The sequence below is a fragment of the Impatiens glandulifera genome, chromosome 1, assembly GCF_907164915.1.
Source record: "Impatiens glandulifera chromosome 1, dImpGla2.1, whole genome shotgun sequence".
Lineage (NCBI taxonomy): Eukaryota > Viridiplantae > Streptophyta > Magnoliopsida > Ericales > Balsaminaceae > Impatiens > Impatiens glandulifera.
In genome coordinates this window covers 151,849,207-151,921,295 of record NC_061862.1, presented here as the reverse complement: position 1 = coordinate 151,921,295, position 72,089 = coordinate 151,849,207, and the positions used below count along the sequence as shown (strand labels likewise).

The window sequence follows — 72,089 nt, the reverse complement described above, 5'->3', positions numbered from 1 at the left end:
GATGATAGATCATTTCCTTACTCATTCACACTTTCAATCATGCTACAATAAAATGAGTTATGATGTTATCAATTTTTTTTTTTGAACGACAAAGAGATTCACACTTTTTAAATCAAAGAAAGACCTCGTTAAAAAAATGAACGACTGAGTTTAAGGTTTTCAAGATCTCAAAACAAGATTATTGGAATTTAAATATTCTTGTAAAACTCTCAAGTGGCCTAGTGAAAATAATTGACTTAATAGACTCAAGGATAGCTTCAACTTTTCACATTTACAAACACGTTTCTTCGATTCCCAGTTGACGCGGGGACACATCTCTCAAAAAGCTGACTGGTTTTGATTCCAATCCCTAGACTTTGAAAGAAAATAAGGGTGTTTGATGAATGGGAATTCCAATTCCATGAGAATTGACATTGAATTATAATTCAATTCCTATGTTTGGAAAAATGATAGAATTGTAATTCAATTCCTATGTTTGGGAAATGATAGAATTGTATTTCAATTCTAATTCCAATGTTTGTAAAATAAAATATCGGTTCAAAATGTTAACTTTTAAAATATGTTTTCACGTTTTGGCACGTTTAATACGTTTTTGACATTTTTTCACATTTTCACACGTTTTTCACGTTTTTCACACGTTTTTCACATTTTCCACACGTTTTTCAAACGTTTTAACACATTTTCACGTTTTTCAAATATTTTTCACGTTTTCACACGTTTTTCAAATATTTTTCACGTTTTTCACACGTTTTTCACGTTTTCACGTTTTTCACACGTTTTTCACGTTTTTTTACACGTTTTCACGTTTTTTACACGTTTTCACACGTTTTCACGTTTTCACATTTTCACACATTTTAACACGTTTTTCACACGATTTTCACGTTTTTCACACGTTTTCACGTTTTTCACACGTTTTTCACGTTTTTCAAGTTTTTCACACGTTTTAACACGTTTTTCATGTTTTCAAACGTTTTCACGTTTTAACACGTTTTTCACGTTTTCACACGTTTTCACGTTTTCACACGTTTTCACGTTTTCCACATTTTTGGCACATTTAACATGTTTTTGACATTTTTAATATGTTTAACATGATTTTCACACGTTTTGATAGGTTTAAAACGTGTTAAACCTATCAAAAACGTAGAAACGTGTTAAACGTATCAAAAATAGGTTAAATGTGTCAAATAAGTGAAAAACTTGTTAAACGTGCCAAAACGTGAAAAACGTGTTAAACGTGTTAAAACGTGTTAAATGTGTTAAAAATGTGTCAAACGTGTCAAAAACGTAAAAAAAAATGTGAAACGTGTCAACAACGTGTTAAACGTGTTAAAAACATGAAAACGTGTCAAAATGTGTTAAACGTTCCAAACATGTGAAAAACTTGTTAAAGATGCCAAAACGTGAAAAACGTGTTAAACGTGTCAAAAATGTGGTAAACGTGTCAAAAACGTAAAAAAAGTGTTAAATGTGTTAAAAACGTGAAAACATATTAAATGTGTCAAAAACGTTAAAAAATGTGTTAAATGTGTCAAAAATGTGAAAACGTGTTAAACGTGTCAAAAACGTATTAAATATGTGAAAAACTTGTTAAACGTGCCAAAACGTGTTAAACGTGTCAAAAATATGGTAAACGTGTCAAAAACGTAAAAAAAATGTGTTAAATGTGTCAAAAACGTGAAAACGTGTTAAACGTGTCAAATATGTGAAAAACTTGTTAAACGTGCCAAAACGTGAAAAACGTGTCAAAATGTGGTAAACGTGTCAAAAACGTAAAAAAAAACGTGTTAAATGTGTTAAAAACGTGAAAACGCGTTAAACATGTCAAAAACGTAAAAAAACGTGTTATATGTGTCAAAAACGTGAAAACGTGTTAAACGCGTCAAAAACGTGTTAAATATGTGAAAAACTTGTTAAACGTGCCAAAACGTGCAAAATGTGCCTATATATAAAAAACGTGTTAAACGTGTCAAAACGTGTTAAACGTGTTAAAAACGTGAAATACATGTTAAATGTGTCAAAAACGTGTTTAACGTGTCAAAGACGTGAAAAACGTGTTTAATGTGTCAAAAACATGTTAAACATGTCAAGGACGTGAAAAACGTGTTAAATGTGTCAAAACGTGTTAAACGTGTCAAAAACGTGTTAAACGTGCTAAAAACGTGTTAAACGTGACAAAAACGTGTTAAACGTGCCAAAAACGTGTTAAACGTGTTAAAAACATGAAAATCATGTTAAACGTGTTAGACGTGTCAATGACGTGAAAAACGTGTTAAATGTGTCAAAAACGTGTTAAACGTGCCAAAAACGTGTTAAACGTGCCAAAAACGTGTTAAACGTGCCAAAATATGAAAATATGTTAAACGTGTAAAAAACGTATTAAAAACGTGTAAAACGTGTTTAATGTGTGAAAAACGTGTTAAACATGTCAAAAACATGAAAAACGTGTTAATTTAGAATTACAATTTCAACCTAAAAAGATAGGACTTGAGAACTATCAAATTACACTATATTGAATTTCATTGGATTCTAATTCCAATTTCAATTCTTAATATTAAAGTGTCTAACAAACATAAGAATTGGAATTGGATCCTCCAATTCCAATTCCAATGCCAATTTCAGGGTTATCAAACACAACTTAAATTTTTTTCAAAGTCTACGGATTGGAATTGAAATCGGTCAGCTTTTGAGAGATGTGTCCCCGCGTCAACCGGGAATTGAAGAAAACATGTTTGCAAATACGATTTAAATAGTACCCGATCGAAAGATAAAGCTGATCCGTAACATTGTAGTCTATTAAATTGATTATTTTCACTAAGACCTTTCTTTGATTTAAAAAGTGTGAATCTCTTCCTAACTCAAAAAAAAAATCATAACATCATAACTCATTTCATTTCATTGTAGTACTATGATTGAAACTGGATCATAAAACCCATTAACAATTTATTCTTTAATCATATGCTCAAATTATAAAGTTAAATATTTAATATATTATTGTGTTTATAATATTTCAATATTTCAATATTTCAATCATTTTATAATCTACTAGATAGCTCAAGTGGATATCTCTAGGTTATGTTAATTTTTTAAGTTAAAAAAATAAATTAATTATTTTATTTAATTACACAAATATTAATCAATTAAGTTTTTTTCCCAAAAGATTATTTAAATAACTTAATATTAATCCAGAACTTAAATATGTATAATATACTTGCCAAATCATTATAAAATGTTATTTGATTTAAAAATATTGTCTATTCATATATGATATTTTGTCACAATTATTTGAAAATTTGCCAAAAGTTATTTTTTTAATATAAAATTTGTCTAGCCTATAACCATTACAGTAATTTTTATATTAATATTTTTTTATAATAATTCAAAATATAATGTTTGACATATTTATATCTTTCTAGAAATGTTATCATATAAGGAAAAGTCAGTAAATTCTAAAGGGAAACTTCCTCATCAAAGCAATATAGGGCACCGTTTACAAATTCCATGGCTTTAAAGAAGAAAAATAGTCAATACTTTCTATTCAATATTCAATGATTTTTTACTTAATATAATACTCAATGTTGTACTGCTATTTGTCTTATTTTCCTATAAAAAAATAATTCATTGATCCATGTTATTTTTTTTTGTATGTTTATTTCTTATATCCAAATAATAATATTAATTATATTTATAAACAACATATATAGATTTATATAATTAATTATTTATATATCATGTTAACATATTTGAATTAAATCGTCTTAAAATTATGAACTAATTATAATATAATAGTATATATGTATATTAAAAAATATAATTGATCATTTTTAATTATATAAGTTCGATCTTTATTCCAATTTAGACTTATCTTCTATGTTATACTAATTCAAAGACAAGAACAAAAAAAAATTCTATTCTCAAATAGTTATTTGAATTATTTAGTGTAAAAATAAAATTCAACTTTTTGTTTTAAAATTTTTATTCTATATTACATTTTGTATTTGTTTAATAATAATTTAACTATTTATTTTATTAAATAATAATATTAATTAAATATTTTGTTTAATAATAATAACATAATATTTTCTTAATTAAAATTAAAATATTAATAATAATATATTAAATTAAGCTAATAATTATAAAATATAGTGTTACTTAAATAAATTTTATTTAAGTATAAATATATAAAACATATATATTGTTTAAATGATCAATTTATGATAAAAAAAATAAAAAATAAATAATGAGAGTACAATTACACAAATATAATATATATATAAAAAAAACATTATAGATGAAAAAAAAAACAAAGAAAACCTATATTCTCCATAAATGATTAGAAATTGTCTAAGTTCTTATTTTCTACCCAAAAAAATAATAATAATTTATTAAATGATCCAATAATAACACTATACCAGAATAATGGAGAGCTAAAATTTAGTGTTGTATCAGGAATGATACGAGAACTAAGGGTGTTCATCGGTTCGGTTTCGGGTTATTCGAGTTTCTCAATTCGGTTTCTTTGAATTTTTTTTTTGTCAATTCGAAAACCGAACCCGAATAAATTCTAATTAAACCGAACCGAATTCGAATTTTATATTCGGTTCGAACTTCGAGTAATTCGAATTCAATTTCCTTTTATTTTAAACTCAAAAATAAAATGTATCAACCAAGAATTGAACCCAAGGTCCCTACCATGATAGGGTACTATTCTATCACTACACCACTAGTGTTTTTGTTTTTTATATTTATAAATCTTAATTGAAAATATTCTAGTTTGATTATTTTGAACTTATTCTTAAGTTAAGTTTGGAAGAATAAATAATAAAAAATGAATTCGGTTTTCGGTTTGGTTTTCGAGTTGAAACCCAAACTCGAAAACCAATTCGAAAACCGTATTTGAATTCGAATTTGTTTGAAATTCGATTCGAAAACTGAAAATGAAATTCGAATTCGGTGAATTCGAATTCGAATTCGGTCGGATATTCGGTTTATACCAAATATTGAACACCCCTAACGAGAACACATGATTTAACTTAAATTTAATAAGTGAGAGATATTTTGTTTTTCAAATCCAATCATGTGTTGACACATTATTCCCGATATGATTTATAATATCAAAATTTTGTTTTTATCATTACTTATACTGGACATTCTCATTTATTTATTTATTTCCTGCTTCAAATATATTACGTAAAAAAGTATAAAAAAAATTATCTTTTTAAGTTTTTTCTTAATTTGCTAAAACTTTTTAATTTCAGGATTTTGACTCTATCCAAGATAGCTCAAATAATGTTCTGGATCAATTTATGTGTAGAAGTAGAAAGTCTTAAATAGTTGGTAAGTTAATTTTTAACATAAAAAAGATTTAAAAAAAATTTAAAAAATTTTTTTTTTTGACAAATATTTGTTTATATAAACCGCAAATATTCAATCGATCAGCATTACTAGATTATTCATTCCACCATTTTTCTTCCCAACCAAGAGAGAAAGAACACCGCCTCTCGCCAGTAATGGGTTCTTCCAATCAACCTCATAATCAATTTCCTCAACCCACCAGACCAAAATTCGCCGCAGATCCTGATCAATCCGATGATAATATAATCATAAACAAACATGTTCATCACACTATTCTTCATCCTCATGTCACAGTAGATCTCCCCAATACCACCACAGATCCACCGCCGCCGCCACCACCCAAATTTATCTCCACCAAGATTTCCACTTCTACCGAAAAAACCCAAACCCTAGAATCCTCCTCCTCATCATCATCATCATCGGCGGCGGCCGGAAACAGGGTGATTAATCTGTCCCCATCAACTGGACAGACGCCAAAAGGGGAGAGGGAAGCGGTGGACGAGCTTCTATTCATTCTAGTTGATTGTCTTGACCAATTGAGCACTAGGAGCCGTGAAGCTCTTTTAATGAAGTTCTTTTCTGAAGTAGAAAGAGAAGATAGGTTGGAGAAGTTCATAGTTGATAGACTAAAGCAATCGAAAGTGAAGTCTCTAACGGATCTATACGAGAAGATTCCTTTGGGAATCAAGGAAGAGGCCAATTTGATGGGAGATTATCAGTTTTCGACGACAACGAAGAGTGTGGTGCAGTCGGCTGAAGAGCTTACTTTGAAAATTGAACGGTTCAAGATGAAGACTCTTGACTTTGATGATGAGCCGGAAGAAGAAGAAGATAAGGATAAGGAAAATAAGGAAAAGGAATCACAAAGTAAGACTAAAAAATGAATTTATTTATCCAATAATATATATATGTAAGGAAGATTAAGGATACTTGATGAATCAAATCTCTTCTTTTATTTTATTTTTTATATATTAATATGTAATAGAGTTGAAGAGTTATCTTATTTTGATAATTCAATAATGAATAATGATCCTGAGCTAAATAGCTAATAGGATCCCCTCTTTTTATTATCTTTTTTCCTAGACAGTTAACCAGAAATTTATACAAGTATATATTGTCATGTTCAGTAAAAAAAAATTGTTTAAAAGGACATTAAGGGTGCATAAATGATAAAACGTTAAGATGCAACTATTTTTTTTTTTGTAAGTGGGTAAGTAAATATAATTTTTATCGTTACTCATTATTTCAAAAAAAAAGTTAAAATTCTCTTTGATATTATCATTCCTAATTATTAACCTAAGAACTTTAGGTTTATCTCTTTTCTTTCATCTAACTATAAGATTGTCCCAGAACTTTGGTCAACAAGACGACCAGGGACGAATCTATATAGGGGCTCGGGTGGGCTCAAGTCCACCCCGAAAAAAATTTTTTTTTTTTTTTTATGGTAGAAATATGACATTACCCTTAATCTCTTAAAAAAAATTAATATAATTCGTTGTTTTTTTATCTAATTATTAAAAAAATGGTAAAATTTTACTTTTATATACTTGTTTTTTTCAAAATTTTCTCGTTATTATTTTAAGTGCACCCTAAATTTTTTTCAAGCCCACCCCAGTTCAAAATCCTAGGTCCGTCCCTGAAGACGACGTCATCAAAGATCTTCAAATCTATGATGAGGTGACAAATGTGCTTTTATAAAGTTAGACATTGAAAAACCTTATGATCATATCAAATGAGAGTTTTTGTTTGATGTAAGGGACATAATGGGAATGAGTGTGAAATATATTGATTGTATTAAGTTTTACCTCTCAATGGTTAAGTTTTCTATCATTATAAATGAGAGTTCTTTGAGATTTTCGAGAACTCCCGAAGGATTAAATATGGTCATTAAATAGTTTAACCTCTCTACTTTCTCATTTCTTGTTCGTTATGTTATGGAAGCTCTCTACAAGAAAACTCAGGACTCATATGTGGAGTGAGTTGTGGGACAAGAAGATATCATTTTATCATATCATATTTTTTTTGATGATATGTTCTGCATAGTTTAGGTCACCTACAAGAATTGTAAGCATTTTTGAGATATTTTATAGGTTTTCGGTGTCTGTTCGGGTTTTAAAGTTAATCTAAATAAGTCATACATCTTTTTTTTCATATTCTATTTCGAATAGAAGAAGAATGAGGTTGGAAAATATTTTGGGGTTCAGAATTTGTGCCTTTCTATCAACCTATCTTGGTATATCATTGGGTGCTAAATTACGATTCAATGCATTTTGAGACTCGATTATCACTAAAATGAATGTAATCTATCAGATATAAAAACAAATACTCTCGAAAAGTGTCGAATAATCTTTATTAAGAGTGTGTTGTCATCTATACTAGGGGTGCAAACGAACCGAATCGAACCGAATAATACAAAAAAATGATATTCGAGCTCGAGCTCGAAAATTATGAATGGTATTCGAATTCGATTCGAAGTTCGAAAATTCAATAAAATTTGGCTCGAGCTCGATTCGAAATAAAGTTCGAACTCGAGTTCGATTCGAATTGTTCGAACCTTGATTCGAACAACTTCGAATCATAGCTCGAAATAATTCAAATTCGAGTTCGATTCGAAATATGTGAACATATTAATTCGAGTTCGATTCGAAATATGTGAACATATTCAAATTCGAGTTCGATTCGATTCGAAAAAAATAAAAATAAAAAATATATAAATATTAAATGAAAGTTCGCGAGCGGCTCGTGAATAATCGAACAAAATAATTTGGGTTCGAGTTCGGCTCGAAATATTATCGAACATATTCGAATTCGGCTCGAATTCGATAGATTCGAACTCGAATCAAATATATATAGAGCCGACTTGAAAAGCTCGTGAGACAGCTCGGTTCGTTTGCACCTCTAATCTATACTCACATATATGATGTCTTAATTCAATCTTTCCAGGAGTGTGACAGTGAAAATGAAGAGAATAACATGTAAGTTTTTATAAAGATCATCTAGTTAATCGAGATAAAGTTAAATGATTTAAAGATCAACGAGGTTTGAATATTCGATATTTCATACCTCATTTCTTTTAATAAGACTCTTCTATCGAAATGGTGTAGTAGATTTGTAATAGAGCTAAATAGTCTCTGGGCATCGATGATCTATATAAGTATGATCAAGATTGGTATGGTTGGTTCACTAAAATGTCTAATTATCCAGCGGGGTATATTTTGGAGGAAATTTTATTCAATGTGGAATTTTTTGTGAGCAGTCCAAATTCATTGTGAGGGATGAATATTCGATTAGTTTTTGAGAAGATATTTGGTGTAGTGCCAAAAGTTTAACTACGACATATTATGAGTTTTTTTCATTGCTTATATGTAGAAATGCATAGTTAAGGACATGTTTGATTCTCGATCTAGTGGTTTCACTAGTCGAATTAAATCAAAAATTACATTAAACATTAGGGGGAGTCATCCCATAATACAGTTTTATTTTTAGTAGGACGCAAACAAGTTTCTTTGTTTGAACAAAATGTAATAAGTTGACAAAACATTGATAGTTTTAATGTGGGGAATTACTACAATTTTTCATTAAGACGATTCTATATGAATTTTATTGAGAGAAGTTTTATGAGTTAAATTTTTTATCCAAAATCTTGTTATTTCACGGTAGAATTTTTATAGATGGTATGAAAAAATGTTGTATTATGGTAAGTCATTGTCGTATGTGTTGCGAGTTGGTTGAATCGAAAACTCACTTACTTTTGTATTTTCGATGAGTGACTAGTACTTAGAGTCTTTTGAGGAATATTACTTGGATTCACTATGTGATGTCTGAGTCTTTGGATATTTATTAAGAAATTTGGATTGATGTGCTCATATGGAGGCCTACATATTGGGTTATCATCCCAATTATTTCTTGGTGGAGTATTTGGTTATCTTCAATTATTGTAGTCGTCCGATGTTTATCATTAATTATACAAGCTCCAATTATTATGATACTTTCTAAGATTCGTTTCGAAAAGTCGATAGAGTCAATCAAAGAGTTAATCGTTTACTCGAGAATCTACGAGCTCGATGATCTATAACGTGTTTGTATTATATTTTTTTTACATGTTATTTTTGTAGCTTGATCAAATAATTTTTTTTTATCATTGTTAATATATATGAATCACTTTTAAAGGAATATCCTCTTTTCAGTATTCTCTCCTTTGTAGAATATTTATCACTTTAATTTATTTAATATTTTAATTTTAATATATTATTTATTCTCTTAAAATTTATTATTCTCAAAATATTTTAATATTAATTAAATTAAAAAAAAATTATATAAATATATATATATATATATATATATAACAAACTTAAATATATTTTTATATTTAATTTTAAATATATTAACAATAAATGTAAGTATGAAGAATAAAAATTAATATTTTTATATTTAATTTTTTTTCTCATAAGTAAAATTTTAAATATATATATATATATTAGTGTAAAGTTATAAAAAATTATATAGTGGGAGGGAAAGGGAATTTGAAGGAGGGAATGTTGTGTCATGACATAATGATTGGAAAAATGATAAAAGGTAAAGAAAAAGAAGAAAGATAAATTTTGATATTATAAAACATATTAATATATATATATATATATATTAATATATATTAATATATATATAATTTAAAAATATTTTTAAAATAATAAATTTATATATATATATATATAATTTAAAAATATATTTAAGTTGGTAATTAGATATATATAATATTTCAATAATTTAAAAATATTATATATATTTTTTAATTTATTTAATATTAAATTATTTTAATAAAAAAAAAATTTAAGAAGCATAATTCATTAAAGTTTATGTATTTTAATTAAAAATATTAAATAATTTAATAATAATAAATTAAAGTGAGAAATTATTAAACGTCTTTTTAGGTGAGTGAAATTATTAAGCTTAGTCTTTTTTGTGACAAAATTGTTACGTATGGAATTATAAAGTGACAAATACAATGTTAAGCTGCCTCTTATTTGGTAATTCATTATTCTTTAATAATACTCTATCTCATTTTATGGGTAGTAGATGGAAGTGATTTGTATTATAACGATTTTATTTTTAAATATATAGTAATGTTTATTTGGATAATTATTTTAATATATATATTTTTTAATTTATTAAAGGGGGTTGGGTGGTTCTTTTTATTTCTAATTTCATCCTCTCAAATGAATTAAAATTAGAATTTTAAAAAATAAATAAACAATTAATTAAAGTCAGTTTATAAATGGAAGCCTCCTCTCTCTCTCTCTTTTTTTTTTTTTTTTAAGGAAATAACCGAAGGTAAATTGTTACAATTCAACAATTTAAAAGAGTATGTCAATTTGCTCCATTGTTCCATCATTTACGCTTGAAAATGCCGAGAAATTATCCTCAATGAAACCATGATGTTTACTCTCACCTTTTGTAAAATTTTGGCCGCCTCTTAGAGAAAGGGGAATATCTCTTTTTTAGGACTCTTCAAGAGAGTTGATGGGTCGGCCCTAATAATAGTAATAGTAGCAAACTTGATGTATTAACATATCATTTAACCAAAATAATATATATATATATATATATATATATATATATTTGTTAAAAATAATATAAATTAATATATTTATTTAATAAACATAAAATATAACTACTTTAACTAAAATATAAAAATAATATATTTTTTCACTTAGGACTGCCCACGGCTACTGAACATGTGGAGTCATAAATGAGGAAGTGGATCTAGGTTTTTCTTCGACTTTATTAAGCTCGATTCTCAGCTGTGCAAAACTTTATGAGGCTCTAGAATTAGGCTCTATTCTTAATGATAATAGTGATTATTTAAAGTGAGACGCATCTAATATTAGAGTTAGGGTGAGTTTAAAAAACAATTGGGATGAATTTAAAAAATATATATATAATATATATATATATATATATATATATATATATATATATATATATATATATATATATGTAAATTTAGAGAATTGAACTCTAAACATGATATAAAAATTCATATAATAAGTTTAACATTCATTATATTTAAAAATTATTAGAGAATGAGAAATACCGATTAACCAATCGGTATAGGAATGAGAAACACCGATTATTTATTAACTAATGGCACATTGAGAAACACGATTAGTGAATGATCAATTGATATATGCAATGTAATTAAAATTATATTTATATTAATAAAATTACAAACCCTAAAATAGAAATATAATTAAATTATAAATAAAAATCCTAAATGAAATTGAACTAAAATTAAACCATATTAAAAATCATAACAAATATTCTTAAAAAAAACAAAATAATAATTAAATTTGAATTCTAATTATACACAACGAATGTTCTTAAACAAATACAAAATAATAATTATAATTACCTTATTTAATCTGCGCTTTCTTCCTCAGAATCATCGTCGTCTTATTGTTATTGTTGGAGCTGCACGGGTGGAATTTCCGTGGTTGAACCTTAACCTGATGATTAACCGACGTTAGTAAATTGTGCAAACACTACAGGATCGATTAATGAACCACTTCCACACATAAACTATGAGAAAAGACGCATCATCTCGACCCTCTCCTCCCTCGTCATGTCTTCCATATCTGCTTGTTCTTTCCTCTCCCCTCAACCTGTCTTCCAACGTCCTTTGCTGGTCACTGATCTTGTCTTCCAAATCATCGAGCCTTCGTTGCATTGTCAAATGGTCCTAGTGGAGTTGTTTTTTGGACTGCGATGTCCCTCAAACTTGGGAAGCTAAAATTGATCACATCTCAAGAATTTTTCCATTGTCTTGAGGGTCAAAGCTCCTTGAACCAAATTCACATTAGAAATGTCGGAACATTCAGCTCGCATATGTCTCAGCTCATCATACAATAAAATATGTTAATTCCAATAATAGATCAAATGTAAAATAAACATATTTTATACTTACCACTTTCTCTAGTACGTCTGAATCAACAAATTTATCATTTTTTGTCCTAGTCACCAAAAGAAATCTCCATAACTTGGAGATGCTCCTTCTTGCACTTCCTAAGATTGAAAGTTCAATTTTAATTTTTTTGAAAACAAAGTTACAAAATAAGTCTTACCATTTCTCGTTAGAGTTGCGTGAATGCTTTGTTACCAGGTCGATGTACATATTTTATTTTTTTTGTTTTCTATGGTGGTACCGCTTCGTTTTTAATAAATGATCCTATTAAAAAGATTTTTTATAACGATGGGTTCTGTTTCTCCTTTAGAGTGCACATAGCCTACAAATTAAGTCAACCAATTTAACTAAATGTGTCGCCTAACAAAATCGAACCCAAATCTCGTTAGAACAAATCTTAATGTTTGCTTCATTTACAACATTATAATATAAACCTTTAGATATAGAATCTTGTACTTAAATGATGTCTTTCTAAAATGTTGATTTATTTTATTTAGCTTTTTCATAGTTTAAATTTGTTTAAGACATGCTTGGTACGTAATTTTTGTACTCAAGAATGAGAAATAGAATAAATTGAGGTGTTTGGTTCATTAGTTTGATTACACCATATTGATATGACAAAGAGTTATCAGAGGAGTGAGATGAAAAAGATAGATGATCTACCTCATGGGTTTCTAAAGTCAGGAAACGTACATGAAGCCGAATCGAATATATTTTGTTAAAATTTTATATGATTAAGAAAATATTAGCTTGAAATGTTTGTGGGATCAATGATAGTGTGAAACATGGCATCTTTAACACTCTTATGAGATTTATGAGTATGAATCTATTACTTTTGTGAGACAAAAATCGCCATATGGATCAGTGGATTGTTATAGATTTATGTAATTAGAGATTGAGTGGATGGGAGACTCTTGACTTTATTGGAGCGTCAGGTAGAATTTTAGTTGCTTGGGACGACGATTTGTTCGATAAGTTGGATGTTGAAGTGAAAAGATTTTATGTTAGTGTGCAACTAAGGAATACGGGTGACAAATTTCGTTGGGTGATATCGACAATTTACAGGTCGGTGATCCAAACTCAGAAATTAGAGTTTTATAACAAAATATCAAAAGTGGTAGGTTTATGTGATTTACCGATCATTATTGTGGTGATATGAACGAGGTGAGAGACATGTCTAAAGAACTAGGGCTAGAAGATTGATCAGCATAATGAGTGAGTTTTCTGAGACTATTGATAATCTTAAGCTTGTTGATCCGTCGTTGGAAAGAAGGAGGTATATGTTCATAAAAGGCAATGGGAGAGGCGAGTTGGTCTAGTCCCACATCGAAAAATTTCTAATATGTTAATCGGTTTTTCGGGAAGTGACAAATATTTTCCAAAAGGTCCTTCCTTCATGTTCGAGAATAAATGGTTGATTAGGGTTGATTTTTTGCTGAAAGTGTAAGAGTGGTGGGGAAGTAGGAACCCTTGGGTTCACCATCGTCAAATCTTTATGCAAAATTGAAGAACTTGAGGAAGTTTTAGAGAAACTGGTATGTGGGGAGCGTATAATATTTTATGCAAATGTTAATGAATTATGTAATAAGATAAATGATATCGATGAGGCGGAAGAGATCCAAAATCTTTCAACTTGGGAAGTTAGTTCTCGTAATATTTGGTAAGATAATTTTTTGTAAGGATTAGAAGATCGGGATTAGACAACGCAGTAGGGCTATCTAGCTAAGAGAGGGGATAAGAATTCAAAATATTTCACAAGGTTTCAAAGGCGCAAGAAAGAAACAATGCAATTAACTAGATTTCGGTTTAGTGTGTTCTTCACGATTGTGAACTAGTGATTTCGGATAGTATCGTGTAATTCTACAATTGTGTAAAGAACCATAAAGGGTCAGGCTGAAAATGGATGGTGTGTCTTTTGATGGTATTAGTGAGGAGAATAACAGTGTTTTGGAAGCTCGTTTCACAGTTGAGATAATGGAAGGCGACAATCATAGAATTGGTAGTGATAAAGCTCCAAGAAGCGATGACTTTACATTAACATTTTCTAAAAAGTCATGGATGTTCCTTAAATCAGATATCATTAAAGCTTTTTAGCATTTTTTTTCTTATTCTCTTCCTTCAACATGAGTCGTAACTCTAAATTAATTTTTCTAATTCTTAAGGCTCCTAGAACTATCGATATAAAGAACTCTAGACTAATCAGTCTTGTGTTGTTGTTCTATAAGATTATATCATAATTTTTGGCGAATAGGTTGCGTGGGGTTATTGAATCAGTAATTTCGGCTAATCAGATGGATTTCATCAAGGGTTTTCAATTTTTTACGGAACACTTGTCGTAAATAAATGCATTGATTCAACAAATTACAAGGGTAAGTGTGCATTTATTAAGTTGGATATTGAAAAAGTATATGATAATGTTAAATGTAATGGGTAGAATGAAAATGGAGAATAAGTGGATTGGTTAGATTATATTCTACATTTCGACGATCAAGTCCTATATGATTGTGAATGGAAGTCCTAAAAGGGTTTTTTGAAAGTTCAAGGGGTATTAGATAAGGTGACACGGTGTCTTCATTCTTGTTCGTCATTATCATGAAAGAACTTTCTAGAATGATGAAGGTTGTAGAACAAACTAGTCTTATCAAAGGAGTTGATTGTGGGGCAAGGACGTCTCCTTTTATCATTTCTCATCTACTCTTAATTGACGATACATTGTTCATGTTACAGGACACACACAAAAATGTCAAGCATCTGCGATATACTTTATGGTTGTTTGGAGCATGCTCTAGACTACGAGTCAATATCGGTAAATCTAATATTTTATTATCGTACTCTGTTTCCACTAGGAGGAAAACTTATTTGACAAATATTCAGGGTTTTGGTATTAGGTATGCCTCTCGGTGCTAGAGTCCGCTCTTAAGCCTCCTAGGACTCAATTATCTCAAAAATAGAGAGTAAGTTACCTATTTGGAGGAGCAAGATAATTTCGAAAGGGGTCTTTTCGTCCTTATCAAAAGTGCATTGCCCTATGTGCCTACTTTTATGATCTATTTGTTTCTCATTCCTAAGATGGTGGTAGTGAAGTTGGAAAGAATTATGTACAAATTTCTTTGGAATCATCTGAGTCCTCCTTTAATCATTTAGTGAGTTGAAATAAAGTGGAGAGAGTCAAGGATCAATGGGGTTGAGAATTAAAGATTTGGTTATATTTAACGAAGTTCTCTTGTCAAAATGGTGTAGTAGATTACTTCGAAGCCTAATTATTTATGGGCGGATATGATTAGATGTAGTGTCGGCCCTGAGAATTGGGCTGTCCCAATCTCATATAGAAAAATGTGGGAAAAAAATTGGCTGCTCTAATTTTAGTTAAAAAAAATTATTACAAAAATTGATTTTTGTGTGGTTTGAACCCATAACCAAATAAAAATTAATATTTTTCATTTTGAACCATTATACTATACACTTTTATGTTAAAAAATTAATAAATTTAACCAAAAATCATATATTTATTTTTAAACGGGCTACCCTAGCCCGTGGGCTTGCTAGGCTTACCCTAAGATCGACCTTGATTACATGTAAGTATGAACATGATTAGTCTAGATAGTTCATTAAAGCTAACTTTCGACCAACTAGTTGTAGTGTTTGGAGAGACATCTTTACTATGTGGATGTTTTTCCATGGGCGGTGCATATTTTCGGTTGGCGATAACTCATCGATCATATTCTAGGATGATATTTGGTGTAGTGTCAAAAGTCTTGCCTTGTCATTCTCAACCCTCACTTCTGTAACGATTTGTAGAAATACATTAATCAAGGACATGTTCGATTAATATTGGAATAGTTTTGCGAGTAAAATTAGATGTAGGAGAAGACTTAATGATAAAAAAGTCATCTTACATTAAAGAATATTACTTTTAGTGAGGCATAAGGTAGTGATTCCTTCTTCGTGTGATATTTTACGTTGACAATCCATGGATTCTTTTTAAGGTTGGTCATTGTTACATGTTATTTGCGGAGATTGCTCCATATGACTTTCTATAGACATTAGTAAAAATGGGCCCTATAGTGAGCCTAAATAGCGATTGACCATTATCAAGGTAGTAGCGATTGGATTGAATTCCAATCGCTACTACCTTGATAATGGTGATCGCTACTACATTAACATAACGACGATTGGTTCCTTTTTCAATCGCTACAAACCTAGTTAAAAACCGCGAAAAAATGACACCATTCTTTACCGCATTTTTGAAGTGTTAGTAGCGATTGGTTTAGTAAAGTTATACCTATGTTAACTTAGTAAGTTGATTCATCATGATAGATAGCCATAAAGGTAATATGAAAGTCTATATATTTCTCTATATCCACTAGTTATTTTAAATTATGTCTAACTGTTTTATAGGGGAAATTCAATGAGTAACCATGATTAGTATTGTTTGTGCTGAAATACCTCTTCTAAAGATTTTAGTGTATTCATGCATGGTTAGTGTGGCTTTGATTTCTCTGGGTACGAGTTCAAGAATATGAAATGATTTCCCCTTGTTTGGAATTTTTTAATCTCTTTCAACCTAAGTATCAAGGAATCACATACCACAAAAGTATGCGTAGTGTAATCAAAGGCTCTGAATTAACATAAGTATTTGTAAGAGCTGGGAATTCCTCATTACTTGTGTTGTTATCATTTAGCAAGGCTGAATCTTATTTTTTTTTATTAAATTTGACCTCGCATATTTAATTAAATGAAACTTATTTGTATTTGTTTTATTTAAATGTTAGTCTCTCAATTTTATATATTGATGCTTCTAGGAAATTAAAAGAGAGAAAATACTACAAGATTAGCAATATCCATTGTCTTCTAGGCTATCTTTTCGTCACAAGCATCATCTTCCTCCAAGTAAGATATTCTTATTTCATTGATATAGGTTTTTGATATATATGAATTTTTTATAGATATAAATTTAGGTTTTGACATTGATATGGGTTTTGATAGATATATATTTTGATAGATATGAATTTAGGTTTTGATATTTATTTAGGTTTTTGATAGATATGGATTTTTGATAGATATTAATTTAGGTTATGATATGACTTTTTGATAGATATGCATTTTTGATAAATATTGAATTTAGGTTATGATAGGACTTTTTAATATTGATTTAGGTTTAGATATGAATATCCCTGATAGAAAATGGATGATGTATACGGAAAAAGATTGACATATTCCGAAATACATTCAAGAAATCGATTTTTTTCTTAGTTTTGCTGTGAGTTCTAGTCGAATTACCAACATTGCATGTTCATGCGTTAAATGTGGTAATAGAGTATATTTAGACAAACAAGATGCAAGGAAACATTTTATTTTGTATGGAATAAGGAAGAGCTACATATTTTGGAATTGTCATGGAGAAAAACGACGACGCAATGATAGGATTGTTGTACAGATTGATAGTAGTTCTAATGTAGAAACTGAAGACGATAATTTGAGAAAACTTCATATCTATGCTATAGTGGATGTAAACTTGGAGCGTAATGATTTTGATGGGGATGTTTGTATGAGAAATATAATAAACGATTTATATCCACGTGGTGTTGATGCATCAAATGAGGAAGGGGCAAATATGATTTATATCCTAGGAGAAGTTATGAGATTCTAAATTCCCTTTAAAAAATCTCATTTTTTAGATGGAGTTTAATGCATTGAGAAGTCTTGACGAACGATAGATGTATGAAAAAGTGGTGCAGTATGGTTAGTCGTTGTAAATTGTGTTGTGAATAGGTGGAGACGACACCTCACTTGTTTTTCATTGCAAATGAGTGGTTGCGATTTGGAACTACTTTGAAATATGATTGGCATTGAATGGGGTGATGCCTGAGTCAACCGTTAATTGTTAGGATATTTGGATAGAAATAGTGAGCTCGATCGGATTGAGTCGATGAGTTCTCATCCCGATCATTTTTTGGTGAACTATTTGGTTTGATAGGAAACGTAGGATGTTCAGTTATCACGGATGACCGATGTGCTTACTCCATAACGATATTACTATGACGATTGGTAGATCTCTTCTGAAAACCGGTGGAGGCGCTCGGTGAACACAATGATCTTTTAAAAGACCTCCGAAGCCGTTAAAATTTAATTTTATATTATGATTGTTCGTTGTTGATCATTTTTTTATTTATGTTTTCATTATTGCTCCCTAATGGTTAATCTCGTTGTATTTTGTGAAAAGATAAACACTTGTATCTCGTATTGTTTTTGTCATTATGTTTAAAAGACTACCATTTATATTGTATGTACCTTTTTTTCAAAAAAAAAATTATAACATAATATTTATTTATATATATATATATATTATTATTATATAATTTGGAATTAGAACATACTTCCAAATTTAACATGATCAAACATATATAGTGTAAGAAAAACAGTCTCTCTGTTTTGGATAACTGAACCAACCATCATCATTAACTTATTTGACTATGACTATCTTTTTTATAAATAAATAAAAAACTATTTGAATAATTGTGTGTTCTTTCCCATATAAAAATTTCTTCGACACAATAATCTTTCTCCCTATATATATATATATCCAACATGGCAGTGTGATCAATCAACAACCATAGATAGATTCTAAAGATGTCTCAAAAACATTTGCACGAATTTCTTCAACATGTTCAAGATCCATTCCTCCTCAAAAACTACATCGCCGATCATCGTTCTAACCTCAAACTCATCAAACCTCGCTCATATAACTCCCCTCCGAACACCACTATTCTTCTCCAAATACCTTCTCAAACAGCCGCTCTTCTTCTAGAATCAGCTTTAAGGATATTTCAGAATCAACCGCCAATAATATCCCCAACACCCAAATTTCACAATCTCCTTAGTCTGTTCAACAATTTATCAATCTGTTCTAGGACAGCATCATCACCGGCGACGGCGGAGAAACCGCAACCTATTCGCCGGAGAGATGAGGTTGGTAAATGGGTTAAAACTAAATTATAATAATTGCTTCATTATAGTTCTTGGTCTATCTGTCAATACATTCTTGAAAAAGTATAAAGCTATTCTTGTCTTCTAATTTGGACCCACTTACAATTTATCTTCTTCATTAAACATGTTTGTTAATCAACAGTTGTTTAATGGAGCCAAAATTGAATTACATAGAGAAGAAGATAAAGAATTACGATCAAGTCCAGTGTCGGTATTGGATCTTGATCCATTCAAAGACAACGAAGATGATGAAGACAAGAACTTAACTATACAGAGTAAGTGAATATTGTCATTTAAAAAATATGAATTGTATACTTTAGTTAATTAATAATTAATTGTGGGTTCCATATATATAATATGAAGAGACAGACAAAGGAAATGGGTGGGGAATTACATCTTTATGGTTGGTTGTAGGCTCAATCTATCTGTCATTTATTTTCTCTAATTATTATTATTTATGTGGTGTGTAGGTTTGTTTTGCTGGAATGGGGAAAATACAAATACAAACACAAATACAAATAAGCATAAAAAGCTCTTAGAGAAGTTAAGGAGATTCGAGGGATTGGATCCTCGAGAACTTGACAAGATAGTAGTGATATCGATCGATGGTGGACAAGAAGAAGATCGATTCGATGACTCGTTCGATCTCGTAGAAGATATGATGGTGGAATTTGAAATAGGAAGTGAAGAAGTTGATAAATATGGTTGGAATGATCATGTGGCCATTGAAATTGAGTTTTTGATTTTTGGGGAGTTGATACATGAACTAGTAAATGATTTTTTAATCTTTTAAATTGTTGATTCTCAACCGATTGAGATTTTGTATTTATGTATGTCGGTTTGTACTATATATGTTCGATTGAAATTTTAATGGTTCTCTATAGTTTTGTGGATTTTAATAATATTGGAGAAGTTGCCAAAATTATAGTGGCCAAATGAGCAATGCCAGACAGAAGAATTGCTAATTTAAATTATATATATTTTCTCCATATCTTTTTTTATAATAAATATATTAATTAAAAGATAACCACCAAAAGAGAATCAAAAATTTACACCTACTATATAAAGTCATTTAGTCCAAACAAAATAGGATTGTCATTAATCAAAAGAAATAATAAAATTGAATTGGAACCATTAACATTGAAACATCCAACACTAGGGTTATGAAAAAGTATGAGACCATCTATAAAAGATGAGCCATTAACATTGACGAGACATACTTAACACATGATAACATTTCATGAAGGGTTAACACATGATATCGTTTCATGAAGGGTTGTAAAGAAACTAACTAAACTTTTAAAACCAAATTGAATCACATCTTCTAAACCGAATCGAATTACTAACTATTTTACAACCACTCAAAAACTAAGGGCGGAGCCACACTCATGGATACCCGGGCTGTAGTCTGGAAGTACCCAAGTCCGGATCCTCTTCTACTAAAAGTTCATGTTCTTCTTTCTCATAGGAATGGGGGGCAAAACAGATATTTTATAAAATAAATATATATATTATAATTACACAAGAGAGCAAAAGGATTTTTTTTTAGCAGGCAATCCTTCTGAAAGTACTCATCCACCTAATAAGAATATATTATATAATATATAATTAAATTACTTTCTAATTATACCTTCTTTATAATCAACCAAAAGATATATTATATAATATATTAAATAAATAACTTCTGATTTATTATATTATATGATAAATTTATTTATAATTAAAAAATATTTTAATTTATTAATTCCTAAATAAATAATACAACTCAATAAGTATATAATTTATTCATTCCTAATTAAAAAGCCCATATGTGTTGTTTCTTGTTCATTTTTAATTCCAACTCCGTTTCTAATTAAACTCGGTTATCTACAATTAAGTTATATATAATTTATTTTGTTTAATTAAAAAAAATATGTTCCTAACAATAATAGTTTGTATTAGTCTAAAAGATTAAAACTTTTTCTCTTTCTCTATAATTTGTAAGGCTAAATCGGAGAATCGTATCCTGACGGCTTAGATTGAAATTCATTATCTCAATATTTTGTATAATTTCAATTTTATAGTCCTTTTTGTCTATGTAAATTTTACATTATTCATGTTCCGATGATAATTTTCTTAGTATCTAATATATATACATGTTAAAAATCTTGAAACAGGACGTATGAGATGGTCGTTAAAGAAAATCATTAAGCTAAGAAACAATATTGCTAGACTTTTTGACATTAGCTGGAGAGACGCCAGAAATACATTGTTTTGGCATGATCCCTGGTATGAGGACCAACCGCTAATCAATAAAGAGGAATTTAGAAACGTGAGGATCAGACGAAACTGCCTAGCTGCCAAGGTCAAAAATATTAAAGACGGGTTATAGAATTCACTCCTTAGACGAATACCGGTGGGGCAGTGCATTCTCGAACACATCAGTAACATCCAATTCAACAAAAGAACAAACGTACACTGATGGAAAGCCACAAGGAAAACGGGAAGATGATTTCAAGCAAAGTGTGGAACACCATCCGAGAGAATGAGCAAATAGTAAATTTGGCTAATCTAGTCTGGTCGTCAAAGGTTATCCCGAGACACCAATTCATCATATGGCTTGTATTTCGGGAAAGTCTAAACACGAGAGATCGTGTTAAGAAGTGCATGGAAATTTCGAATTCAAGTTGTTTATTGTGTGAAGGGAATGAAGAAACAGATGATCATCTCTTCGGGAATTGTTCATTTGCCTCGAAACTTTGAAATAAATTTGTAAAAAATATGGAGATGACTAGATTACCGGGAGACTGGAAAGAAATCAAGAAACTGGCTGTGAAGAAAGCGAATGGCACACATAGATTAAGTCAAAGATTTTCAAATGCGGATTCGGCTCAACAGTTTACAACATCTAGAGGGAGTGAAACGCGAGGAAATTCTCGAGGAATCGAAGAAGTCTGGATCAGACCTGGGATGATATTATAATTGACTGTAGCGCGAACATCTAGACGTGGAAAAGAGCCCCGAAAAATGAACAAAATTGAAATATCTGCGGGAACTGGAAGGTATCATATCAGGAGTCACCAAAGACGCTGTTTTTTTAGCGAGATAAACGCAATTTAAATTTGTTTGTAATTCTGATAATTATTTGTAATTCATTTGTTTTTAGACCGTAACGAATTTAATTTTTTTAGGCTTGTCTAGGAAAATACAGAAACTCATTTGATTTTTTTCCCGTTTTAGGAATTTTTAATGAAATAACGTTAAGTCGTTTTTTCCAAAATAAATTTTGAAATTCAACAACTTTTTTAATGTCAAATTCAGATAGGAAAAAAAATATTTTATCTTTTTTAAAGTCAAAATTTGATAATTTTTTATTATCTAAACCAATTTAACCAAATACATTAATTTCTTTTAAGAATTTAGAATCTCTTTCTAAATCTCAAATAGTTGAGTTTGATAAAGTACCCTTAAATTATCTTATTGAAGACCTACACGTTAATATTTTGTATATTTGGTTTAAGATCTTTAAATTTTTTCTCTTCAATATTTTATTTTTCTTGTGTCATGCTTTGTTTTGTTGTGCATAAAACGATTCATATTTTTTAATATTTCATGGACTATTTTAAAAAATATTGTGTTATAAAAAATATTTTAGTCCGGGTAGTGTTTAAATCGACTCTGTCCTTGGCTCAAACGAATCTAGCATTTTGATTGGTCAGTGTAGTGGTGTTCGAGGCTATGCAAAAAAAGTGGAAAACCGATAACCCAACCAAACCGATAGCTTACCGATTTCATTTTACCGGTTTATTGGTTAACCAATTTTAACGGTTTCGGTTAACCGATTTTTTACTGGTTAAACGGCTCGGTTTTCGGTTGAACAGTTTTTCTAACTGTTTAACCAGTAAACCGGTAATAATTTAATAATATATATTTATATTAGTTATTTTTGTAAATATTAGATATATTATAAATAATATTTAATAATATATATTAGTTATTTTTAAATTTTAAATTATAATTTATATAAAATTGTTTAAAATAATATCTAATTTATATAAGAGGAGTGATAGAGTGAGGGAATTTGGTGAGGGAATGACGTGGCGTCACATCATTGGTTGAAAAATGTAAAAATGGGAGGAAAGAGAGAAAAGAGAGAAATTATTTTATTTTTTCAACAAATAAGATTATGCCACGTCATTCCCTCACCTAATCATTTCTCTTTATATAACTATTAGTTTAAATATAGAGACTTTTTATATTGTTATTATAATATAATATATTATAACATATTTTTAAATATATCTATGAAATATTATTATAACATATTATATTATAAGATAGATAAAAATGGAAAATAAAATAAAAGTAAAGTGTAAATAAGAATTTAAAAGATAATATTATTTAATAAGTTTAATATTTAGTTAAAAAATTGAATTATTGATTCACGGTTAAATTGGTTAACCGAACGGTACCGATCGGAACAAGTAGAACCAAAACCGGTAAAATCGATACCGATACTGGTCGGTTAATCAATTTATAAAATAAGATGTAAAACCGGACTTAACCGAAATCGTTTAACAGGTTAACCGACCGGTTGAACACTCCTATGTTCGACCCTTTATACCGACGGATTATGATTAAATTTTAAAGATGATATGGATGTGTTCTTTTAAGTTTTTTTATCTATTTAACTACAATAAAAATATTAAAATTATAAATATTGGTAGAAAATGTTTTGTTTTCTTTAAAATGAAAATATATTTATGTTAAACACATTTATCAGTCTTTTATTGTTTCTTATTTTAATATATTTTAGATAAATTATATTATTTAAAATTAATTTTGGCTAACGGATTAAATATGGTGGACTCGATTTTTTTTAAGTAATAAATCAAATCAATGGTTTGAAATTTTTTCAAATTGATTTCAACAATTTGAAATGTTTTCATAAAAAAGCATAATAATGAAGATAAACTTATTAACTCTACAAACTTAAGGATCTATCTATAATAGAAGCTGAAATATATGTTGACATTAGGCATAAGAATCAAGAAAAAATGTGGCATTAAATTGTACTAATGTAGAACAACTTCAAACAAATTAATGAAAATGTATATAATGGAATCACCAAAGAGACGATAAACTACATTATCAACGACCGAATAGACCGGTTTTATTGGGAGAGAAATGGGGGAGGGAGATATTTATGGAAACTACTTTTTGCGATTTACAGATTTAGCCCTCTATCTATTAATGCAGGAGGGATATCTATTACAGGTTTCCCTTTCCCTTGTTCCATTAATGCAGGAGGGATATCTATTACAGGTTTCCCTTTCCCTTGTTCCCTGGGAATGGATAAAAAAATTATTGTGACTATTTTGCCTCTCTTTGGGTTGGAACCAGGTAATCTGTTAGAAAATAATTGTTATAATTTATGAAAAGTTTAATAAATAGATAAAACTAAGTTCAAATATATATGTTAAACTGCTAAGTTATATCAACTATATTAATTGGTTTAAATATAACAAGAAACTGTTGTAGTGTAGCTGTAAACACTATTGTCTGACTTCGGTTCAGTTAGTTATTATCGAATCTAACTGGCTGCAAATAATGCTGAGCAAAATATCAAAATCTCTGTGTAGGTGAGATCGGCTCGGCAAATGTATACCGTTTCGGTAGTTCGACTTCGGTTCAAAGTGAAGTTCAGTCAACCGGACAGATTCAACCTTTGTGCAGAAATCCGGAACGGTTCAGGACTGGTTGAGTTACAACGGGCAAATTATTCAAAATATATGAATATCTTAAAGATAACGTGTTAAGACAAACAAAATATTCCTTGGGAATATGTAAAAAAAGAAACCAGGCATGGGGCAAGATAATGATTACAATATTCCTTGGGAATATGTAAGAGAAGAAACCAGGCATGGGACAGGATAATGATTACAATATTCCTTGGAAATATGTAAGAGAGAAAAACGATCGGCTTATGCATGTCTGTCATGTGTCCAAACCGGCTTATGCATGTCTGCCATGTTCAAGAGAGAAGAAACAGAAAACATAAGATCTTACGCATAAGTGATTGAAATTCCGAAAGTGTTTGTGTATTGTGTGTGTATTTTACTATTGAGTAAAAGTTATTGTATTACATCATAGTGAGTGGTGTAACCGGCGAGTAGTGATTAAGACTCGTTCGGCATTGTGTGAGTGTTGTAACATTCAAGTTAGTGAAAATCCTTCTCATCATCTAAGAAGAAGGGGTGACGTATGAGAGTTTGCTCCGAACATCCATAAAAAATCTTGTCTTGTGTTATTTTCCTTATCTCCGGCTTACTCACTCTAAACTGAACTATCACTTACTTCAAACCAAACCAAAACATAATCCTCCTCCTTAACCGAACCGGTCCATTTCTCCATTCTAACCGACTCCTCCAAACCGAATTGTATTCGTTGCTTCAGATTGAAACGGACATTTTCGCACTTGAACTCAGTTCAAGAGTCTGTGACAATCTGTGTATTGTTAAGAGTGGTTTTAGTCTCTAACCGGACTATCACCAATCAGTGTGTTGTTGTGTTGTAAGCGTTCACCCTTAAAACCGGAACCCCGGTTCTCCAAGGGAGATCCCGATCCTAACAAGTGGTATCAAAGCGAGGTTCTTAACACTCAAGCAACCGAATATCATCATGCCTTTCATCAACGAGCCCCCCATGTTCTGCATCGAAGAATATGTTGATTGGAAGATACGCATGGAGGTGCATTTGGCTTCACAAGACGACGACATGTAGTATGTTATTACTGATGATCCGATAAAGATTGATAAGCCAAGATGCAAATGGACGACGAAAGATAAGAAGATGAATAACCTGGATAATGTTGTCAAAAACATTTTGTTCAAGTCGTTGGACAAAAACATGTTTAGTAAGATCAAGCTGTACTCTTCTGCTAAAGAAATTTGGAAGAAGTTGATCCAACTGTGTGAGGGAAGCGGCCAAATAAAGGAGAACCGGAAAGAGCAAAAGGCTCTGATAGCTACTGAAATCAATAGCAAATGGGCCGATAGCGATTCGGATGACTCATCATCCAGCGACGGTGATGATAAAGTTGATACATGCTTCGCGGCTGAGAAAGAATCTGAGGTATTCGACTTTTCTTCTGAAGAATTTACTAAAGAAGACTTAGTTATTGCACTCAACGACATGGTCGTTGAGTTCAAAAACTTGTCTTTTCTCATACCGACCCGGACAAAATATGAAACCGGAGAGTCAAGTGGTACCGCTGGTGAGCCAAGCAGAACCGAGACTTACGAACCGGTTGGGCTATCCTTAGAGAATGAGAAGCTCAAGGAGACAGTCCAATCGTTAACCGAAGAAAATGAGAGAATCAAATATGTCACGGCTTCTTGGAAGAGATCTAGTGAAGCGGTAATTCAGATGTCTAATTACCAAAGACATCCCAAATGTAAATTTGGTCTTGGTTATAACAAATATGTCACTCACAATCATTCCAACGGGATGAAACTCACAAAAGACAATCTTCCCTTTATAAGATTTGTCAAGAGCTCTTCAACCGACAATGAGGCACAACGTGACTCAAAACCAGAAAAAGAAATAAAATATGTAAGTTCAACTGACTCGGAAAAATGGCTTCATCTTGAGAGAAGGAAAGCCAACCGGCCAACAGGTAAACAAACCGATCTACGACCACATAGAATTAATCAAAAGTCACCACAAAATAAGGCACTCTTAGGACAACAGAAAGATGTCAAGCCAAGCACCGGAAAAATAATTAGAACCATAACCGGGAAAGTTATCCGACTTATTAAAGTCTGGATTCCCAAGGGACTAATAAGCCACAGACCCAAAAAAAAATGGGGACCAGATTCTCTATTGTCTATGAATGCAGGTAAATCAAGACAGAAGCTTGGAAGAGACAGCATTGCATCCGAACAGACGCCTGCTGACGAACACATCACATGAAGGGAACAATCATGAAGTGGCTAACATCCTCACAAAGCCACTTCTCGAGTCTAAGTTTTCTTCCTTTAGAAATATTTTAGGATTGTTAGATTACAATAATTCTTAAAATAATTTAAATTTTAAAACCGGCCAACAATTACAAGTTTTGAATATTTATTCTAAATAATCAAAAATGGAGAAATTGTTAGAAAAATTAAGTAAATTAATTTTTAAACCGGCCAACAATTACAAGTTTTAAATATTTATTCTAAATAATCAAAAAGAGAGAAATTGTTAGAAAAATTAAGTTAATTTTTAAACCGGCCATACACTATAAGTTTTGAATATTTATTTTAAATAATCAAAAAGAGAGAAATTGTTAGAAAAATTAAGTAAGTTAATTTTTAAACCGGCCAACAATTACAAGTTTTGGATATTTATTCTAAATAATCAAAAAAATGAGAAATTGTTAGAAAAATTAAGTAAGTTAATTTTTAAACCGGCCATACACTACAAGTTTGAATATTTATTCTAAATAATCAAAAATGGAGAAATTGTTAGAAAAATTAAGTAAGTTAATTTTTAAACCGGCCATACATTACAAGTTTTGAATATTTATTCTAAATAATCAAAAAGGGAGAAATTGTTAGAAAATAATTGTTATAACTTATGAAAAGTTTAATGAATAGATAAAACTAAGTTCAAATATATATGTTAAACCGCTAAGTTATATCAAGTATATTAATTGGTTTAAATATAACAAGAATCTGCTTTAGTGTAATGGTAAACACTACTGCCTGACATACAAGTGACTAGGAATTGAATCTCACTGGCTAAAAATAATATTTAAATTTTTGTTATCTCATGAAAGCTGGGCAAAATATCAAAATCTCCATGTAGGCGAGATCGGCTCGGCAAATGTATACCGTTTCGGTAGTTTGACTTTGGTTCAAAGTGAAGTTCAGTCAACTAGCTCGGTCAAGGAGTTCGTTCAACCAGCTCAGTTAGGAGATCGGTCAAACATGCATTTAATGAAAGAAGGCTCCGGTCAGACCGGATCGGTCAACCGGCACTTAATGAAGCATGACCGGTCATAAATAAGTTCCGGTTTATTAAATGCTCCGGTTGATTAAATGTTGTCATGCTCCGGTTATTAAATGAGCTGCTTCAGTCATAAATAAGTTCTAGTCATGCATTTCCCTCAGCTCTGGCTAAAAAATACCTTCAGCATTCTTAGGTTTGAGATGAAATCCGGACAAGTTCAACCTTTGTGCAGAAATCCATAACGGTTCAAGTTTAGGACCGGTTGAGTTGCAACGGGCAAATTATTCAAAAGATATGAATATATCTTGAAGATAATGTGTTAAGACAAACAAAATATTCCTTGGGAATATGTAAAAGAAGAAACCAGGCATGGGGCAAGATAATGATTACAATATTCCTTGGGAATATGTAAGAGAAGAAACCAGGCATGGGGTAGGATAATGATTACAATATTCCTTGGGAATATGTAAAAGATAAAAACGATCGGCTTATGCATGTCTGTCATGTGTCCAAACCGGCTTATACATGTTTACCATGTGTCCAAACCGGCTTATGCATGTCTGTCATGTGTCCAAACCGGCTTATGCATGTCTGCCATGTGTCAACTGGCACGGCTTCCAGTGACCAATCTCCTGGAGAGAGAAAAGATGATCGTTGTCATCTTTTCACTATAAAAGGAAGCTGAATCATTTCAAGAAATGACAACCTCGCGCGAACACGTAAATATGCATGAGATCTTTACGAAAAAGCTTATTCAAGAGAGAAGAAACAGAAAACATAAGATCTTACGCATAAGTGATTGAAATTCCGAAAGTGTTTGTGTATTGTGTGTGTATTTTACTATTGAGTAAAAGTTATTGTATTACATCATAATGAGTGGTGTAACCGACGAGTAGTGATTAAGACTCGTTCGGCATTGTGTGAGTGTTGTAACATTCAAGTTAGTGAAAATTCTTCTCATCATCTGAGAAGAAGGGGTGACATGGGAGAGTTTGCTCCGAACATCCATAAAAAATCTTGTCTTGTGTTATTTTCCTTACCTCCGGCTTACTCACTCTAAACCGAACTATCACTTACTTCAAACCAAATCGAAACATAATCCTCCTCCTTAACCGAACCGGTCCATTTCTCCATTCTAACTGACTCCTCCAAACCGAATCGTATTCGTTGCTTCAGATTGAAACGGACATTTCCGCACTTGAACTCGGTTCAAGAGTCTGTGACAATCTGTGTAGTGTTAAGAGCGGTTTTAGTCTCTAACCGGACTATCACCAATTAGTGTGTGTTGTTGTGTTGTAAGCGTTCACCCTTAAAACCGGAACTCCGGTCCTCCAATGGCGATCCAGATCCTATCAAGTGGTATTAGAGCGAGGTTCTTAACACTCAAGTAACCGAATATCATCATGCCTTTCATCAACGATCCCTCATGTTCTGCATCGAATAATATGTTGATTGGAAGATACGCATGGAGGTGCATTTGGCCTTTCATCAACTAGCTCCCATGTTCTGCTAAATTCATGTATGATGTATGTAGTACAAGGGAGAGACTGAGGAGTGGAGAGTCTTTTTCCTGCTTTTTTTTATGGAAAAGATTCAGCTTTATTTATTGGTATGTTTGAATAAATAACATGATTAAACATCATAGTAATGTCACCTACAACAAAAATGGGATGAAAATTAAAATCTCTTTTGAAAATATTATTTGGTTTTCTAATGTATTAGATAAACAATAAAAAATGACATAAAAATATAGGATTATTCAAGTTATAAATACGAAGGCTGAAAAATCAATAGAAATCGTTATCATAGTTAGCAAACTATATCTCTGCTACTGAATTGTTTTATTATTAAATTAAGCAGTGGGTTGAAAAGAGATAGATATTTGAAACCCGAATTTATTTTCGGATTCATGAGAAGCACAAAAGAGTGAAGTTTTCTTCGCTTCACTCCGTTTTACATTACCCGGCTGAGAAACATAATTCTGTTTTTAGATGGGTTATAAATGTAAAACTGAATGAAGTTTGCTTCACTTTTTAAATAAAATATATTAATTATTTTATATAATATATATATATATATAACAATATATTTATAAATTTATTTGTGATATATTTAAATTATATATATATATATATATATATATATATATATATATATATATATATAAAAAGTAACATATTAAAAAAAGTAAGATATTTAAATGAATTGGTAATCATTTAAAAATTTATAGATATATATATTTAATAATATATATATATATATTTAATATATAATTATATAAAATATAAAATAATTAAAATAAATTCATTTAAATATTTTAAAAATAATTTTTAAAATGTTTTATTTTATAAATTTATTTAAATATCTTAAACATAAATTTTTAAATATGTTGTGTTATATATATATATATATATATATATATATATATATATATATATATATATATATATATATATATATATATATATATATATATATATATATATATATTTAATATATAATTATATTAATTATAAAATAATTCATATAAATTAATTTAAATATATCACAAATAAATTTATATAATATATAATTATATAGACGGTAAAATAATTAATATATTTTATTTAAATAGTCATATAGATCCAACTTTAAAACGGAGTGAAGCGATTCACTTCTTTGCACTTTTCATAAATGCGAAAATAAATTAAGGTTTATTTCTTCTTTATCACACTACTTAATTTAATAATAAAATAATAAAATTACATTCTGAGAACAGATAAGTCAATTGCAGAATATCTGGTTTGCATAGTTAGTTAGGTTTATGCTCAGTTAAAAAGTCAAGTTAGTTTAATTAATATATAACACAATTATACTGACTAACTCAGTTGGTCAAAATATAAATTTATTTATTTGTTTTCTTGTGTTGTTTTTCAAGTCTGTTTTTTTTCTTTGTAAATATTAATTTGTTTTTATTTTATGCATAAATTAAAAAATATTTAAATTAAAAGATTAAAATATTATTTTTATTTCAAATTTATAAAAAATAATATAATATAAAAAATGATTTTAATTTTATTAGATAAATTGTTTTCTTGTGTTATTTTTCAAGTCAGTTTTTTATTTTGTAAATATTAATTTTTTTATTTTATACTTGAACAAAAAATATTTAAATTAAATTATTAAAATAATATTTCTATTTAAAATTTATTTAAAAAATAATATAAAAAATATTTATAATTATAGTGCATAAATTAAGTGATTGGATAATTGAAAAAATTTGTAATATAAAAATAAAGAATTTTTAAAAATAAATATATATCAAACAAATACTGATTAGAGTTTATATGATCATCATTTTTTTTTAAGAAATTGTTTAATAAAATATAATAATTTAATTGAATTTTTAATTAGTTTAATAATTAAAATATTTTTTTATATTTAAAATTTAATTTTAATAAAAACAAGTAAAAAGTATTTTAGTTGATAATTGAAGTGATTAATGGTTAGAATTACAGCGATTAATCTATATTTGTTTTTTGAAATTAAATAAAAATACTTAAAATGTGTTAAAATATAATAATAAAATAATTTATTTACAAAAATATGTAAGAAAATATTGTAATGTTTTGATTAAATATAATAAAAAAAATTATATTTAAAAAAATAACTAATTAAGAGCCTAACATTTAATTTGCCTCCAAACCTAGATGACCACTTCATTAGACCATAAATGGATCAAATGTTTGAGGACAGAATAAAGTATGGATGGGTCTGGATTATTTAAATAATAAATATAATCAATTATAATTCTATTCTATTTTTTATTGTTTTATTAAAATTTAAATATTATTATTATTTATTTTATCATTATTATTAATACATTTTATAAAAATTTATAAATATATATATATTTCTTTTAAAATCATCATCATAGCTCAGTTCGTCTGGTTAAATTGGTTAGTAAATTTGCGGACTATTTACTTAACCCGCATGAATTAGTCGAAAAATGTTAACAGAAATACGTCATTCTAAATAAATAAATAAAATTGAAGAAATAATATGCCAGGAAATTAAAAAAAGTTTCACATTAAAATATTAAACCAACCAACACTTATTCAGCTGCCAGAGTGTTTTATATTACCCAACCCAAATTAAGTAAGTAAAAGACATAACATTAAAAATAACAAAAGAAATTTAATGAACTCATCAATACTTATAACCCTTAACATGAAGACTCTCATTCGCACCCTGATTCAGATCACCACAACCACCACCTTCATACTTCCCCACCGTCGCCTCCGAATTCGCCTTACACCTCGCCAAGAACACCGCCTGAGCTCTCCCAACATTCTCATTCTTCCCTCCCCAAGCCTTCAAAGTACTCTGTTGAAGAGCCCTTCCAAACGAAAACGAAAGACCCCACGGTTTCTTCCCCTTAATCATATTCATAGCATTCAAATTCAATGTAGCCTCTTCTTCACTCTGCCCACCCGACAAAAACACAACAGCCGGAACAGCTGTGGGCATTGTCCTCTGCAAAGTCCGAACAGTATACTCCGCAACCACCTTCGGCGAAACCTTAGTGGCGTCAGACCCAGGTGTTACCATATTAGGTTTCAACAGGGTACCTTCTAAACAAACCTTATGATCATTAAGTGACTTGTAACAGGCAGCGAGAACTCGTTCGGTTACTTCCGCGCATTTTTCGATGCTGTGAGAACCATCGACTAGGATTTCAGGTTCAACTATTGGGACTAAACCGTTTTCTTGACAGATTATGGCGTAACGAGCTAAACCGTTTGCGTTTTCGTTTATGGATAATTGAGATGGCTCGTTTGGACCGATGTTGAGAACTGCTCGCCATTTTGCAAACCTAGCACCGGCGGTGTAGTATTGCTGGCAGCGCTGGGCTAGACCGTCGAGACCTTGGGTTGTGGTTTCTCCATTGGTTCCTGCTAATTCAATGGTTCCTTTATCGACTTTGATACCAGGGAGTACGCCGTTTTCTTTCATTACATCCACAAATAACTTCCCTGAATCAAACTGAATGGTTAATGCAATTTTAGAGTAAGGTTAGATAGTCTCGCCTAGTCCATCCCAAAAAGGCACCCCACAAGGGCGAAAGTCTACCGTAGCTTATAAAATATTTTGTATGTGAATAACAATAACGACAAAAAAAATACGTTCGTTCTAGATAGTTTTTCGTTACTAAAGAAATTTAGCGACAATAAAGTAAGTATATTTTGTTACTACACTATATATTATTATCCTTCTAACCCGGGTAGACTTTATAAAAAAAATTATTCCATATAGATATTAAATCCTAAATCCTTGAGCAACCCAAATCAATAAAAACCAATAGCACAAAACATTTGATCATGCTATGTTATATTTGTTAAAAATAATACAAACTTAATATTTTGTTTATTTTAATATAAGACGATCCATGTTGTCGACTTAGATGTCATGATATCTACTTTAACTTCAAGGTATTTTAAGTAGAAAACTCGTGATCTTTGTTCACATACATACCCGCGGCGGTTTTCTGGTAAAGGGTTTCTTCGAAGAGGATGATTCCGCTGAGATATTGAAGAGCACCAGGTGTGGTGAAAAGGAGTTCACGGAAGGTTCTTCTGTTGGATTCGATATTCTCTACATTGATACTCGTTAACCTCTTCCCGATTGTTCCCGTTGATTCATCGGCGGCAAGGATACCTTTTCCAGGAGTGGCAATATAAGCAGCATTGGCAATAAGTTCATCTGAAAGTAATTGAAATTGTTCATCAGATTATGCAACTGGGTTTGTATTTATTTGTAAAAAGAAGAGAATTTTACCGTAATACTTCCCTTTGTAGCAAGACATGGCTAGTTTTCCGGCGAGAAAAGGTTAGAGACGATGGAAATGCGAAACAGAGAGAGCAGAGGAATAGATGAGTGAGATGAACCGTGAATGGTTAGGGTTTTATTTAAAGGGATTGGTGGAGAATATTTTGTTTTTCTGTCTTCTTTCTCAAGAAAACCTGTCAATTACATTATTATTATTATTATTAGCCATTACTATTTCTCTCCATCTTGTCTTCTTTCTCAAGAAAACATGTAAATAATTTTAATTGATTTTGTAATCATATTGTTTTTATTAATCAAATTTAATTTGTTTCCTATAATATGAAAAATAAATATTAGTTTTTGTTGGGATTGAAATTATTTAAATAAATTGTTTATATTAAATTATAAAAAAAAAAATAGTTATTTAATGATTTTTTAAAGTATATTCCATAATATATATAAGTATTTAGTTGATAATTAATTTTTATTGATGAATGAATATATAAAAAATGATAAATTATTCAAATAATTTATACCAGTCTAAACTACACACAAATTATGTAACTATTTGAAATTATTAGAATTAAAAAATTTAATTTCAATTTTGATGTTTTTATACCATTTAAGATTAAATTTAGAAATAAAATTTTAATAGAATTTAAATTAGTGTGATTCTAAAATTTTCAATTTTATTAATTTTAGTTTGAAATTGTATTTCTAATCATTATTGTTTCTAAATAAATTATTTTATTAATTTTACATCATGGTTAAATTGTTATACCCATAATTTTTGTTTGAATTTAAGAGTTAAATTAAAGTAAAAGCGATATTTTTTTAATTTAAAAAACTAACATGTCGAATCGAATCCTAACAAATCTCTTAACACTTGAATTAGCCTATTAAGTTGTGTCAAATTAGTATCTTAATAATATAAATAATATATATTTAAATAGATTTTATATATAATAAAATAAATTTATAATTTTATAGTTTTTAAAAACATACAAATTCTATATATTCTCTCATTTGACTGGTGAATGGTAATGAAATTTGGAGGAGGGATTTATAAAAAAAATTTAAAAATTATATGAAAAAAATATTATATTTGAGTAGTAACTTTTTGTATAGATGATAAATATACTTATATCCTAGTATTCAAAATATTCTATTTATACATATTAACTTACAAAATATAATTATTATTATTAACAAACTGAATTGAATAAAAAAATTATCATTTTTCTTTAAGAAAAAATTTTTTAGAGGAGTTGAAATGTCAATATTTTGCCTCTTTATGCATTTTTAGTATCGGATCAAAATATCTCTTTTTCTTTGCATCACTCAGATTTAAGTTAATGTTACGTTTTTTTATCTTTAATTTTATGATTCGAATAATACTCATAATCGTTGGTGGGTTGTAGATTGTGTTGGTGATCCTTTCTCGAGTCTATGTTCGTCCCCTCAACAACAAGGGAGATGAAATAATCGGATCACAATTTATATTTCATTTTTTAAATTAAGAATTACTATATTCGATTTTTCATGTGGAGGGTCTCTTACAAGTATTTTTCCATAATTTGTATGAATTTCTCGATATTTTGACCATATATGTAGATGATATATTTTCAATTGTCATGACTTTTTTCGGCTTTGTTTACTAACTCTCGGCTAAAAATAATTTTATTTGTCACTCATAATATTTGACAGTGATTAATATTGTTTCATTAATTCGTTCGACTTGTTCTACTTCAATACTTATCGGTGGTGATGACTCAAATGAGTTCCTCCTCAGAGAATCTATGAACAAATTAAATAATCGTTGAATTTTTTATTAGTAATTTTATTTTATAAATTGTTTATATAATTTGATATTTATGTCATCAATTATTTATTTTGATTGTATAGATATTATTCTTTATTATTTATTTTTATTTTTATGTAACTCTTATTTTTATTTAATTAAAATTATTTCTTTATAAAAAAAGTTCACCCAAATTATTCATAAGGAGATGGAGTTTTCAAGAAATTGATTTTTTTTCATTAATAATTTTAAATAAATTTTTTTAATAAGATTAAAAATTCTATTTTATATATAAAATATATTTTATTCTGAATAATTATTTAACTTTTACTAAATAACTATCAGTCATTTTAATATTTATAATTTAAAATAAAATATTTTAAAGTAATGAATTCTAAATTTTATTTTTGATATATATTATTAAAATATATAGTGAGTTATTAAAATATAATGAATTTATTTAAATAAATTTTAGTATGATGATTTTTTTATTTATTAGAATAATTTCATACTATTTTAAGATATTATTATATATTTTAATAATATTATATATATATATATATAATTATTAATCTTATTAAAATATTTTAAGTTAAAATGATTGTCTGATTTATTAAATATTTATATAATTATTCTAAATAAAATGTATTATAAATAAATTTATATATAAATTAATTATTATTTTATATTAAAATAAAATATATTATTTTAAAATAATTTATTCATAATTTTAATAATTATAAATAAAATATATATACAAATTTAAAATATAATCTCATTAAAAACTAAAAAAATAAAATATTTTATTTTATAATAATATAATTAAGTTAAAAATATAAAATATTAATTTTTAAAGTTGTTGGTGGTGGTTTGGAAGTTGAAATGTAACTGTTTGTTGAATTATTCAATACTGCATTAATAGTTTTTCAATTGTTGTTATTATTATTACTATTTTTTTATTTTTTTTTTGTTAACCTTAGAAATACAATATTTTAGGTATATAAGTATAAATAACTTTTAAAAAAATTAAATCAAACTTTAGTTTAGATTTTTTTTTTCAAGAGATAATTATATGTTTTTGTCATCTATGAAATTGTATTCAAATTTTTACATATTCTAATATGAAATTTATGGGTTTTATCTTTAAAAAAAACATGAAATTTGAAATTATTCTGACAAATTAAATATCGTGGCCACTAGTCACATGCAGTAACAGTTACCATGTCACCATCAAGTGTTTCTATTTCCACTATTGACTAATTTACTTTCAAGTAAATATATTAATAATTTTTAAATATTTGTTATTAAAAAAATCAAAATTTTAAAATCTCAACTAAAAAGGATTATTAACTACCAACTTGAATGCAAACTAAGCCGAAGAAATGAAAAAAAATTAGAACCATGTTATTATTTTCTTATCAAATCTATAAATAATCAATTTTAAAAAATACATATATAATTTATTGGGATTGAATATGGGTTTAATTAATGTTAGTATGATAAGAAAGACTTTTAAAATATTTAAATAAATTATACATATAAATAAGCATGTGCAATGATGTCATGCCTTATAAATTGTGACAAGTCATTAAAAAAAATTGGTAGTGAATAGTGACTAATAGGGGCGCCATTTTTCATGATGAAAATAATTAATTAATAAAATATTATTGAGCCCCTAAAAATTTAATACTAATGGATTTGTAGTTGACCTTTATTGTATTTTTATTTCTAACCTTACTTTTGACATAGGAACATTTAAATTATTTTATAAATAATAATATTTTGCTATAATTTGGTCATAAATAATAGAATTGATGAATAACAAAATTACATAATTTTTCAAATAAGCTCAATATTAGATGCAATTGAATGTATATATGACTCATCTGCTTGTTTAGAAATCTTATATTTGAAACAAATGATTAGATAAAAGAGAAGAATAAAATAAATTTATATGTAAATGATTTAAATTTAGGAAGCCCAATTCAATATGGAGATGATGAAAACTTTAACAATGGGCTTAATTTAGACATATATATTTTTTAATTTTAGTTATTTTTTAAAATAATACAACAAAACCATGTTTAGACTTTAGATAAGCTAAAATTTTAGTTGACTATTAAAATTTAAAATGGTAATAGTTAAATTAATAATTTTAAATTTATAATAATAAATTAGGAGTTTATAAATAAATTTACAATAAAATAAAATATATTTACATTTATATATTAAAAATATATTTATTTAAATTAAATAATTAATTTTGTAAATATAAATTTTTATATAATATGATTTACTTATTATTATTATTTATTTAATTTTATATTTAAATATATATATATATATATATTTAAATTGTTAATATATAAAATACTTAATTATATATATAATAATAATATATAACTTTTTAAAAAAAATTAAAGGTTATGATTTCAATTAACATTCAATTTTACTAGATTAAGTTAATAATTTTAATTAAACTCTTAATTTTGACTAAAATATATGATTAAGTTTGTCATGAAAATAATAAATAAATAAACTTGAAATGTGTAATTTATAAAAAAAAAATTACAAGACACAAAAGAAGGTATGACCAAATTTACCTTTGTTGAACTCTAAGTTTTAGGCTAATTGTGTCCATGATTTTGGGTCTAATTGTGAGGTCTCTATATATAATTATATACTATAGTAATGTTTAGTAAATAATACAAATATTATGTGGAATTCCATATTCATTCAATTTTGAAATACATTGAAAAATGTTAAATATAATTAAATACATTAATAGAATTAGATTCTTTCCTTCATTTTATCCTGTTTTTGGGCATGCATTCATCAAACAAAGCAATTTTTTGTTATATTCTTTCTCCTTTATACGCATGCGAATCTATTGAAACTTTTGAGGCAAAAAGATAACATCATTAATATCATCATCAATCAATCAACCAACCAAACCAATCTTCATGTGTGTTCAAAATTAACAAACATTAATCCCATCCCAATCATAATCACTAATCAATTTTAGATCAAGATCAAGAACAAGAAGAAACAGATGGAGATTTCATATACAATCTGATCCTAAATTTTATATAATTCACATGAAAAGAATCAATCAGGGTTCTTACAAGCACAAATCAAGAGAGAAAAACCAAACCTATGATCCATAATCTTCTCATCCAACCAAAGTCTACTATCAACACCACTTCTGGTCCTAAACATGAAAACAGCCGAACCAGAACAACATAATTCCGATGATTTAAACAACCAATCATGAACATCCCACATCATATCCACAACCATTCCATCAACAAACATAGTTTCATTCCCACGAAAATTCCATTGTAATCTCTCCACTTTCATCACCCTTTTCTTATCAACACTCACCTCCAAACCCTCCCCAAACAACCTAATCATGATCTCATGTCTCAATCCTGACTCACTAAACCGAGCCTTAGTTGAATACACACCACCGTTCCCTGAAAACCGTTCCACCCGAGATATGATCGAAAACTTTGCATATTCCATTGTCAATTCGATCTCCTCCTTCATGTCTCCTAGAAGTAGTCCCAGTTCTGAATCAATGAATATAGCTATGTAATACCCACTAACTGGTTCAGGCCCTGGACCATACTTTGCCCATGAAAGATCCCATATGATTTCAATCTCTGAATTGCAAGATTCGAACTTTTTCGACCCTTTTACCTTCCTCAGCTGCCTGGACGAATAGGAAGAAGGAGAAGAAGAAGAAGATGAAGATGGGTTTCCTTCACACAGGCTAACAGTGAAGCCAAGACCGGAGAGACTGCACCAGATGATTTTTATAAGAACCTGTTTCATGGAAACAGATAACTTGGCTTTGTAAATAGACGAAACTGCTTCCCGAATTGAAGGTGGTGGATTTGGTAATACATATGGTCTGTTTGAAGGACCTGAACAATAGGAATCAGAAACCTTAATGGCATGATCACTGTAACAAGCTGCTATATTTCTCATGTTAGTTACAGATTGCTAAGATATTTCATCATATAGATAGATAGAGAGATGGGTTTTTGTGTCTAGTTTTGCATTGGCTAGAAGAAAACAGGTGGAGGGTTGTGATGTTTCTTAAATATAAAAAAAAATGAAAGCTGTAACTGTAAGCAAAATTAAAGAGCAATGAAGGGAAATGGAATAGGAAAGAGCTAAAGAAATACCTCATTTAATACGTTTCCCCTAACCTTACCTTAAAGATTGAATTTTTCTAACAGATGAAGTGCAATTAAAAGCTACCTTCATTATAATACTAATATCTATATTTGACAGTTCATCATCAAATGACAGAAATAAGAGGAAGAAGACGACAGATATTGTATTAAATTAATAGTTGACTGATACCCCTGTTGCTAAGATATTATTATAAATTTGCACTATTCTACAATTAGCACACTCTACCTCCCAATAAATAAAATAATTGAATAGAAATGACTTAACTATTGATTCATCTTTTGTCTTCTTTTGATTGGGAATTGGTAATCCTCACACGTTTCAGCATATACAACTAATTGGTTATTTATAATTGATTATGGAAATATGAAGCAATGGAAAAAAAAATATCCGTTTAGGGGTTAGACTTGTAATTGCTAACTTACTCTTACGTAACCTAATCTACGAGTTTCCACACCCAATTTTCAGTTTTATCGAACTACTTGAAATGAATTGAGTTTACAACAGTTGGATATGGGAACATCGAGTTTTTTACACATCATAAATGGATATATCATAGTCTTAATTTGGTGTGGATAAGTTTGGATTATATGAGGGTTGGTCCCCTCTGTTAGGTAAGAAATATCCATATATGCACTAAATTCTAAGAGTAATTCCCCCCTAACCCATTCCTACTAGCTAGGGCCTAGCCTATTACGAAATTCCCTCTTCCTTTACTTTAGGAGGATTGATTAAAACATACCATGTTCATGTTTAGAATCAACTTCTGATGTTTTTTTTGCTGTTGTAGTTGAGTTTTCATCTTAAAACAAGCTAGTACCTGTATAGAACAAAATATATTAGTACAAGTCTTGGTAGGAATAATGTATACATACAATTTGACACAATGATTTTGTTTTTATATTATGGTTTTCAATAGTCTTTATTAACATCATATAAAGAAGGGAAAACAGAGCACTACCATTAGTATGGGAATGAATTGACAGCACAATCAAAACACAAAACAGTACTGGTTGTCACATAAAGATGAAACTTTTCTGAAAAATAAAATATTTGAGACTTCTTATATTATAAAAAAAAGGTATTTGAGACACATGTGGAGTAGATCTGTATAGAGTAAGGGAGCAATAAATCTCCAAAATAACTGCTGGCCGACTCTGACCAAGAATTACTAGGGTTTTAATAAAGAGGAAAACAGTGAATAATAGCACATAATAAGAACAATAAAAACATTGTCCCCCTCAAAAAAAACCATGTTTCATTGAAAACATAACAAACCCACACAAGTTTGAACAAAAACAAAACAAAGAAGAAAAGGAAATTACAATTAATGCAAGCAATAATGTTACCTACAAGTTGACCTGTCTGATACCTTCCTTATATAAACCGGTTTCTCATATTGTTTGCCTCCATGAGTATGAAGAACCACTGGTCAACGTATACTTTCCTATTTCATCTCAAATTAGTGCACATAAAGAAAGCACAATATACAAATGAAACCAGTTTAAGCTTTCAGATTAAGATGCAACATAAATTTGGAGATATCTACTAAATGGTATGGCGTTTACATCAGTAATCTTTCCTTTACAATTATTAGAAAATGACTGCAAAAGGTGCTGTCACTAGAATTTATAGCTTACACATGGTTTGAGCAGCACATTTTTTCAAAAGGAGTGCTATAGCCCATGTATCACTACACTATTCATTGTTCACCGTACTTGGGTTTTTAAATTCTGCATTTATTTTGCATCCCCATGTTGTAGACTTTTTAAATTATAATAATACATTGAAAACAACTGCACTAGAGATGCTTCTCTAAGGCTTTGACAAATCATTACTTACAAGAAAATAATGCTAATTTGTAGATTAGTGTGACTGAACCAGTTCAGCAATAATTTGATTATCTAAATCTATAACACTCAATAAACAGTTTAGCAAACATCATGTTCAAATCATCAAACAAAAGCTTCACAAAAAGTCTCAAACACTAAATCTGGTTGAAAATCAGCAACTGGGCACAAAAAAAAAAGCTAAAAACATTTTCAGACTGACAGTATTACAGAATTTTTGTTGAAAACTACAACAGAACCAATGAACTCTTCAATTAATTTCTTTGTTAGAAGAGACAAAGTACTGGGATCAAGCAAACTTTGTCTCCTTAGGTGTTCTGTTTGTGGGGGGAGGGAAATTGGGATCCAAAACTACATATTAATTACCTCATCACAATTCAAAACATCCCAATTTGCCATCTAAAAAAAATACAAATATCCTTCTTTACCAATTAATAAAGAGAAAATTCATAAATAAGCCTCAAAACATTCTTTAATTTGATTTATGTTTTTGAAATTTTGAAACCCTTAGAAATGACATCTAATTCTTGAAGTAAAAAAGTTCAAGTTTGGGTATTTTCTAGGTTTCTAAATTCTTAAAGTAGGGTTGTTTCAAATGATTCACAACTTCAGGGGCATAAATCCAAACTTCAAGGAAGGACATATATTGAAATTAGAAAGGCTGGAGAGCTTATTTATGAGTTGTCTCAATTCATAAATTTTGAAATAGGCAAATAGTCTTTTAGACATGAGATTTTAGATTGTTTTCATAATCCAATTTTTTGTATTATAACCAGAATAAACAAAAATACAAACAACACATAAATCTCATCAATTTAAGGATGAGAATTAAATATAAAAAAAAATGGGAGTGAGATTATATTGGATACAATCATAAAAAAATCTGAATAATTAGCAATACCCCACTTCATGAAGTAGGAAACACCACCACATGTTAATAATAGGTAATATCTGGTCAGACTTTGTCAAGCTGTGTGAGAGATGGAAAGAGGCAGAGATAGATATGATAAACAACAATGTATCTTTTCATTCAATAAAGTCCCACATAAAACATAAATCTCATATTTCATTCCCATTAAAAACTCTGATACAAAATTATTTCATGACTGTGGAGTCGTCACCGTGGGAATAAACTCGTCCCCAAAAAAAAACATTTTTATAAGTTTACGCCGAAAGATAATATTTAAGATTCCACTTTACTAATCAGGTTTTTAAGGTCGTTTGATTGTCATCTTTTAATCAAAGCTAAAGTTTCTCTAAACTTTGATCTTTGACCCTCTCACTTTTGAGATTTTGAGATTTTAATGAAATAATTTTAACTGTTTTTTTTTTTAAATAAAAAAGAGTTCACTCTACTAAACTTTCAAAACCAACTCATCACAAGCTTTGAAACTGCAATAGCAAACCATATTCCTTTTTTCAGAATTTACTCATTCTGACTAAAATTCAACCAGAATTAAAAGTTTACAATTGAATGAATACTCAAATCAGGGGTTCATAATAATGAACATGAATCTTAAATTACATATATATATATAATATATCCACAATCCAATTACAGAGTTACTGTCTAAGCAAGTTTCAAAACATTCAAGATAGTAAAGAACATTATAAAATTAACCACAAGTGGACAGTTTGACCAAAACAGCATAATTTTATGTCAATTTGATTATCAATGTAATAGAGGAAGCAACTAACAATAAAAATAAACAATGATTATAAGCTAATTAAAGGTACAAAACATAAGCTGATTCCAACAACCATCATTACTTAATGAATTCTGACACATAATCATCAGTTCATCACTACATCAACAAATTATACATCTATTAAGAATGTATATAGAGAGAATCATGTTTAATACATAGAAACCTGCAAATGCTTAAAATATAGTAACTCAGATAATTCCAAAACAAAGATCCAATGAGCAAATCATGTCTTAATTATCACACATGGTCCAGCTATGAATTGTTCAAAGTCAAATTACACTGACATTTAATGCTTACTTTGCTTGGATCTAAATGAAGCTCCAAAGCTGAGTGACCACTAGTTAGTTCTTCCATAAACATCAGACACCTATAGAAACAAAACATTAGACATCTTAAATGGAGGAATAATTCATCCTTATAAAAGATATTTGTTTACAAGATAAATAGTGAAGATAAGTAGATAACCATATCTCATGAGTAAAAGTATTTGAATTCTATGAGAAATGAAGCTTCACTTCCATGGCGCGGAATCGACTATTTGGGACGAGTTGGTTAAAATCTCGAGTTAACTCGTAAAATTTTACGTTAACAAATCTGATTTTAAATAAACTCTTAAATAGGTAAACTCTTACCCTTTTAAATTTACGAAAATAAAATTTTACGATTTTATGAGTTTATAAATAATTTCAATTTTACGTTTTAAAAACTAATTTATATTTAAAAATTAATTTCAATTTTACGTTTAAAAAATTAATTTATATTTAAAAAATAGAAAATAAAGTTATTATTTATTCAAATAAATTAATTAATATAATTTATTTTATAAATATAATTTGTTTACAGTGTTATTTTATTTATTATTATTTTTTTAATTAATTTTATATTTAAATATGTAATTTTTTTAAATTAGTTAGGTATAAATATTTAATTATATATATAATAATATATATAATTATTATTTTTTCGAATTAAACGGTTGTTAACGATTTTACATAAACTCTCCATTTTAACGGTTTTAGTTGTGAAAGATAACCGCCCTGAAAATAGATGTTAGACTATTGGAGCCACTTTTCATACATTGGGTCCAGTTTAAGAAATCTCTATATAACCCAGGCCCATTATATTAAGGGTGAGTCGGGCTAAAATGGGCTAACTGTAACTTGGCCCATCAAAATATGCAACAGAACTCAAACTCAAGGTCTTCATCTAACTCGTAAAATTAAGTTTATTTAAAATAATATTAATTAAATATAAAATTAATTTAAAAAACGAATAACATTAAAATTAATTATATAATTATATTAATTCATTTACTTAATAATTAATAATTTATTTAAATTTTTTTAAATATAAATTCATTTAATTTTAATTTTATAAAAATAAAATTAAATAATTTATAAACTCATCAAATTTAATCCTAAAATTAAAATAAAAAGAGTTTAATTAATTTATTAATTTATCTAAAACTTGTTAGTTTAATAATTTTAAAATTATAAAAAATTATTGTCAACTTGATACTTTAACTATTTTGACAAAATTTAACGACAAAATATAAAATGTTTAAAGAGAATAGTGAGTTTTGCAATAATTAATATCTTTATTTTAAAACACGTTACGCAGACAATAGATATTTGGGTTAGGTACGAATATTCTGCGGAATGGAACGCAATGAATGTATTTTGTTCGGTTCTATACTATTCTTTTTAATGTTTCATCTAATAAAAAATCGTTTAAGCATAATTATAAAAGCACGACATGAAAAGAAAGTTATGTACAAATTGATTACATTAGAATAATTAATTGACTCAAAGATTTTTCAAGAAGGACAATAAAATCTCTACACGAATCCACTGATTTTCCAGATCTAATTTCCGATATCGTCATGATAATAATCATTAACGACCTACTTTCGTTGTTAAAAGTTCTTTGATTTCTTTCCAACTAGATAATCCACCAGAACATTATAGGAATAAAGACCCATCTTCTAAGTCTCAAATTTTTAGTCGCTCTAATCCATGCCTCTCAATAGCCATTAACAGTTTTCGGCATAACCCATTGTATTCCAGTCAAATTTCACAAAAGACTTCATATACTTGCAACAACGTGACAATGTAAAAGTAGATGAGAAGTTGTCTAAACCCTAAACCTTAAACTCTAAATCATAAACCCACAAAAGACTCCATATACTTGCAACAACGTGACAATGTAAAAGTAGATGAGAAGCTGTCTCAACCTCTTTATAGCACATACGACAACGACTCACAATAATCATGCATTTTTTCATACATCTATCGTTAGTGAGAATTCCACCGTGAATAACACTCCAACCAAAAAATGAGATCTTAGTAGGCATCTTAGACTCCCATAAATTTTCCCAACAAAGATCAATCGAGCTAACCTTATTGAACAAAGTGTAACAATGTCCCACATGAAAGTTATTCAGATCACGCCACCGCATCGAATCTCGAGAAAACTGGTTTAACCCTTTATTTCTAACTATTAACAAAAGTCTATCATTGGACATGTTTTCATCACTGTTCAATCTTCTTCTATATCTGATACGATTAGCAAAACTACTAGTCCGAATATCAAACATATCTTTGACCGATGAATCTCTACAAATAGAGATAGAAGCAAGTTCGGGGAAAACCTTCGCCAAATATATACCACCGCACCAAGTGTCGTTCCAAAAACTAATCAAATTTCCATCACCCATAATAAAAATCGAATGCTCCTAATAAACCTTCCACATGACATAAATACCACCCCAAATGTACACATGGATATTTAATACCGTACTCTCAAACCAAATAAATAAAAAAATATTATTTATATCGTAATATATTAAAAATTTATATTATTATAAAGAAAAAATTTTAAAATTATTTTAAAATATAAAGAATAAATAAATATATTAATGATAGTATATATTTAATTGTGTTTACTAGTGTTTAGAGGGAATCAGAGTGGAGGTCACAAATATCATCTCCGATCAACTGCCGATCAAATTAGGAAAAAACCGCCTCTAACGAAACAATTGATATCAAAAATCGCCGAAACGCAATTCACCATCGAGACAAGATCATGACCTCGAGTCTATGCATACCCTATATCAAATCTCATTTCTCGTCAAAGAACTTGGGCCTTGTTCGGTATGAATTTTTAAAAAAAATCATACAAAATCAAATATCATTTTACTCACTTTTTATTCATCATATCATTCAAATCATTAACCAAAATATTAAAATACCTTTTATTTTAAATTATTATTTTTTATTTTATTTATATATCAATACCCTTTAAATCTTTTTATCAAAAATAATACTTACATACTCAAATCATCACCGATTATTATTTTTTTCTCAATCAAGCTTTTTATAAAAACCCCAATTCAAAAGAGAAACAAAAATTGGTTAGTACATCTCAATTTTAATGATATCTACTTCAAAATGTTAAAGTCTTTATTTATTTATTTGAAGTTAACTGTAATATTGAAATAGTTTATTATATTTAAAAATTATATAAAAAAACATTATCTTGATTCTTGAATCTATATCAGAATAAAATATACATAAAAAAATATGAAGAGATATATTTCAACTTACCAGTAATAGTCAGCTAGTACATCTTCGAGAAGAGATAAGAGTTTGATTATTCATTCATCATGTCCACATTACACAATTTGCAATATTTTGGACCACATTTATTCATGCCCCTTACCTATAATTAGCTTTTTTTAATTGGACTTTATCTTAATTTAAGGGATGTCACATTCTTCAATTTTGTTGCTAGTCCAAATTTATAATTCCTAGTGCTAATTGAACCATTTTTTTTCTTAAATTTATTATTCAATGTATCAACCTTATTGTGTAGCACTACAAATTTGGCATGCATTTTGACTTAGGGTTAATAGGCTGTCCTTAGGATTTAGGAATATCTATTGCACGGGCAGATTGAAATATTATATTATTACCATTTTCCAATGTTTGGGATAAGATAGTCAGAAAAATTGATTGTGCATATAAATGTGAATAGTTATAAATTATTAAATGATTTGTTTTAATTCATTATATTAACTCTTGGTTCATATTGACACATTAAACACAAATTCTCGTATTAGCGGGGCACTAGCGAAGAGACATTTGATATCAGTCCTAATATGACTTTTATTTTTTGTTTTTTCTAAGAATTAATGCACTTGACAAGTCATAAGCGCGATCAGGGTCCCATCAAGCGCTTTCTCCAACTTGTTTGTTCGCGAGTGCCTAATTTATTTTTATCTATATTCCTCGACTTGTATTTGATCGTCATTATGTGATAATCATCTTTCTTTTGAAACGGAGCCTAATAAGTATTGTTTAAAAAAATAAATGTCTCAAATTTTATTCCCAATAAAATAATTTAAATTGGAACTAGTAATTAGTGAATTGTGGACAAACAAATAAATTAAATTTCCACAAATGTTAACTACGATTTAAAAAAGGCACGGCGAATGACAAAACAAGGAATACATTATCGACTTTGATGACTCACCGGTCTTTTTAGTTATGATGCGAAGAGCGATAACTGTTGAGTTTGTGAGTTTAGTTTTTTTTTTACTTTTTCTAAAAACACAAATGTAAGTTAGTGGTTTTGTATGTTATTTGAGTTGGTGACGGGTAATAAGTGATAACTTGTACTGAATTGTTTTTTTATGAGTTAACTATTAGATGATATTGGTTATTTAATGAATTGATTAAATGTGTTTTATCTTTCTAATAAGAAAATAAAGAAACTTTTTTTTTTAAATACTAAGATGTTGTTTGATTCATCTCAAGATTCAAGATTAAGGTAAATCTAATAAAATTTAACTTATTTTAATCATTAACTTTTTATATGTTTAAATTATTTTATTAGTCTTGATATGGTATCCAACTTTATTAAACCCAAAAAAGGGTTTTCTTAGTCTTGAAGGTGATTAATGGGAATATAAATATATAATATAATAAAAGAAGTCTCCTTGTTAATTAATGTTTGTTTATTGATTTCAACAGGTTGGACCGAACCGAAGTGCTTGACAATTCATTTTTAAATTAATGTTTATATATTAAATAAAAAAAACTATCACATATAAAACCAATGGACGAAATGTTTTTCCAACTTTTACCATTCTCATTTTAAAGTCTCATCGTCAACAAAACATAAGTCGGTAAAGGATTAATAGATTCAATAAATATATATGTTACAAATAATTCATGTGTATATTGAAAGAAAAAAAAGTATTATTAGAAACATAAAAAATAAAAACAAAACATATAAATTTCAATATAATTTTGTGGATAGTAAATATGTGAGGTCATGAAAGTATCATAAATAAATCCCAAACAACTAAGAAAATAATAATAATAATAATAATAATAATAATAATAAAAAGTCTTTTTTTCTTAATAAACTTATTCCATTTAGGTCATTCTCATAAATAAGCTTCAAATATTTTATTTTATTTAAAAAGGTTAGAGATGGTATTGGTGATTTGCAATAGTAAATTGAGAAAAAGAAGATATGACTAAAATATTTGACTTAGTTTTAATATATTTTTTAATACAGAGAAAAAAAAAATCTAAATAAATATATATAGAGGAGTGATAGGGAGAGAGAATTTTATGGAGAAAATGAGAGAGAGAATGACTTGGCATCACAATTTGTTGGAAAAAGGGTAAAGTAGGAGGAAAGAGAGAAGAGAGAGAAATTATTTAATTTTTTCAGTCAAATCATATTGGCGCCACATCATTCTCTCTTATTCCCTCACCAAATTCTCTCTCTCAATCATTTCTCATATATAAAAAGAATTTTCAAACAAAATATATCACATTTTAAATTAATTATTATTAATTATTATTATAGAAAACTATGACCCTAAATTCTGATAATTTAATGAATTATAAATAAATAAGTTAAGTTGAGTTAAAAATTTTAATTCAAATTATTAAATATAAATAATTTAAATTTATTTATTAAAAGTATTAATAAATAATGATAAAATAATAAATAATAATTTTAAAACAAAAAGTATTTGTATATTTGAAAAGAAGTGATATAATGATTTTGAATTAAGGTTATTTAAATAAATTAACAAAAACTTTTTAACCCTCGAAAAATTTGAATTGACATCTCTTAAATTATTTATTTATAAGGAAACACGCGTCTAGTAACCCTTATAATATCTCCTCCATTGACAAATATTTTCTCTCTCATCATGAAAGTGTTTATCATGATCATTCTCCTTCATCTTCTCTTCACTGCTACTAATTTTACTGCATCAGCTAGACCACTACTCCATCATCAAGGTTAGCCAAATCATCATATATACTTTTATATTTATTTTTATTCTTAATTTGGTATTTCAATCAGATTTTGAGAACATTCATAACCATAAAAACAAAAAACATGCAGCTGAAAATCGTAATGTCGGAGACACAGATATCATTCCGACAGTACAGATAGACGCGGAGGAGGAAGATTTCACCAACGTAAGATTCTTTCTCAAATATTTCTTATCAATCTTTTCTTAATTAATTTATTAATTATTAAATATAAATAAAAACATTTTGCAGCTAATGGGTGGAATGGAAATGAAAGGGTGTTTAAATGATGATGAAGAGTGCGTGAAGAGAAGAATCATTGCAGAAGCCCACTTAGACTATATCTATACTCAAAATCACAATCCATAATCAATAATATTAATATATATATATATATACATATAATTAATGTGTTTATTTTTGTTTCAATTTTACGTATTAATATTTATATCATATTTTTGTTTGATATTCTAAACCCTAGCATAGCATAGCTTAGCTTAGAATAAATTTTAGAATAATAATCTTTGAAAAAAAAAGAATCGAATATATTCATCTATATATCCCACTAAGTTGTAGATAATGTTTGACAGCGGTAAAGAGAGAATATAATGAATAAAGTAGTGGAAAAGAAAAGAACAGAAAATAAAAACGTGAATTTCAATTTTATTTAATTAAATTAATTAATACGCCTCCCTATATCTTCGGCAGTAAATACACCCGATTCCCAATATCATCATCAGCCACCGTTTAATTGACCACCACAAGTCAAACATTTCACTCATCAATTTCGAAAACTCAACCTTATAATAAATTCATTATCTACTATCTAAATTCAATTTTATTAGGACTTGTTTGAGGAAGTGGGTTTTTGGGTTTTTCCTGAATTTTATTCTACAAATTCTTGTTTGATAAAAATAAAAAAAAAAACATTGGTTTTTAAAATTTTAAGACCGATTTACCATTGGGTTGAGAGGATATGGTGCATGTGTGAGAATTGTGAATTAGAGAGAGGGGTTAATTTAGATATTTAAATGGATAAAATTGATGATTAAATTGTTGATAAAATGTTTGGGTTTTGGTCCCAATAATCAAACATCAAACAAGCCCTTAATCTACTCAACATTACTGCTACTATCTATTGATCTTTTTATAGTCATACCCCAACCCCAAAGGAAGATTATACCCCAACCCCAAAGGAAGACTAGTTCACATTAAAGGATTCTTTAGATGGTACGACTTTAAGCCGCCTAAGTCTTCAGTGTTCTCTCCTTTTGTCAGAAGAGCCTTGGTTCCCATCCAACCTGCAGCAATGGGCAAGGGTCCGGGCATCCCTTTCTAATAAAGAATTCGGGCTCGGCCTGGGAAAGCGCTTGCAAAGAAAGGAAAGGGTCCATGTAGCTGCGTCCGCCCCCTTTGTTGTTCTCATAAATTATTATTATTATTATTATTATTATTATTATTTTTTAAGTTGGTTCCGCTTTATTGTTATGCAACTAATTCCCACGGGATAGGTATATAAACAAACACCTTTAACAATTTAATCAGACCTAGAATTTGTCGGGTTCATATCTAGAACCACAGGGAAACTAAAGATATTCATTCGGAATATGTTATTTAAATAATCTAAGAGATAAATAAATAATAATTGGTGATGATTTTGAAGATGTTTTTAATGGATTTTTTTTTATAAAGATATTTAAAAGATATTATATGTTTAAATAAAATATAAAATAATAATTTAAAATAAAGATTATTTTAATATTTTGATTAAAGAATAGAGTGTTCAAATGAATAAGGATAGTAAAATAATGTTTAAATTTTTTTGGAAATAATTTAAAATTTAACTAAATTTATTAAAATCCTAACTGAAAATAATCTAGAATTAAAGTTAAAGGCTTCAATATTTTGTAAGAAAAAAATTAAACTTATTATAAAATAAATAATTAAATAAAAATGAATTGAACCCAGATCAAAGTATAATAAATAAATTGACTTTGACTTAAAGCCCAATAACCGCTTTTAATTTTAATAAAAGTTTAAATCTTATTAAAAACATCCAATTTAGATTTTGATTAAACAAAGATGTATATCTGATTTCTGTAAGTTAATCCAGGAGCCCATTTATGTTAGTTTTTTTTTTAACCAAAACTCAATTGTATCATATAATATATATTTTTTCAACTATTTAATCATTAAAAAAATATTAAAACAATCTCATTTTACTTTTATAACATTTAAATAAAAATATTATTATTACAATAATTCAAGCTTTTTTATGTTTTTTTAATTACCCAATAAGAATATCAAATTAAACCCAAACCAAGTATGTTTTTTACTCCAGCTAACATCAAATTCAGAGTTTTTATTATTATTATTATTATTATTATTATGTACATGAATTCTGCACTTTCCAAGCTTAGGAAATGAAGACCAATTTAGATAAACTTCTCTGTACATAAAATATAAAGTAGAGAGTTTTGATTCTTATGAATATAAAAGAAAACATAAAACACTCCACAACATGAATATCACTATATCCATTTGCATTTACTAAGAAAGAAATGTCTGAAATTATAGTAAAAGTTGTACCTTCCAAATGTAGAATGTATTGGCTTTGGACATATCTCAACTCATAAAGTTAAGCTAGCTCCCCAATTCAAACACATATAAAATAAGAAGCTGAATGAATGATGATCAATATCCCTCTTCCATTGCTTTCTTCATCTTCTAGATAAGCAAAATTAAAGAAGAACTAAATATAAAACCTTACACTCTACTCTCTACTATGCTCTACTACAATAAGACAATCACCAGAAGAGTTTCAAATCTCATATATTACCATTTCTCTATATAGCAAACATTCATAAGGAAAAATCCCAACACCAATCATAGTAAATTCATGAAACCATCCCCAGACTTTCCAATTCCGCTACCAAACTGTAATCTGCTAAGTTGGGAAAACAGAAACATATTAAAAAAACATAGATGAAAAAAGAACAGGGAAATATATATATTACCATTCAGTTGTTTTCACTAGTCAATCCCAAATCTTCGATTGTACTTTCCGTTACACATTCAGGATGGACAATAAGACCCTGAGTCGACTCATCTCCTGATGTTACTAATTCCCCATCTATTAATGACATGGTCATGTAAACAGCCCCCTTAAACATCCATTCGCCCCTTCCATGAGAATACACGTCTTCGAAAGGATTGCCACACAAAACACAAAGAGATTGATTTTCGTCAGCAGGCACCATTTGATTGCATTCGTCGCTTTCTTCCCTTAATTCATGAACAAAGGGCAACTCTCTTTTTTCAGCGACCCAATCGTCTAGATTCCCATACCAGTTCCTTGAAGCGTTAACCAAACCATGCACTTCGCGACTTTTAAGAGCGTGCCACTCCATATGCCTATCAAGCTGTTTCAGACAACTAAACCTAAGGCTGCAAATCAAACACGAATGGGGAAGACCTTCTTGGAGGAGTTCACTCATCACATATGGATGTGGTTCACGAATTACAGATGGCTTGAATTCATACCCAATTAGAGCTTTTATTTCTTCCACATATGATTCAGGATGAGAGTGTTTGTCCACTGAGGGAACTGGAATCAGCTCCAAACTTGGAGTCACAGTTATGCTGTCATTATTCTTGATAAGGGAAGGGATCTGTTTCCGAGGATCTTTCTTCGATGCCGTTATGAAGCCTTTCGCGACCAATGAACCGAGCAGACTTGATACCGGGTTATCCGCAGTTTTCCCCGCATTCAATTTTTTGACAGTTGGTCCATCGGCCAGAGGAGAAAGACCATTAGACTCATCTTCTACCCGAAATGTGTGAGAAGGACCTGACTCTACAATTGGCTGAGAAACCGCAACACGATCTAGATGTCTCCCCAAAACAGAGCTATTATTGAGTACCCCACTTTTCATGATGGAATCCAACAAACTAGTAGAGCTAGGCATTCCTTTTAAAGAATCAGACGGTTGGATATCGGGTAACTTTGACTTCTTTGTCTGGGCAGAAGTCGGCGGGTGTTTATGGTCAGAAGGTTCATAAGGTTGTGTTTTTTGCAGGTTAATATTGCTTTTTGAGGCTTGTCCCCGCATAGGAATCTGGGAAAACTGATCATGGGGTTTATTGTTTCTTAAATCCGGATTCTTTTGTTCTGGTGAGCCACGGAGTACCTGTGGGGGGTAACGAGAAGTCAAAGGCTTATAATTTGTGGACGCCAGAGAATTTTGCGCAGTTCCAACACCTTTAACCACAGTTTGCAATGCTCCTTTCTGTGGTTGAAATGGCGAAGCCGATTGGGAGCTTCCAATTCTCGATGAACTTGTAGTAAGAGATTTAGGTAATGTTTCCAAGTAACTTGGATGATTGTTTCCATCTGTTGAATGTGGTTCAACAGAAGCTTCTCTACTAGTTCGGTTGTTGATTCCCTGCACAGGGAAATATATCGGGATTATGACAAATCAACTCGTATCATTTCTCAATTTAAAATAAAATTAAAGAATCAGCCTACAGAAACAAAAAATAAATGTCTCCCAAACATTACCCAGATACAGAAACTAACAAATTTTCTAGAGAGCTTACCCTTTCCTCGGTTTCATCCATCATCCAATGATCTTTTCCACGATCAACCATTTCATGGTCAGTAAATCCGGGCTTAATATCATCCCAGCTGTACTCTTCCTCGTCTGAATTTTTCCAATTCCTATTCATCCCTGTGCTGCTTCTGCTGGAGATATTCCCAATTGGCTTTAAATGAACATCATTCTGTGTTGATTTGGACGGTATGAAGCTCTTTATTCCTGGTTTGGGATCAAAACTATTTCTTTGGCTTGATATTGTCCTTGTAACACTAGCGTCATTCCAAGTCTTCTCAGAATCTTGATCTGCAATCCTGTCACTAACACGTCCAATTCCAAGGCTTTGGCGTTTAGGAAGATCGGAACCATATTCAATATCGCCCACATATGCTGGATTAATTTTCTTTTCAAGTACAGGCTTCTCAAATGCCTCTCTACGTGGATCCTGAATAGCAAGCATAAAAAAGTCTTAAGAGGAACATATTCAATCCAACAGCTATAAAACCTACATGATATATTCACATACCCTGGTTAACTGCTGATTACGCTGCCTTGCTTCTAAATACTTAGGGTTTACATGAATACTTTGAGCCGGGCGATTAGACTGAGAATCAGCCCTGGCTGCTGCAGAACTTGATGATGATCCATTAACAGCGGATGAAAAACCAAGTTCTTTTTCGATAAACTGAAGTGGTTGTGGTGGAAAAACTCCTTTCCATGTCCCAAATAGATGCCTCATACTGGTGTGTAAAGAAGGATCAACCATTCCATACACCTTACAGAAAACCTAAAAAGAATACATAAACAACAAGTAACAATTAAGAGGTAAAAAGAAAGGAATGCTTTTGAAAGGTCGTGGTTAGCCTTAGCCTCTAGGAACTCTTGACAATATCTAACCTCGGGTAGTCTTCCAGCAAAGTGTTTAATGTAATCCCTTCCTATATTCTTCACAATACTGTCTAAGAGATAAAGTGAAGGAAGCTTTTGATCATTTGGGACCTGCAAAGGACTTGCATTATCAGAAGCATTATTTGCATTTCAAGATGTACCAAAATGAAAACCATTACTCGGTACTCAGAAGTCCCTGTTTAACGATTGATCTCGATGGTTGTCGTTGTTGCTTGAAATGGATTGAAGCACCCATCAAATATAAAATAGAATTTGAACATAATGAAAGAAAAAAAAAAGCATAGAAATTGATGGTAGATGAACAGTTTGATGAGATTATGATGATGATAGTTCTGAGTAATGTTGTTACTAGGATTGCTAAGCAGTTCTTATTGATTAATCATCGCTCAGCTCAAACATTCAAACATCGAAAAATAAACCCACAACTCCCATTCTGCAATAACAATGAAATGATGAATAGTTCATTTGATTTCATTAAAACCTCTTGAGTCGTGACTTACAGCTTAACAGCAATTCATTCCATTATTTCTCGCGAAATGAACAATGATGCAACTATATCTATCTGATGAAACATGAACATATAAAGGATTAACTAAAGAAAAAAAACACTTCCACCTGATTTCCTCAAACATCACTGAATTAACCAACACAAACAGCTACTCTGTGTTAATAAACTGGAGTCACCTCAATTATATTCGCACAGATGATGGCCGCAATTGCTTTTGCGTGTTGAGAATACTCTCCAGCAATAATCGTCAGGTTAGTGATGATGGGTTTTGAATTCATAGTCAACTCAGAAAGCGCAGTCTTGTACCGATTCACAAGCTCATGCTGCTGCTGTTGTTGTGGATATGTTCCTCTCACAAGATCACTACTTTCCATGTCTGTTTCCATATCTCCATTTCGATAACGCGATGCCGGAGAAGCAGAAACCAGAGATGCAGGACGTTGGGCGAAGGACCTGCTACGGTCGGCAATGGTTTCTTCTAACCTGGGTTTCTTCAGGCCCGGTTGATCTCGAGATCTGTCGAAGGATCTACGAGAACCCTCCATTTTTTTTGTAACAGAAGCAGGGTTTCAATTACAATCGAAGCAAAGATACAAATGAATCAAGAAAAAATGAAAACCCTAAAGCTGAAAGAAAGCTAATTACATCATGGTGAATAGAAAACAAGATGAATTTACAGATTCTTGAAGTATCCATTTAAACGAGGTTTACAAATCAAAATCAAAATCACTAATTCGGATAAACAATACAGTGGATCTTGAAGAAAAGAGAAAAAATAAAAGAGGGTTCGATCTTAGATCCTATGAATCGAGCTCGGAAGGATCCCGACCAGCGGCGGCGCGAAAATAGAGAGAGAGAGAGAGTGAAGACAAATGTACAAGGTCGCGTTTGGAATGGTTTATAGACATTTCCAGAACAAATTTTAAGAATAAAAATGTTTTTTAAGAGACAGACAATATAATCGGCCCAGTAGCTGATCTGCTTAGTTGGCCCAACAATCTGATTTTTGGACATTTTCAAATTTGTGTTTTATAAAATAAAAAAATAAAAAAGTAAAATGGTAATGAATTTTAAGAGTATAGATTTTATTTTAATAAAAAAAATTAAAAGTATTAATATATAATAATAAAATAAAAAATAATAATTTAAAATAAAAAAATAATTAGAAATAAAATAATATTAAATTATTAATGAGTAAAATGGTCCTATCCTCATGTTTAATGACCAAATAATATAATTTCTTTTACATGAGTCGTGACAATACATGTAAAATTGTATCATGATTATATTATTTTGAATGTCATTTTTATTTTATTTTTTCAACAATCAAAATAAGATATATTTATAAAAGAAATCATAAAAAAAATATTGTATAGCACATATTTATTTTGTCATCTATTTTTTTATTTAATTTAATTAAGTCATATAATTTATACTAAATAAAATATAACTACTTTACATATTCTACAACTTTATATCTGATAAAATAATTATTAATAATATAAGTAATTATTATATTTATATGGTAAGTCGATTTTATCCACAACATCTTTTAAGATTTTGATGTTATTTTTAAATTTATGTATTTTAAATTTTATAAAATTTGAGAATAGGTTTTCTTAGACACAAAAAAAAAACTAATATTTCATTGTTACAATTACCATTTTCTTAGAAAAGTTACAACTACATATTTTCTAAATCATAGTTGTAATTTATTTTTATTTTATAATTAATCGATCTGTTAAATAAATTAAACTAAATAATATGATATCAAGTTCTTTAAAATTGAGAATTTATTTTAAATTGTAATATTTTATTTAAAAATATTAATTATATATTATTATTAATTGTATATATAATTAATTTAAAAAACAATAGAAAACAAATAACACTAAAAAAACTATAGATATAAAGCTTATTAAATAAATTCTTATTAGTATGTATTAAATAATAATTCATTTTTTATACAATCAAAATAATTTATACTTTAAATTATGAGATCAATAAATTTAACTAGAATTGATGAGGTTAAAGTAAAAAAATAATAATACTAAGCTCACTCCTAACTAAAAAACATATATATCTAATAGTCATATGTTTGTTTTGAGATTCTAAAGATGGTGATTTCTAAATAATAAAATTTGATTCACAATTATTTAGAAATAAGTGGTTCTCAACATTGGAGAATCACAAATAAACAAGGCCTAAAAAGTGCATATTTATCTTTCCCAAATAATATGACAATGAGGAAGAAACAAGTCAAAGGTAAACCAGTATCAAACAAAGTTACAACAACAAGAAGTATATCAAAGAGGAGAGTAAAATCTGGATAGGAACATCCCTCACAATAATAAGAACAAAACCAACACACAGAAGAAGAAAAACAAATCCTGATTCAAATACTTGCATCTTTAAAGAGAAATTTCACATCAAAAGGAAAAAAGTTTCTAGAAGAAGAAATAAACTTCTTGTGATTGGCTTCTCTAATGGTGGCACTCCTCCTCAACTGTCTCTGGTAACCTCTCTGCCCTGCATGGAAGCTAGCTAGCTATGGATGGAATGAACAAGAGATAACCTGAAAACAAATATCATGATAAGCTGCTGTAAATAACACTCAGGCCCCATCCTCAACCTGCAAAACTCAACAGATTTCGTAAGATGTAATAAAACATATTCAAATCACATCTGCCCCTGGCTATGTCATTATCCAATTACTAAAACACCCAAAAACCTAACTTAGAGGTATCAAGAACCCAAAAAGATATCAATGCTGTGGAGGAAAGCGTTGTTTGTTGCGTGGGTTATTTCAGATTAATTTCAAATAACCAACAATCTACTCATCAATCAAAATACCCTCAATTTTCTTTTATAAAATATATATTTATACCCGTAATAACCCAAATAACCTACATCATACAAGATTATTTGAAAATAACCACTTGGTTATTCAAATAATCCTAAATCAAACAAGGTTGTAGAGGTAGCCCTAAGGAGGAAAAAGATTAAGCTTTAACTTTCATTATCAAAAGACAGAGTGGACCTGTGGTCACCTGCACAGTTGAAAATGGGCAGTAAGCAATCTAACTTTCAGTTTCAGAGAATGCAAATTATTTCAAACTAATTTTTTCAATTCGAAATGTATGAAAAACAAACTTTTACTAAAAAAGAGTGAGAGAGAGAGCAATGAGACAAACCAGACAATGCCACAAAAGATCAGTCATCATCATATCCTCTATGCTCTTTATGCTCTGGCTCTTGCTGATGTGAATCAGTTTCTTCCCTCTCAACAAAGTTCTCTTTATGGTTGTTGCCATTCTCATTCTTAATTTCAGCATCAGCATCAGTTTCCACATTCTTATCTTCCCCCTGTTCGCGCTCCTTATTCCATTGAGCAATCATTGCCCTTCGCTCTTCACTGTTTTCCCTCACTGGCGGGCTCCTATTCCTCCTTCCACCACCTCCTCTAGGGCTTCTGCTTCTGCTCCTGCTTCTTCTTCCTCCTCTTCGACCAGGACTTCTGCTTCTATGTCTCCGACTCCGATCACTGTGGTGGTGATCTCCATCATCACCACCTCTTCTTGAACCACCACCACGTGGACGCTCTTCATAAGGCTGATTCCTGCTTGGACTCCGACTGTGCCTCCGTTTACTACTCCTTCCAAACAACTGCCTCCTTAGCTCCCTATACATGAAGGAAATCCATCACCATCCTAAAAGTTACTACCAAGCATAAATTGCGAAAAAACCCAAAAAAGATTACCACTTCAATCAATATGCTTTCTCTAATCTCTTAAGTTCAAGACACTAACCACTTGAGAAACTAGTAAAACTCTATTGATTGGAAAAAACCCTATAAAGGTTACCTATTAATCTTTTTCAGATGCATAAAGTTACAGTATCCGCCTCTATTGCACACATTTTCCTCATATTGTCTGCAAGTAGCTTCACGAAAATCAGTCACCGGAGAGAAGTCAACAATAATAGGACGCCCTGGAAGAATAAACATAGACAGGATCAGACATATTTTAACAAGTCATATCAAAAAATTGTTTTGCATAATATGTCCCTTAAACCAACCTGCATAAAATCTTCCAGTCAGATTCTGGAGTGCACTTGCAGCATCTTCTGCTTCTTTAAATTGGACATACACATTACCCACCTTTTAAAAACCCCAAGTCAGTAAATCAAAACAAAGAAAACTATTTTATGAAGAAGATGTAAATCAAATACCATATGGTCAGCCAAATTATCACAGATGTTTAGGTTCTCAATAGTCCCATACTTGCTCAGCTCCTCAAACAGATCTTCATAAAAATCCTGCAATTGAGTTTTTTCACCATAAATCCTACAAACAAACTCTTTCTAGGAAACCCAGTTGAAAAAACAGACACACAAACCAACTATAAGTCTATATCTATCTATGACCTAATATACAGTCACAAAGATTGAACGCTGAGAAAACGAAACCCACTAGTAATCAAGCATAGAAAGGAGAAAGAGACCTCGAAGTGTTGCTGGATCTTGTTAGGATCGATAGCTTGGCCTTGAGGATCGACGCCGGGAGTGATCATATCAGGGCGCTGGTACATGTTCGAAAGAAGGATTGTGGGGCTGATGCCGGGTCTGGTGTGAAGCCTTGAACAACGGTCACCATGTCTACAAGCTCCGATCTTGAAGTAGAAAGGGCAGTTCACCCTGTCCTTCTCTGTACCAAATATCGACGCCAAGTGCTCCGCCATCTTGATACAACCTGCTCAACTAAGCCCTAAAACTCAAAACTCATAAATAAATACTCTTTCTTTTTTGATAGTTCATAAAAATACTTAATGTATTAATAAATTTACAAAGATTTTATCAAAAGCTGGTTTGCCCGAGAGGTTAAGGGGGAAGACTTAAGATCTTCTGCAGTCAATCTGCGCATGGGTTCGAACCCCATATCCAGCATTCAATTTTTTTTTTTTTGTACTTTTTTAAATTTATATGGGTAATCCATTTCATCTATAATATTGATGTTGTATATGTTAGTTCATAACATGTTTCATTTCATTTCATCCATCATATTGACAATTCAGAATTACTATGTTGTTTGATATAAGGTAATAAGAGGTTAAGAACTTCAACATTAGTACTATGTTGATTGATCCCTTTCCTTGGTTTGTATAGATTAAGACTAATGCATAAAGAGCATCATTTTCGGAACATAGATCGTCACCACAATCAGGTGCACCACATGGTAGGTAAGGGTCTATCAAAGATTTGACCTTTTGCAAGTAGACTCTATGGATGACACATTAGATGTCATGCTCAATAGTTATGTCAAAAGCTTGATCCATTATAGAATAATAAGTCTCTTTAGTAGGTTTACATCCCCTTATTCATTGTTAACTCTTCCTTAAAGGGTATCACCAGGATTCACAAACATAAATACTTTGTTTTATTGCACCTAAAGTCATCTCATCTATTTAGTATTGTTGAGTTTCATAATAGATTCATTAAAGGACCAAGTAAATAAAAAAAATATTGATATAACAATTACCTAACCAAAAGTGCAAAACATGCATGTTCCACAATTTTCATCAATGTCCAACTAAAAGTAAGGTGGGTCATTTGCTTTCCTTATTTTGGTCTAGGTCCGAGCTTGCATCTCTTGGGTCCGTTTTTTCATGACAAGTTTTGCTCCATTAGATGGACACAAATAAATTATGCAACAACATATATAGATTTGAGATGGTAAATCATAAGAATGTTTTAAAAGTTTAATTTATTTGTTCTATTAGAGAAAACTTGAAATTAGTCCATCAAAATATTCAAAAACAGAAGGTACGTCCCTCAAAATTTTAAATTTGAAAATCGTAGTGGGGGTTTTATAATGAGTAATGCATTTTATTCAAAATTTGGCAATATCTACTTTCAAAAGTCTAGTTCTGAACAATTCATCTACAACACAGTTTTTTATATGTAAACTATTGCATTTAAATGCATTAATATATCATCTTACATACTTAACATGGTCCATTATGCATTCTCCATATTAACCTTCTTCAAATTTTAATACATTTAAACATAATATACATTACATAAGAAGCCAAATAAAAATCATCTACAAAACACATACAAACATTTTTTTCACTCTATTTAAATTTATATGAGCTTTTTACACACTCAAACAACAATCGAGCAATGAAAATTGATACTTATCGAATCAACACAACTAGCAAAAATATGAGCAGATACAGAAAATGAGTATTACCAGTTATGTCTTATAACCATCTCATCTCATATAATCTCGCCCAAAATCGGATACAACCATAGTGATGAGGTGACCTATCAACCAAAGGTCAAAACTAAAAAATAAAAATAGTTCAAGGACTTCAACAGGAAAAGAAAACCAAAAATAAGAAAAGACAATTAAAATTGAAAGAAAATAGGAACTTCATGCCATTAGATCAACATCTAGTTGTGGTGTATCAATAACCTCTTCTTCAGAAGTTTGACATCTTACTGAATTCGAATATAATGTTTCTTATTATTTCTCCAAGCCACAAAAGTCTCTGGTTGATGAAGAATCAGTGCCTAGCATCTTTCCACGAATTCTCTTCTTCTCCTGATCATTTAATAAACACCTGGCGACGATATCCTTCTTCTAAGTCACTCCCATTTCATCCTGAATGTCTTCGGGAATTCCATTAAGAAAATTCAAACTTGGATTTTTTTTCCACTATACTTGGCATACCCTTGTACTTCTTCAGCTCAAAGATGCGAAAGACATTATGCATATTTGCCTCGTGACCTAATTCCAATCGGTATGCCACATCTCCACTTCGTTCCATAACATGAAAAGATCCGAAGTACTTAGTACACAGTTTGTGATTATTTCCAACAGCAATTGACGGTAAAGTTGGAGCTTGTTAAAATTAATGTGCAAAATTTTCAGTTATTTTCTCGCCTATATATTAAAACTTTGTAATTCAAATCTAATAATCAAAATAATAATAAAATATTATTCTTTCTACAAAATTTTCTAACATTTGGTATCAGAGCCTCCAGGTTCTACCAATCCACAAAACCTTCTACTAATGTATTCAATTCCCCAAGTTTCTTTCAATCCACCACAATCTTCTACCAATCTATCCAAATTAATGACATCAACAAATATCAACCATCTCATTCCAGAGTTTAACGGCGAAGACTGTGATTTTTGATACGTAAAAATGAAGACTATCTTTTAATCTCTTAATCATTGGGAAACTGTGGAGAATGGAGTGAATGAGCCAGAAGAAGAAAATGACCTCAATAAAGCCGACCTGAAAAACTAAAGTAGTCCCGACAAGTCGATGCAAACATTTTTTAAATCCTCCAAAGAGAAGTCACTAAAACAATATTTCCCAGAATCATGCGTGTTGATATAGCCAAAGAAGCATGGGAGATCTTACAGATTGAATTTCAAGGAGATGTGAAAGTCAGAGCAATTAAGCTCCAATCACTATTCAGGGAATTCGAAAATGCCAAAATGAAGAAGACAAAGACCTTGATGGAGTTCTCGACAAATTTTTTGATTTGGTCAACCAGATGAAATCTTATGGTGATGATGTCATAGACTAGAGAATTGAGTGAATGAGTTAGAGGAAGAAAATGACCTCAATAAAGTCGACCTGAAGGAACTAAAGTAGTCCCGACAAACTGATTCAGACACTCTTTCAATCCTCCAAAGAGCAGTCACTAAAACAATATTTCCCAGAATCATGTGTGCCGATATAGCCAAAGAGGCATGGGACATCTTACAGATTGAATTTCAAGGAGATGTGAAAGTCAGAGCAATTAAGCTCCAATCACTACTCAAGGAATTCAAAAATGCCAAAATGAAGGAGATAGAGCCCCTGATGGAGTTTTCGACCAAATTTTTTGATTTGATCAACCAGATGAAATCTCATGGTGAAGATGTCACAGACCAGATAATGGTGCGAAAGATTCTCATATGTCTTCCTAAGAAATACGATTTCATCGTAGTCATCATTGAAGAAATAAAAGATATGTCAACACTCACAGTCCAAGAAATGATGTCGTCCTTAAAATTATTTGAGCAACGGTTGTCTAGACACTCTGAAAAACCAATAGAGAGTGCATTTCAATCAAAACTCAAATTTAGCAACAACGAACGAGAAGATAACTCGAGTTCAAACCAGTCAAAAGGTGGAAGATATTCAAGAGGACGAGGTGGACATAACTCAAAAGGAAATGGAAAAGACAACATATCAAATTACAATAATTGCAATAAGCCAAACCACTCAAAGAAGGACTGTTGTTACAAAGGCCAATCTATATACAACAAATGTCATCGATTTGGTCACCTCACAAAAGATTGCCGAAGTGGAAACACTCATCAAACAAGTCAGGCTAAGGCAAATCAAACAACCCTAGAGATACACAGAACATTCTATGTGTGTCACATAGCTAGTGACAAAGAGAGAGGAGAATGGTTACTAGACAGCGAATGCAACAACCACATGACGCCGACCTTAGATATATTCTCCGAGGTCGACAAAAGCGTCAATGTCTCTATTTAGTTCGGGAATGGAGAGAAAATAAAGTCAAAATAGCTTGGAAGGATCTCCATCAAGACGAATGGAGACAACCACATGTACTATGTGTGCAGAGTTTGAGCCAAAATTTACTCAGCCTCGGACAATTGGTGGAAAATGGGTATAAGCTCTACTTCGATAACAATGAGTGTACTATCTTTGATAGACAAAATAAGTCAAAGGTGTTCACTAAGATCAAAATGGTTAATTGAAGTTTCTCTCTCAACATCAACTATGCCGATTTAAAAGCTCATTGAGTTTCTACCTCCAATTACCGAACATCAACGTTGTGGCATCAACGACTTGGCCATCTCAACTTTTAAAGACTCAAGGAGTTGTATTATGAAGAGAGTATGGTGCAAGAACTTCCCCGCATAGAAGAAAAATAACACGTGTATGATGGATGTACGTTCGGAAAGCAACATCGACTTCCTTTTCCAAAAAGAGTATCATGGAGAGCTAAAGAAAATTGAAACTTGTCCACACCGACATTTGCGGACCAATGGATTCCATTTCTCATGCTCAAAATAGGTACTTTGTTCTATTCATCGATGACCACACTCGACTTAGGTCTATTTAATGAGACAAAAGTCCGAAGTATTTACAATATTCAAAAAGTTCAAGAGTCTCATTAAAAAATAAAGTGGATGTTTCATCAAAATCCTACGAAGTGATAGAGGCAAGGAATACAGTTCTAAGGACTTTCACAAGTTTTGTGAAGATGAAGGAGTAGAACGACAACTAAACTAACAGTAAGGTACACTCCTCAACAAAATGGTGTTACTGAGAGGAAAAATCAAACGATTGTTGAAATGGTAAAATCAATGATTCACGAGAATGGTTTACCCAAACCTTCTAGGCTGAAGCAGTTTACACCACCATTTACCTATCCAATCGATGTCCAACCACATTCATACTAAACAAGACTCCATTTGAAGTATGGAGTGGTAGGAAGCCATCGGTAAACCATTTCCAAGTATTCGAAAGTATGTGATATTCTCAAATTCCAAAAGTGAAACAAAGTAAATTTAATGAATCGAGCGAAATATGTATTTTTGTTGGCTATAGTACCATGAACAAGGCTATAGAGTGTTTAGCCTAAAAGAATGTCAAGTTATTATCAGCCGAGATGTTAAAGCTGATGAAAAATCTTCGTAGAATTGGGAAGAAAACACAGTTTAGAAAAATGACGTTATAATTAACACCGACAATGATTAACATATTTCATCAGTTCCAAGTACACCAGATTTGAGATTAGATCAACTCAATGAAGGAAGTCGTAACCCAACTGATCTGACTTAATCCCCAAGTTCAACCCCAAAGAGATATAGATCAATAAACAATATATATGTTAAATGTAAGTATTGTTCAGTTGAGCCAGAAAACTTTGAAAAAACAATCAAATAAGAAACATGGAGAAAAGCAATGGAGGATGAAATCAATGTGATCATGAAGAATCAGACATAGAACCTTGTTGACAAACCAACCGACAAAGAAGTCACAAGTGTTAAATGGATTTACAAAGTCAAACATAACACAGATAGATCCATTCAAAGGAATAAATAAAGACTCGATGGGAAAGGTTATTCTCAACAGCCAGGAATTGACTACGGGGAGACATTTGTCCTAGTAGCTCGACTAGACACAATCCGAACTATAATTGCATTCTCTGCCAATAAAGGATGAAAGCTTTATCAGCTCGATGTCAAGTCAGCATTCCTCAATGACGAATTAAAAGAAGAAGTGTATGTAGATCAACCACAAGGCTTTATTCTTAAAAGAAAGGAAGATAAGGTCTACAAGCTCAAAAAACGCTGTATGAACTAAAACAAGCTCCTCACGTTTGGTATAGTGAGATTGATGACTACTTCAACCGAACAGAATTCGGGAGAAGTAAGAGTGAAGCAACCTTGTATGTCAAAAGACAAGGTATCAATATTCTTATAATCACTCTGTATGTTAATGGTCTAATTTTCACTAAAAATAATATGAAGATGATCGAAGAGTTCAAAGATGACATGACTCAAAAGTATGAAATGAGCGATATGGGTCTACTTCGACATTTCTTGGGCATGTATATCTACCAAGAAGAAGATACCGTATTTATCTACCAAAAGATGTATGCAAAAAAGATTTTGAAGAAATTCAACATGTTCAGATGTAATCCCGTCTCTACACCACTAATTATGGGGGAGAAATTAAAGAAAGAAGATGGAGGAGAAGTAGTAGATGTCACTCATTACCATAGCCTCATCAGTAATCTACTATATCTTACAATAATTCGACCTGATCGCATATATGTTGCAAGACTACTCTCAAGATTTATGTAGAGCCTGAGTCATTTTCATCTTAGTACAACAAAACGTGTCTTATGATATATCCAAGGTACAACCAACCTCGGTCTGAGATTTCAGAAAAATCATGCACTTAACCTTGTTGGTTATTGTGATAGTGATCTTGGTGGATCCTTAGATGACATGAAAATCACATTGGGTTAATGTTTTTCTTTTGATTCAGCAATGTTCTTATGGTTGTCCAAGAAACAACAAACTGCTGCACAATCATCCGTTAAAGCCAATATGTCTCAACATCACTAGCCACTTCACAAGCAATATGGCTTTGAAGAACTTTACCCGATCTCGGTCATCATCAGAATGAAGGAGTCATGATTTACTGCGACAACAAGTCTACAATTGTTATGGCTAAGAACCTAGTTCACCACAGTCGAACTCGCCATATAGCACTCAAACATCATTTTATCCGAAAAGTGATAGAAGAAAAAGAAATTCAACTTGAGTTTTGTCGATCTGAAAAACATGTATCTGACATCCTTACAAAAGCATTTCCAAGAGAGAGGTTCCAACAATTCCGAGCTAAACTTGGAATCCGACAACACATTAAGTGGGAGTGTTAAAAATTAATGTTGATTAGCAAGATTTTTCAGTTATTTTCTAGCCTATGTTTTAAGGCTTTGTAATCCAAGTCTAATTATCAAAACAATAATAAAATATTATTCTCTCTCAAAGTCTCTACAAAATATTCTAACATTTAACAATAATTCAATAATCCACTTCAAATTCCACTTTTTCTACGTTTATCTTGTACTCGCTCCATCTAATTCTAAGTTCTTGCCAAATGAAACTTGAAAAGTTGAAGTGTTGCATCCCTTGTTAGAAGAGTTCGGTTAATATCTTCAACTCTCGAGTCATTTTCTAGATATGGAGTGTGCAGTGGTGGTTTATAACCATATATTACTTCAAAATGATAAGTTTGGATGGTTGAGTGAAAGTTGGTGTTGTAACATCATTCCACGAGAGAAAGTCATTTATCCTATTGATGTGGACGTTGCCCTTCCATACACCTCAAATAAGTTCTCAAACAACGGTACTATTTTAGTATGTCCGTCAGCTTGTGAATGATAAGTAGAAGACAAACTAGATGTACAATTTGCAATTTCAAGAATTCACGCTAAAAGGTATTGAGAAAGATTTTATCCCGATCATTTACAACAAATAATGGTATACCATGGAGTTTTAAGATGTTTTTAATGAGAAATTCCGATATCTTATTAGCTGTGAAGGGATGTTAAAGATCAACAAATTAAGTGAGTCATCTTTGATAGACGATTAAGCACAACCAGAATAATTGTTTTTGTTTCTCCCGCTTTGGGTGTTCAATGAAATCCATCGATATTGATTCCCAAAATTTATTTGGAATTAATGGGAAGAGGTTGAAGAAGACCTTTCTAACACAAATTTTCTTCTTTGTTTCGTTGACATACATCACATGTACATATGAATTCTCAAACATCTCTCGCGATAACTTACCAAAAAATATATCAATTGTAGTTTCTTTAATGTTATTGATAGACCCAAATGGCCTCTAATGGGACTATAGTGCATTGAAACAATATAAAATGGTTCTTAACTCTAGATCGTGGCCAACCAGCAATCTCTCTTTACGTAGTGGGTTATCGATGAATGTGAAGCTCAAGTGAGATCATTAACCAAAGTTGCAAAACATTCTTTAAAAAAATAGAGAAAACTTTCAAAATAATGTGGCTCGAAGTAAGACCTATAATAAAAAAATCATTGTCATCAAAGTTAAATACTTTGATCAAACTCCTTCAAAAAATTCAAAATAATCGTTTTATATACGAGATTGAATTCAAAGAGTGATGACTTTTAAGTTGATAAAAAAACCGACTTCATTTTAAGACGATTCAATGAAATATGGTTCAAGACTAAACTCTGAAAATGTTTTGAATAAAAAAAAATGATCGCCACAACTAAATCAAAATTTGTTAGAGGGGTCAATGTTTTATTTCAACTTCAAAACAAAAACAAAAAAAATAACATCAAATAATAAAATATGACGAAACCCTGTATAAGGGGAATTTTGTTAAAAAATACATTGCTATTTTAAATAAATTCTTTCAATAAAAACGATGGGCACAAAAAAAAAGGATTATCACTAAAATGACAAAAACCGTGTTAATAAAAAATAACATGGGAAATATTTCGTCAATTATTTTTTATAGTACAAAGTTGTCATACCTAAAAGTATCAAGATTTGATTGACACTACAATCGTCAATTAAGAAATATCTTGACAAAATTAAAACCATCAAGATTCGATTGACATAATAATCGTCAATTAAAAAATATTTTGACAAATCTAAAACCATCAAGATTTGATTGACACAACAATCGTCAATTAGGAAATATCTTGACAAAACTAAAACCATCAAAATTTGATTGACACAACAATTGTCAATTAGAAAATATTTTGACAAAATTAAAACCATCAAGATTTGATTGACATAATAATCGTCAATTAGAAAATATCTTGACAAACCAAAACTATTAAGATTTGATTGACATAACAATCGTCAATTAGAAAATATCTTGACAAAACTAAAACCATCAAGATTTGATTGACACAACAATCGTCAAGTATGAAATATTTTGACAAAATTAAAACCATCAAGATTTTATTGACATAACAATCGTCAATTAAAAAATATCTTGACAAACTAAAATTATCAAGATTTGATTGACACAACAATCGTCAATTATGAAATATTTTGACAAAACTAAAACCATCAAGATTTTATTGACACAACAATCGTCAATTATAAATATATCTTGACAAAATTAAAATCATCAGGATTTGATTAACATAACACAATTCAATTAGGAAATATCCTGACAAACCTAAACCATCAAGATTTGATTGACTCAACCATCATCAATTAGTAAATATCTTGACAAAATAAACTATCAAGATTTGATTGACATAACAATCGTCAATTATGAAATATCTTGACAAAACTAAAACCATCGATATTTGATTAACATAACAATCGTCAATTAGGAAATATCTTGACAAACTAAACCATTAAAATTTGATGACATAATAATTGTCAATTAGTAAATATCTTGACAAACTAAAATCATAAAAATTTGATTGACGTAACAATTGTTAATTAAGAAATATTTTGACAAACCCAAAACCACCAAGATTTGATTTATATAACAATAGTTAATTAATAAATATTTTGACAAATTCAAAACCATCAAGATTTGATTGACATAACAATCGTCAATTAGAAAATATTTTGACAAATCAAAACCATCAACATTTGATTGACATAAAAATCGTCAATTAGAAAATATTTTGACCACCAAAACCTCAATAGAGTGAAGGGTTACCCCTATCCTACCAAAAGAAATAAGGATTTTCAAAAATCATGATACACAAAGGTGCATTCTATAGAACATGTACATTCTGTAGACAATATTTTTTTATGAGAAATGATTAGGTGAGGGAATTTGGTAAGGGAATTTGGTGAGGGAATGACGTGGCATAATCTTATTCGCTGAAAAAATCAAATAATTTTACTATTTTTTCTCTTTCCTCCCACTTTTACATTTTCCAACCAATGAAGGTGATGCCACGTCATTCCCTCACCAAATTCCCTCACTAAATTCCCTCACTCTATCACTCCTCTTTTTTTATATACCCCAATTTAAATTAAAAAATATATATAATAATAATAATTCTAGATTATTTTTGAGAAATATATATATAAAAAAAGTATAAGCCATTTGACCCAAACCACATCGAAGATATATTTATATATATACACGGTGGAGGTTATCCTGGACTGCGTTCTGGAAAAAGTGCCCTACTTGAAAGAGGGGGCGGGCCCAGAATCCAGGCTATTCAAGAAGAATCACAGCAATTCCCCAATCCTAACGAAGTAGTTCTTCTTTTTTTCCTTCAAGTTTAGTGAAAAACTCTCCTCGACGAATTTGTAGAGATGCTGGCGTGCCTCCTGCCAATGGGAATGACTTAGATAACGACAATCCCTTTCTTAGAAGGCCCCTTCGATTGGATCTGCTATCCGGTCCAGTCCAGCGCTTTAGTTCCTTAATGCAGCTGGAAAAAACCCTTTTAACTCTTCTTTTCGATTATAACCGATGGAATCGGCCATTGCGATACATAAAAAATAACCGATGTGAAAATGCTCAAAGCGCGCTTATTCTTGATAAGGCGGGACTCTTATTTCCTCTTTTTCTTTCTTACTTTTTGACAATAACTTCCTTTGACTTATCTGTACCGGAAGACAAGTCGTAAAACTGAGCGTCTGAATAAAAGGACTCAGTCACCGTGAACCGGTGGCCTAGCCCTCTTTCAAAACTTGAGTCTTAAGTGACTTGAATCGTTGACGAACACCTGCGCTAATAAGACAAAGAAATTGGGAATGCCTAAACTTTCTCGATAGGATTGATTCCCATCACAGTCGGAGGCGAAGGAAGTTAACAGGAGAGCTTTCGCTGCTGCTGGATTTAATTTTCCTTCTTGCTAGAATCCGTAAAGAAGGGAATCACTTTTTACTAAAAAGAGAAGGCAGGGCGGAGAAAGAATGAAAGAAAGCAAAGGGACTGCGGTGAAGTAGGCACGGGTATCAACGTCTAAGCCCACAGTAAACATATGATGAGAAAAGTAACAATTATGGTTATCCGGCTTTTTAGGAACCAGAATAGATTGATTGTACGGAGGTTAAATCTCTCTTGTCCCTCCGGCTGCTCTGCTTGATTTGAGGAATTAGTCGGAGGTGAGTAGTAGGCCCACGATTGGTGGGTGCATTAGTATGTCTGTATGCCTGTGACTTCATAAGTTCAGAGACTTGCGAATGGAACAAAAAATGGGTAGACTCGGCCGTCTTCCAAATAGACTGTTACACTAAGTGTAGTCTCTATTTCCCAATAGACTGATTTAGTCTTAGTGCTAGTAGCAGTGGATTAGGTGGATCACCACACAGACTTCCTTTGTCAAAGCACCAGCGATTGCCAACTTCAGTTTAGGAGTCCTATTAACAATAGAGGAATAAACACCTCTGCCACGACCGGGGGGCGCTCTACTAAGTAAAAAAGCCAACAATCTTTCATGATAACCTTGATTTTCAAGCTTTTGCACACTAAGCCACCTGAATCCTCTCGCCATTC

The 72,089-nt window shown here is 30.2% G+C and overlaps 5 protein-coding genes and 1 non-coding gene across 7 annotated transcripts; 2 read left to right on the top strand and 4 right to left on the bottom strand.

Annotated features, from left to right (window-relative positions):
- Positions 1-18,908: 18,908 nt before the first annotated feature.
- LOC124911275 lies at positions 18,909-20,090 on the top strand. Its single transcript, XM_047451737.1, has 3 exons — positions 18,909-19,279; positions 19,440-19,572; positions 19,768-20,090. Exons 1-3 carry the CDS (start codon positions 18,941-18,943, stop codon positions 20,088-20,090), a joined length of 795 nt encoding a protein of 264 aa, XP_047307693.1. The 5' UTR covers positions 18,909-18,940.
- Positions 20,091-32,304: 12,214 nt separating this feature from the next.
- LOC124915495 (fructose-bisphosphate aldolase, cytoplasmic isozyme-like) lies at positions 32,305-34,220 on the bottom strand. Its single transcript, XM_047456222.1, has 3 exons — positions 34,091-34,220; positions 33,788-34,015; positions 32,305-33,288 (listed from the first exon to the last, which is right to left on the bottom strand). The coding sequence occupies exons 1-3, from the start codon at positions 34,116-34,118 to the stop codon at positions 32,462-32,464; spliced, it is 1,083 nt and encodes a 360-aa protein (XP_047312178.1). The 5' UTR covers positions 34,119-34,220; the 3' UTR covers positions 32,305-32,461.
- A 4,770-nt stretch (positions 34,221-38,990) lies between these two features.
- Positions 38,991-39,875, bottom strand: LOC124911265. Its single transcript, XM_047451726.1, has one exon. It carries the CDS (start codon positions 39,873-39,875, stop codon positions 38,991-38,993), a length of 885 nt encoding a protein of 294 aa, XP_047307682.1.
- A 12,568-nt stretch (positions 39,876-52,443) lies between these two features.
- On the bottom strand, positions 52,444-56,863 carry LOC124920182 (polyadenylation and cleavage factor homolog 4-like). Its single transcript, XM_047460610.1, has 6 exons — positions 56,174-56,863; positions 55,478-55,579; positions 55,107-55,367; positions 54,585-55,025; positions 53,003-54,430; positions 52,444-52,929 (listed from the first exon to the last, which is right to left on the bottom strand). Exons 1-5 carry the CDS (start codon positions 56,540-56,542, stop codon positions 53,006-53,008), a joined length of 2,598 nt encoding a protein of 865 aa, XP_047316566.1. The 5' UTR covers positions 56,543-56,863; the 3' UTR covers positions 52,444-52,929; positions 53,003-53,005.
- Positions 56,864-58,241: 1,378 nt separating this feature from the next.
- On the bottom strand, positions 58,242-60,767 carry LOC124920181 (splicing factor U2af small subunit B-like). 2 transcript variants are annotated; one of them, XM_047460609.1, is made up of 6 exons: positions 60,500-60,767; positions 60,228-60,314; positions 60,075-60,156; positions 59,861-59,987; positions 59,192-59,679; positions 58,242-58,629 (listed from the first exon to the last, which is right to left on the bottom strand). In XM_047460609.1, the coding sequence occupies exons 1-5, from the start codon at positions 60,734-60,736 to the stop codon at positions 59,211-59,213; spliced, it is 1,002 nt and encodes a 333-aa protein (XP_047316565.1). In that variant the 5' UTR covers positions 60,737-60,767; the 3' UTR covers positions 58,242-58,629; positions 59,192-59,210. The 2 variants fall into 2 exon arrangements, with proteins under 2 accessions (XP_047316565.1, XP_047316564.1); XM_047460608.1 differs by having other exon boundaries at positions 58,242-58,572.
- Positions 60,768-60,857: 90 nt separating this feature from the next.
- On the top strand, positions 60,858-60,941 carry TRNAL-UAA. The gene has a single exon. It is a non-coding gene; the product is annotated as a tRNA-Leu (tRNA).
- The last annotated feature ends 11,148 nt before the right edge of the window (positions 60,942-72,089 follow it).

Coding starts and splice junctions, on each gene's coding strand:
- LOC124920181 (XM_047460609.1), bottom strand. CDS start 60,736: ATGGCGGAGCACTTGGCGTCGATATTTGGTACAGAGAAGGACAGGGTG. Junction 60,315..60,499: donor AGATCCAGCAACACTTCGAG/GTCTCTTTCTCC, acceptor ACTCAATTGCAG/GATTTTTATGAAGATCTGTT. Junction 59,680..59,860: donor CATCTGAAAAAGATTAATAG/GTAACCTTTATA, acceptor CTTCATGTATAG/GGAGCTAAGGAGGCAGTTGT.
- LOC124911265 (XM_047451726.1), bottom strand. CDS start 39,875: ATGAGAAATATAGCAGCTTGTTACAGTGATCATGCCATTAAGGTTTCT.
- LOC124911275 (XM_047451737.1), top strand. CDS start 18,941: ATGTCTCAAAAACATTTGCACGAATTTCTTCAACATGTTCAAGATCCA. Junction 19,280..19,439: donor CTATTCGCCGGAGAGATGAG/GTTGGTAAATGG, acceptor GTTAATCAACAG/TTGTTTAATGGAGCCAAAAT. Junction 19,573..19,767: donor CAAGAACTTAACTATACAGA/GTAAGTGAATAT, acceptor TGTGGTGTGTAG/GTTTGTTTTGCTGGAATGGG.
- LOC124920182 (XM_047460610.1), bottom strand. CDS start 56,542: ATGGAGGGTTCTCGTAGATCCTTCGACAGATCTCGAGATCAACCGGGC. Junction 55,368..55,477: donor TTGCTGGAAGACTACCCGAG/GTTAGATATTGT, acceptor TATTCTTTTTAG/GTTTTCTGTAAGGTGTATGG. Junction 55,026..55,106: donor GTAATCAGCAGTTAACCAGG/GTATGTGAATAT, acceptor CTTGCTATTCAG/GATCCACGTAGAGAGGCATT.
- LOC124915495 (XM_047456222.1), bottom strand. CDS start 34,118: ATGTCTTGCTACAAAGGGAAGTATTACG. Junction 34,016..34,090: donor CTACAAAGGGAAGTATTACG/GTAAAATTCTCT, acceptor AATTACTTTCAG/ATGAACTTATTGCCAATGCT. Junction 33,289..33,787: donor TTACCAGAAAACCGCCGCGG/GTATGTATGTGA, acceptor AGTTTGATTCAG/GGAAGTTATTTGTGGATGTA.